The 59,460-nt window shown below is 43.6% G+C and overlaps 2 protein-coding genes across 3 annotated transcripts; both read right to left on the bottom strand.

Annotated features, from left to right (window-relative positions):
* Window positions 1-221: 221 nt before the first annotated feature.
* LOC137417687 (uncharacterized) lies at window positions 222-42,094 on the bottom strand. The gene is made up of 10 exons (XM_068103587.2): window positions 41,785-42,094; window positions 38,955-39,397; window positions 30,974-31,044; window positions 10,186-10,248; window positions 9,762-9,904; window positions 5,272-5,368; window positions 2,915-3,067; window positions 2,331-2,503; window positions 1,969-2,134; window positions 222-1,365 (listed from the first exon to the last, which is right to left on the bottom strand). The coding sequence occupies exons 1-10, from the start codon at window positions 41,886-41,888 to the stop codon at window positions 1,162-1,164; spliced, it is 1,617 nt and encodes a 538-aa protein (XP_067959688.2). The 5' UTR covers window positions 41,889-42,094; the 3' UTR covers window positions 222-1,161.
* Window positions 42,095-47,217: 5,123 nt separating this feature from the next.
* On the bottom strand, window positions 47,218-58,578 carry LOC137417691 (complement C1q tumor necrosis factor-related protein 2-like). Of its 2 annotated transcripts, none has more exons than XM_068103595.2 (7): window positions 58,470-58,578; window positions 57,820-57,946; window positions 57,497-57,676; window positions 56,613-56,803; window positions 53,995-54,108; window positions 49,462-49,575; window positions 47,218-47,409 (listed from the first exon to the last, which is right to left on the bottom strand). In XM_068103595.2, exons 2-7 carry the CDS (start codon window positions 57,938-57,940, stop codon window positions 47,311-47,313), a joined length of 819 nt encoding a protein of 272 aa, XP_067959696.1. In that variant the 5' UTR covers window positions 57,941-57,946; window positions 58,470-58,578; the 3' UTR covers window positions 47,218-47,310. The 2 variants fall into 2 exon arrangements, with proteins under 2 accessions (XP_067959696.1, XP_067959697.1); XM_068103596.2 differs by having other exon boundaries at window positions 57,497-57,637; window positions 58,470-58,564.
* Window positions 58,579-59,460: the final 882 nt, after the last annotated feature.

The raw sequence follows: 59,460 nt of genomic DNA, 5'->3' as shown, positions 1-59,460 counted from the left end.
AAATTCTGCTACCAAGCTAACTTGTGAACCAGTGATGGGATTTTGACCAAACCTGGTACAAGTATAAATTATGATGCCAAGAGGAAATAATTCGCTTTCAGCATCAAAGGTCAGAGAACAAGTCAGGTAAAAAATGTGATACTTGAGAACAGCTGAAGATATTTAAATCAAACCTGGTACAAGTATGTATAATGATGTAATAATGTGGGCGGAGGCATATCGGTCGACGTTGCTTTTATTCTTCGTTCCATTTCTGCTTCTTCCCCAGTTTTCCCTTCCTCTTCTGTGATTGACAGCTTACAGCTGTATCTATCTTGCTCAGCGCACCCCATGTCCTCTCTTTACTCTCATTCTTCTCTAAGTCCTCTATTTTGTCGCTCAACCCTGCCATTGGTGTCAATGTTCAACACCCCCCCCCCCCCCTGCCCCCTCTCTCTTTTTCAATTGCTACATCCTGGTCCATCTGTGTTCTAGCTCCTCCACAGGCCTCATAACTGCATACAAAAAGGGGAAATTCAAAGTCGAGCATTTAGTCCTTCACATCGATATGTCATTTCCATCTCCCCAATCAGTCATCCCACAAATAGAGATATTAAATATCCCTTGAAGTATACCGATTATTTTAGATTTTCCTCTCCAACAGTGACACTTGTTCATTACACACCCATACCAGTTTACCATCAACCTACTGAGCTACAATTTTCACCTGTTATACGAATGAATGTCAATAATCCACTTTCATAGCTGTTTGCAAAACACAGATTCTTTCTGATTGTACAAATAAACTCACATCATTGTAGTTTAAAAAAAATAATAACTGCTCCTTCAAAAGGAGGAAGTGAAATGTTATACAGAACACTCGATATCCAAAGAAAATGGACTCTACAAATAAAAAAAAAGGAAATATATATATATAATTGGGTGGTTTTTGTTAACACTCCAAGTTTGAATGCAATTTAAAATATTCAATGTACTTACAATTACAAAGCAAAAACAGGATTGGATATCAACATCCAAATTTCAGTGCAATATCAAGACCGTAGTTCAGTCCGTTACTACGATAGTCAGGCACTTGGTGCATAAAAATGGTTTTGAAATTCAAAGTTATTTGCACCAAATGGTACTGAAGGAAGGCCGATTGAGATCAGTGGTTCCAGTGCTTCACACAGTTACCAATGGGCACTCTATTTGAGCCTCCAATTCTTCCTCGGTCTGCGGTGGGATGAGTTTCAGAAACTCCAGCAGGTTGAGCTTCACACCACGGTAAAACAAGTTACGGTAGTACCCGTTCTCATTCTTAAGATGTGCGTATCTCTTCCTGTTAATCCACTCGTTCATTGTGCTGTTGATGGCAGCAAGGAATAACTGGTGGGAATGCATGGCACATGGAGAAAACATTTTAAACCAATGTACGTAGCAACTACCATCTCAATGTCATTCATTTAAGTTGATTACTAACACTCGGGGGCACGTTCGGTGGGCAATGTGATGTGGCAGTCTTGGAAATGCAATTTTTGTTACGTTTGAAAGAAATTTTATTGATCACACATTACAAGATAAAGGAAGGCGATTTGTAATACCGGCTACCACCAAAGGTGGCGCTATTTCTACCACGTCAATTTTGATGTTTCGGTGGCATTCATGTTTGCTCCATTATAACAACATAATTTCATACACAACCTTTGGGATGTGCATGCGGCAAGAAAAAGCAACTTCACACCCAGACAGACTACATACTAGAGAGAGAGAGAGAGAGGGAAAGAGAGATAGAGATAGAGATATAGAGAGATGTCAAATTTGCAAAATCAGCACTATCTAATTAACGTCAGTGGTATCAACGTAATTTCAGGCCATCCACGAGGCAGACATTTTCCCGTATAATAAAGGAGTCACTCAATTAGGCGACAACATTGTAAGGGATAAACATGCAAGTCTGTGACCAAGCAGACACAGTGGCATGCTGCTTACGTTTACGACGCTCATGCTGGAGCTGAAGAACGCAATGATGGCCAAAAATATAAAGCTGGTTCCGAACAAAAAATCCCAGCCATACATTTGCAGGTTGTGTCTGGTGAAATACATGCCCAAACTGCAGTTCACGGCCATAGACAACAGGTAACAGCAGAAGTGCAGTCTACGAGATTGATGGAGACACCAGCAAAAGATGGCAATTATGGTCATTTCTACTACCATTTTATTGCACAGCATTCACTGCAGAGTGCAGTTGTGCACTGCATGAAGAAGCACCATTGAATGCTTTCAATGAATGAATGAATAGCAGCAGTATGCTATGGTGTAGAGCGGAAAAGGGGACAGGCAGACAAACTCACTTATTGCGGCGTCCAATAGTATTATAAACGTAAGGGCAGTAGTGGTCAAAGTGACCTACACAGCGATTGGCAACCCGACAATGCTTGGAACGCAGCGGCCGCACCAGTTGGCAGGTATGGCACAGGCGCGCCAGTTGTGTACCGGTCACTCCCAACTCTCCGAGGTACATACACTGAAAGAAGCACAAGCACAATGGGGCATCAAGTGCATACTTAAACAATAGTCTGCAATAAACAGACTTCTGTGCTCTGAAACATGAAATATTTATTTTTATCTTTTCATCCAATGGAGGGGAAAAAAACGTTTTTTTTTGTTGTTTTTTTTCATCCAATGGAGGCACTGCTGGGGAGCCTAATTAATTATTGACATATTCCAATTATATTCGATTCAAAATGTAAAATAGCACGCAAACAAAATGTAAAAAGAAAATGTTCCCTCACTGTTATTCACATGTGTACCCTCTTTCCTCTTCTTGTAGAATCCATTCTCACTCCTGTTGTTGACCTTTAAAGGATGCGTTTCACCGCTACCGCATGCCGACCCTACCACTGCAACCCTAGATGCAAAGGATGCGAAGAACTACCTGTTTGATGGCTTGATGGTATTCAGGTGTATCACAAAGAAGATACCCAGGGTCTGACAGTGCCGTACAAACGAAACACCACCACATGAATGCATTTGAAGTCACAAAGAACAAGTGCAAGAGAAACATGTCGTGCAGAGTTCTTGGCACCACCTTGAACAGTAAAAAATAAATAAAAGGCAATTACAATCATGTGCTGAGAAAGTATTTTCAAATTGGGTCAAATCCATTTTCAAACAAGTCATGATATCATCATAAAATTTGCAACCTTCTTGAGGATTAAAGAAACTGAATCCAAAACACCTTTTGGAGATCTATCTCAGAGACTACCCACCCTGGGTGGAGGATGGCTACTGTCACTTCCAATCAAAACTAAGCTGAGACTCGTCTTTTGAACTTCAGGCCTTGCCCAGGTTGCACATACATCTACCACCCATACCTTGTTCCCCTTCCCATATCTTATATCAATGCACACCTTCACCCATTTCTCCCCTCTTTAGTCTCGCCCACAAGGGGATGCAAGACTATTGCAATGCCCCGGTCTGTGTGTGTGTGTGTCCGCATCTATATATTTTCGCTTTAAAAATGGTTATCTCTGCAGACGATTGTCTGATCGATGTGAAACGTTAAACATAGGAGGGAATCCCCATGGAGAATATTTTATTGCTCTGACACTATAGGTCACATGGTATGGTAGCATGTTTGATTAAAGGGAAAAAATTGGTCATCATTTTCTATGAAACCACTCCACGAAAAAAATTGAAACTTGGCACGTCATCAACTCCCCATGCCCATGAGATGAGGTATATCGAGCGATAACAATGACGCCATCGATGAAGTGGTATTCCAGCCATAATTGGTTGAATTGAAATCCTTATCTGAACTAGATGGTATTCATCAAATACTTACCCTGCGCAGTCAACTTGGTGTGAGCCAACTCTTCTATTTTTTAATTATTTTTTTTTGATCCAATATGGCTGCCACACCACGTGAGCGATGACATCAATTTATATTCTCTAAATAATTGCTGCATAAATCATGCTCAATAAATTTCAAACTGATCAGACTAAGCGTTGTCCCTGTCGAATTATGACGTCATAATTATGGCACCAATGACGTCATTGTTAACAACACCTATTCCCCATATGGAGTTATTTACAGTGAGCCACGTTTCAATTTTTAAAATGACACAGCACAAACTTTACTTTTCTGAAATGCAGATACAAATGTTGCCAGGGCGTGGTACCAGGTATAAAACAAATAGGCACGACTAGGACTTTACTTTATAGAAATTGACAATTGACCTGAAATTTATATCGAATTTTCATATTGGGTCACTGAATTAGTTCACTAATCAAAAGCTAGAAGCAGATTGTTATTTATTTATTTTTTTTCGATCAAAAGGTCAAGGTTGCATAAAATCACCAATTTCCAACAGATTGACCTGAAGTTTCAAGAACCTCCATATTGGGTCACAGAATTGGTTCACCAATCAAAAGGTAGATGTTTTTTTTTTTTTAATCAAACGGTCAAAGGTCAGTCTTCATAAAATCATAAATTTCTGTCCAATTGACCTAAAGCTTTAAGAAAGAACATCCATATTGGGTCACAGAATTGGTTAACCAATCAAAAGCTCGAAGATAATGTTTTGTTTTGTTTAGATCAAAAGGTCAAAGGTCAGTCTTTATAAAAGTCACTTTTCATTTTGTATTTTTTTTTAGCTGTTTTCATCATGTTTAGCATATGGAAGATGAAGAAGGCATCTGAATACAAAGCTGACGAGAACGGGCTTTGCCTTTTCAGATGCTTTCTAGTTTCTACAGATGACTACACCTTCCTGAAACTGTCACGTCTTACTCTTGTTTAAATACCACATAATCCTTTAAGATCACAATCGACTGTTTGTTTAAGTTCCTGTGTTGTATCCCACTTTGACCCTGACCTTTATTCTTGCTGACCTTTCTTCTCTGTCCATCTGCAGACATAAAAAACATGTTTGTTGGAGATTCCATTTGTTCATTTGCCTCTCATCTTCACATCCTCTTGTGCTGTATCTGTCTTTGTCCCTTCATGTAGTTCTGTCTGTATGTCCATGTATATGCCTCTCTCATCCATTGCGGTACATTACCTTCATTTCCCAGCTCTTCCATAAGGTTTAGTGTGTGTTAATAAGTAAAGGTAGATCGAACTAAAAAGCTCAAAATCCCTCTTTTAAAACAACAACTATAAAAATATGAAGTTAATGCCGTGTTGAAGAAAAATCCCAAAATAATAATTTCACTACCGCAAGCTTCGATGATTTACAAAACTTCACAACTGCAGCAAAGACAGTTCCACAATCTTGAAAATATAAGCACCTCTATCATGTATAGTGGGTATAACCAAAGGAGCAGCGATCCGATGAAGAACAAGACTGGAATCCTTGACCTTCCCGGCGGTCCACAAACCAAAAACCTGCCAGTACAAACAAACACCAAAAAAACTGCTATAATTTATCTGTATGCATGTTTAAATGTACACATGATATTCTCCAGGGTTTCCTAAAATTTGGATGAGTTTGCTCATTGGCTGTGGCTCAAACATCCCCAATTCCATAAGCGAGCCAAACAGTAATGCAATTTGTCCAATTGAATCCCGGATGTGACGGACATTCGCCATCAAAATGAATACACGCTTGCACAAAGGAAACATCCTGTGTTGTCTCCGACATCTGTATCCTTCCCTTTATTAAAAACAACTGCATCCAACCCTGTGATTAAAATTCCACTGTTAAAAATGAAATTGAAAAATAAATAAAATGTGCTTCTTTTGTGATTGCCGAGAAACAAACCACTTTACCCAAAGGTCCAATTCACTTGGATCCCCAGGGGCATCAAATAGGCAGAAATCTCTTCTGGATATAAAGAAGAACCAACTCACTTGGATCCCCAGGGGCATCAAATAGGCAAAAATCTCTTCTGGACGAAGAACCACTCACTTGGATCCCCAGGGGGCATCAAATAGGCAGAAATCTCTTCTGGACGAAGAACCAACTCACTTGGATCCCCAGGGGGCATCAAATAGGCAGAAATCTCTTCTGGACGAAGAACCAACTCACTTGGATCCCCAGGGGGCATCAAATAGGCAGAAATCTCTTCTGGATATAAAGAAGAACTAACTCACTTGGATCCCCAGGGGGCATCAAATAGGCAAAAATCTCTTCTGGATATAAAGAAGAACCAACTCACTTGGATCCCCAAGGGCATCAAATGGGCAGAAATCTCTTCTGGATATAAAGAAGAACCAACTCACTTGGATCCCCAGGGGGCATCAAATAGGCAAAAATCTCTTCTGGATATAAAGAAGAACCAACTCACTTGGATCCCCAAGGGCATCAAATGGGCAGAAATCTCTTCTGGATATAAAGAAGAACCAACTCACTTGGATCCCCAGGGGGCATCAAATAGGCAAAAATCTCTTCTGGATATAAAGAAGAACCAACTCACTTGGATCCCCAAGGGCATCAAATGGGCAGAAATCTCTTCTGGATATAAAGAAAAACCAACTCACTTGGATCCCCAAGGGCATCAAATGGGCAGAAATCTCTTCTGGATATAAAGAAGAACGAACTCACTTGGATCCCCAAGGGCATCAAATGGGCAGAAATCTCTTCTGGATATAAAGAAGAACGAACTCACTTGGATCCCCAAGGGCATCAAATAGGAAGAAATCTCTTCTGGATATAAAGAAGAACCAACTCACTTGGATCCCCAAGGGCATCAAATGGGCAGAAATCTCTTCTGGATATAAAGAAGAACCAACTCACTTGGATCCCCAAGGGCATCAAATGGGCAGAAATCTCTTCTGGATATAAAGAAGAACGAACTCACTTGGATCCCCAAGGGAATCAAATAGGCAAAAATCTCTTCTGGACGAAGAACCAACTCACTTGGATCCCCAGGGGCATCAAATAGGCAGAAATCTCTTCTGGATATAAAGAAGAACTAACTCACTTGGATCCCCAAGGGCATCAAATAGGAAGAAATCTCTTCTGTATATAAAGAAGAACTAACTGACTTGGATCTGATCCCCAAGGGCATCAAATAGGAAGAAATCTCTTCTGGATATAAAGAAGAACCAACTCACTTGGATCCCCAAGGGCATCAAATGGGCAGAAATCTCTTCTGGATATAAAGAAGAACCAACTCACTTGGATCCCCAAGGGCATCAAATGGGCAGAAATCTCTTCTGGATATAAAGAAGAACGAACTCACTTGGATCCCCAAGGGCATCAAATAGGAAGAAATCTCTTCTGTATATAGAGAAGAACCAACTCACTTGGATCCCCAAGGGCATCAAATAGGAAGAAATCTCTTCTGTATATAGAGAAGAACCAACTCACTTGGATCCCCAAGGGCATCAAATAGGAAGAAATCTCTTCTGTATATAGAGAAGAACCAACTCACTTGGATCCCCAAGGGCATCAAATAGGAAGAAATCTCTTCTGTATATAGAGAAGAACCAACTCACTTGGATCCCCAAGGGCATCAAATGGGCAGAAATCTCTTCTGGATATAAAGAAGAACTAACTCACTTGGATCCCCAAGGGCATCAAATGGGCAGAAATCTCTTCTGGATATAAAGAAGAACTAACTCACTTGGATCCCCAAGGGCATCAAATAGGAAGAAATCTCTTCTGGATATAAAGAAGAACTAACTCACTTGGATCCCCAAGGGCATCAAATGGGCAGAAATCTCTTCTGTATATAAAGAAGAACCAACTCACTTGGATCCCCAAGGGCATCAAATAGGCAGAAATCTCTTCTGGATATAAAGAAGAACTAACTCACTTGGATCCCCAAGGGCATCAAATGGGCAGAAATCTCTTCTGGATATAAAGAAGAACTAACTCACTTGGATCCCCAAGGGCATCAAATAGGCAGAAATCTCTTCTGGATATAAAGAAGAACTAACTCACTTGGATCCCCAAGGGCATCAAATGGGCAGAAATCTCTTCTGGATATAAAGAAGAACTAACTCACTTGGATCCCCAAGGGCATCAAATAGGAAGAAATCTCTTCTGTATATAGAGAAGAACCAACTCGCTTGGATCCCCAAGGGCATCAAATAGGCAGAAGTTTCTTATGGATATAAAGAAGAACCAACTCACTTGGATCCCCAAGGGCATCAAATAGGAAGAAATCTCTTCTGTATATAAAGAAGAACTAACTGACTTGGATCTGATCCCCAAGGGCATCAAATAGGAAGAAATCTCTTCTGTATATAGAGAAGAACTAACTCACTTGGATCGGATCCCCAGGGGCATTAAGTAGGCAGAAGTTTCTTATGGATATAAAGCAGAAGAAAAAGCAAAGATTCAAGGTTCATGGCTTTTTGCAATTATCTGCAATATGTTCAGCGAGTGTAACATGCTCTATTCAGCGCCGAATACGTGGTTGAGCGAAATAGGTATATTGTGGGCAAATCCTACAATGTGGACCAAACACCATGGACCTACATGGACCTACAATCCTACAATGTGGACCATGCACCAAACTCAATTGCCAAGCAAATGAAGCAATTCTTTGGGAAAGTTCGAGAAGCAGAGGCGATTCACATGGACAAACCACCTCGATGCATAGAGGGCTATTGAAGGCACACAAGCAGCATCATATAAATGGGTACCAAGAGTCAGAGGTCTTTCCAAGCTGTTCTTCTTCTTGTGTATGGTGGATCTGGAGCAACAATTATAAATCCAGCTTGTGATAAGTTAGCCAGTCTAATGCTATTGAGGAGAAGAGTTTATCACAGCAATGTCACCCCCAAATTTGTATCCAGGACAGAATGTTATTATGTGGTCCATTGTTTGATCAGGGTTATGGCAGTCACATCATGGGGAGCTCCCAATGCGCCACTTGTTCATCAAGTGGTCACAGCAACCATATCCCGATGGGATTTGATTAAAGGCCTTCCATGTTTTCCGAAACGGGTGAAAACTAGGTGGCTTCCCTCTTGGGTCAGAAATTAGATGTTTTCTGTGGACAGCAATTTCATCCCACACATTTCTCCAGCCAACTACACTGCCACGTACTGTGAGAGCTTGGGAACGTGTTCCAAAATGTTTTCCGGAGATCAGACAGCAAGTCCCTCTTGTCTCTGTCTCTCTCTCTCCAACTCTGTCATGGCCCTGAATTTGTGAAGGCAGGGGTACACCATCCTGGTTGTGGGGTATCTCTGGGTCGCTCCTGTGAGATTGATCGGCTGTCTTCGTGCCGCGATCTTGTGCGAGAGAACTGGCCGGGGCTATACAACAACAACAACAACAACAACAACAACAACAACAACAACAACAACAAAACCAGGTCACGTCCCAAGAGACAGAGACGAAAGGAGAAGAAACATAGAAAGACAGATTTTTAGAAGTAGCTGACACTATACTTGAGGGAAGAGTACACATTGGATAAAGAAGGCGATATATAATTATCTACTTCCCTGTTTACATGGACAGAGCATGTATATTTGCGCTGAGTGCAAATGTCCTTTTCACGATTAAAAAAGTATTTCATGTCCACTTATCATCAGTCATTCCGATTATATTATAACGTTTTCTCTGCTTCCAATATCAGCCCAATAGAAGCTGCTTCATCGTTTTGGTGTGCAAAGTCGAGGCTCATGGAAGAATGAGGTGACAAAGGGTAAAAAGCAATGCACCGACAGTGAGTCAGAGGTACAACAGGCAGATGCAACAGCAACGAGGGGGTGAATCAGGAGGAGAAGGCCGGGGGCGGATGCTTTGGTGGGGAGGGGGATAGGGGGGCGGGAGGGAGAAATTGGGGGGGGGGGGGGGGGTGCATGGTACTCGCACTACCTGAGGTCTAGCTTTATGGAATATCTGGAAGAACACTTTTGTGCTCTACTCAAGTGAAGTAGAATGCCGTTGTATCTCCGTCCCCGAGCCAGGTCAAGTGGAGAGTTTCCTTGTTTATCCAGTACATGTAGATCCACAGGATCCTGTAGCACAGAACCAACATGACATCATTTCCTCCCGACGGTTAGCTGATACAAGCTTTGGATTCATGAACAGCATACACGATACCAACAGTAGAAAACTTTGCAGCAATAAGTCAATATTCCTGAAAATAATAATCTAATTCGACGCTCTTGTAGCTATGACTATAATAAAGGGGTTTTACTGTATTAATCAATACTTTATTCGATTTCATGTGCGCTTAACCAAATCCATCCACCCGTGAAGACAAATGTGTTCGCAAAGTTAAAATACAGATCTTTACCTGTTCACAAAGGAGCTGAACTGTGAGCAGGTTACCACTGAGTGCAGCCAGGTGCAGTGGAGTCTACGCATTCACAAGGACGAGAAAATCGAGAACGTCATATATTCAAGGAAATGCAATAAAGAGTATACACATAACAGGCAGCCATTTTGCTCACCCTGATTGTGACATATCCAAACCCATTAAAATGATCCATCCGTTTCATAGTCTTTCTTTGCATAAACCCCTTTTGGAACTAACCGACGAAGTCAATGAAAAGATTACTCTTCACAATTTTGTTCTCGACTATTGCAAAATGACAGATTTCTGAATGTGGAATTATAGTGGTGACATCACGGCGGCACAAAGCATTCTGGGTATTACCAAGATAGCATTGAGCAGTGCCTCATGTGCTAGAAAACAGCATTGTACAATGGAGGTCGTGGAGAATAAGCACATCAATACATGATTATTAAAACAGCTGAAATTCGCATGTGCGCGCATGCACGCACGCACACGCGCACACACGCGCACGCACACACACGCGCGCACACACACACACACACACACACACACACACACACACACACACACACACACACACACACACACACACACACACACACACACACACACACACACACACACACACACACACACACACACACACACACACACACACACACACACACACACACACACACACACACAAGATGTCACGAGAACATTGCCTCATTGCACGTGGTTGGTGAAACAGTTTAGTTTCATCGTTGCAATTGTTGTTCCAGGTGCAATTATTGTTCGAAGCGCAATGTAGGTTTAGTTGCAACGTGGGTCAAGGTGCAACGTGGGTCAAGGTGCAACGTGGGTCAAGGTGCAACGTGGGTCAAGGTGCAACGTGGGTCAAGGTGCAACGTGGGTCAAGGTGCAACGTGGGTCAAGGTGCAACGTGGGTCAAGGTGCAACGTGGGTCAAGGTGCAACGTGGGTCAAGGTGCAACGTGGGTCAAGGTGCAACGTGGGTCAAGGTGCAACGTGGGTCGAGGTGCAACGTGGGTCGAGGTGCAACGTGGGTCGAGGTGCAACGTGGGTCGAGGTGCAACGTGGGTCGAGGTGCAACGTGGGTCGAGGTGCAACGTGGGTCGAGGTGCAACGTGGGTCAAGGTGCAACGTGGGTCGAGGTGCAACGTGGGTCAAGGTGCAACGTGGGTCAAGGTGCAACGTGGGTCAAGGTGCAACGTCGGTCAAGGTGCAACGTCGGTCAAGGTGCAACGTGGGTCAAGGTGCAACGTGGGTCAAGGTGCAACGTGGGTCAAGGTGCAACGTGGGTCAAGGTGCAACGTGGGTCAAGGTGCAACGTGGGTCAAGGTGCAACGTGGGTCAAGGTGCAACGTGGGTCAAGGTGCAACGTGGGTCGAGGTGCAACGTGGGTCGAGGTGCAACGTGGGTCGAGGTGCAACGTGGGTCGAGGTGCAACGTGGCTCGAGGTGCAACGTGGGTCGAGGTGCAACGTGGGTCGAGGTGCAACGTGGGTCGAGGTGCAACGTGGGTCGAGGTGCAACGTGGGTCGAGGTGTAACGTGGGTCGAGGTGTAACGTGGGTCGAGGTGTAACGTGGGTCAAGGTGCAACGTGGGTCAAGGTGCAACGTGGGTCAAGGTGCAACGTGGGTCAAGGTGCAACGTGGGTCAAGGTGCAACGTGGGTCAAGGTGCAACGTGGGTCAAGGTGCAACGTGGGTCAAGGTGCAACGTGGGTCGAGGTGTAATGTGGGTCGAGGTGTAACATGGGTCGAGGTGTAACGTGGGTCGAGGTGCAATTGTTGTTTGAGGTGCAACGTGATTTGAGGTGCAACGCAGCCGAGCAACAGTTTACATTTTGTGTCCCACTAGTAGGCCGGCTCTGTATCCGACCCTTAACCAAAATCAAAATCAAATCAATTCGTCCTTGTCACACGCCCAACTTGGCCACCAAGTTTCATCTGAATCCATCCATAACATGTTGAGATATCCTGCTCACAGACAGAACCAAAAAGACGTGTAAACATAACGTCCATCCCCCTTCTGTGGCGGAGGTAATGATAGTTGATTGTTAAAATTTTGTGTAAGAGTGCATGTGTGCAAGTGGGTTAGGCGTTTATTTATTTTTTTGGCTGCAAGATCGAGGCTCATGTAAGAGCTAACATCAATCACAAAAAGAACAAACGGACACACTAAACATACAAAAAAGGGAGCGTGAGACAAGATGGGGAGAGAGAGGGAAGCACACAAGTACAACAGCAGAGAGCAGGGACATGGGGAGATCTGTGGGAGGAGGCATAGGAAGGCGGGGGGGGGGGGAGGGGGTTGGGGTGGGAGAGGTATAAAACACATGTACACTGCTAGAACTCCCAGGAGAGAAGTCGGTATTTCAAAAAAAAGTGGGTCTGGGGTGAATTAACGGGGGTAGAAAAGATCAAGGTTTTGGATGGGGGAAGATAAGAGATGGTTGTAGACAGCTGTTTTAAAGACCTGGTGGGGGGAGTGGGATTGAAGGGAGTGGGGAGTTTCTTCCAGAGGTAGGAGAAAAGAGGAATGAAGGAGTGAAGGTTGAGCAGAGAGTCTGAAGTGAGCAGAGAGAGAGAGCGCAGGTGAGCAGAGAACGTAGAGTATGTGTGCAAGTGTGCGAATGTGTGCATATATGTATGTGTGTGTGTATGTGTAATTGTGTATGTACGTATGTGTATGTATGTATGTGTATGTACATTGTACAGTCACGTGAAAAAGTAAGTACACCTCATGTAAAGTTGACTTTTTCAACATATTTCAACATACAACTATTTGATCTTCATTTCAACAATATTGAAAGATAAAGGTGATATAATATAACAAATATCATGATACATTTACATTTTGTAGTCCATTGTAGTGTGTTTATGTAGTGTTTGTCAAATGTAGTGTTTGTAATGTAGTGTAGTTTTGTCAAATGTCAAATGTAGTGTCAAATGTAGTGTTCCATATGTAGTGTTTTCCCATTCTTTGTCAAATTTCCACTGGTTATTTTGCTGTGTACGTGTTATTGTGTGTTTCTAGTTGGTGTTGGTTTGTGGTTCGTGCAAACTTGTGTGTAGTTAATCGTTTTCTGAGTCGTACCTCGTGCGCGGCCTGGTGACTTGGGGCTTCCCTCCCCCCGTCGGTGTTTTGTCGGTTTGGGTTATTTCCTTCGCTGTATAGCTTGTTTCTTTTATTTTGTTTTCTCCCCCTCACCTCACCTCCCTAGACAAAGAATTCTATATTGATTCTTTCTCTCCTCCCGGACACGTGCTTGTTCGCTCTCCTCCTCGTCTCGGCTTGTGCCCCGCCCCCTGTATCTCGTTTTCTTCCGCCTCTGCTCCTTCTTTCTCAAATCGACGTTCTCGCTTGGAGACTTTTCCCGGATTTTTTTTTTTTTTCATCGTTCTGTTTGGATATTGTTGGAATATGTTTAAACCGCAGCCGTGATGCTGACGCCTCCCCCTCCCCCCCCCCCCCCCACCCCCAGAATTTACATGTTTTAAACGTTTCCCAGTGTGTACCCTGGTCAGAATAGGTACACCGTATCCCTGCGTGTCGTAAGAGACGACTAAGAGGCTTGGCGTCAGGAAGGGCATCCGGCCATAAAAACATTGCCTCAAAAAGAGAACCATGACAATCACAAGTACATATGGGCAGGGTGCAGCCCGAAGTGGAGATCGGTTTCTGAGGTTTGGGACATGGAATGTGGGGACAATGACAGGGAGATCAGGAGAAGTGGTGGAAGTATTGGTCAGAAGAAGAGTGGACATATGTTGTGTGCAAGAGACGAGATGGAAGGGAAGTGGTGTGAGAATGGTGAAGGGTAGGCAGGGACAGAAATACAAGTTTGTGTGGCAAGGGTGCCCGGAGGGCGTGAATGGTGTTGGTGTCCTGTTTTCTGAGGAGTTTGTAGACAGTGTGGTGAGTGTGACTAGAGTGAGTGATAGGTTGATGATGGTGAAAATGATGATTGGAAAGCTCTTGGTGAACGTCATCTCGGGATATGCTCCGAAGGTTGGTCGAAGCGATGAAGAGAAAGACAAGTTCTGGTGTGCGATAGAGAAGCTGATGGAAAACGTGAAAGATGAGGAAGTTGTTGTGGTGGGAGGAGACCTGAATGGACATGTGGGAAGGAGTATGGATGGTTTTGAGGGAGTTCATGGGGGTTACGGATATGGTGTGAGAAATGGAGAAGGTGAAAGGATTTTGGAGTTTGCTGATGGAGCTGATTTGTTGATTTGTAATACTCAGTTCCAGAAAGAGGACAATAAGCTTGTTACATACACGTCAGGTGGATCGACGACAACCGTTGACTACCTGATGGTGCGTCGGCGAGATAGGGGGCACCTCCGGGACACAAAGGTGATCCCGGGGGAGGAGGCTGTTTCACAGCACCACTTGGTTGTCTGCGACATAAGGGCGAAAGGTGCGAGGAGAGCTCGGCGGGTGAAGTACCAACTGAGAATGAAGGTGTGGAGGTTGAAAGAGGTGACAGTAAGGGAGGCATTAAAAGAGAGGCTGAGTAGGGTAGAGGATGATGTGGTTGAGCTTGAAAGTGGTTGGATGTCAATGAAAGCTAGTCTGTTGGGAGCCGTTGGTGAGGTATGTGGATGGACAAAAGGACCACCGAGGCACTCGGAAACATGGTGGTGGGATGTTGAGGTTGGAAAGAGGATTGATGAGAAGAGGAAGAAGTTCAAAGAGTGGCAGAAGGCGAAGGGTACGGGAGCAGAAACAGCAGAGCATGAAAGTTATAAGGCAGCCAGGAAGGCTGCAAAGAAAGAGGTAGCAAAGGCGCAGGAGGCATGTAGGAAAATGTTCGGAGAACGCTTGGATTCGGAAGAGGGTCAGAAAGCAGTATTCAGGATTGCAAAGCAGATAGCGAAAGAGAGGTGTGATGTGATGGGGGTGAGTTGCTTGAAGGATGAAGTGGGACAAATCGTTGTCGACCCAGATGGAATTAATGGAAGATGGAAAAGATATATGGAAATGCTGTTGAATACAGAGAATGAATGGGATGGCAACATAGAGAGTAACCCAGTTTTAGGACCGGCAGAGAAGATAACTGAGAAGGAAGTTGAGGAAGCGATAAAAGCAATGAAGAGTGGAAAAGCGGGAGGGCCGACGGGAGTTGTGGGAGATATGTTGAAGGCAGCAGGAAGTTGGGGTGTGAAGAGAATGACAGAGATCTGTAATTTGGTGGTGAAAGAAGGCCGCATTCCCAGTGGTTTGGGAACTGAGTACCCTCGCCCCTCTACACAAGGGGAAAGGTGACCCTCTGGAGTGTGGCTCGTACCGAGCGATAAAGTTATTGGAGCATGGAATGAAGGTATTGGAAAGGGTGTTGGAGAGGAGGATAAGGAAGAAAGTGAAGATCGACGAAATGCAGTTTGGATTTATGCCAGGAAGAGGAACGACAGATGCGCTTTTCATTGTGAGGCAGTTGCAGGAGAAGTACATGGATAAGAGGAAGAAGTTGTTTTTTGGGTTTGTTGATCTGGAGAAAGCATTCGATAGGGTTCCACGCAAAGTATTGACATGGGCATTGAGGAAGTTAGGAGTGGAGGAATGGTTGATCAGAGTAGTGATGGCAATGTACAAAAGAGCACGCACAGCTGTAAGGACGAAGGACGGGAACAGTGGTGAGTTTGAGGTGAAGGTGGGAGTGCATCAGGGGTCGGTACTAAGTCCACTACTATTTGTAGCTGTGATGGAGGTGCTGGCTCAGACCGTAAAGGAGGGTTTACCGTGGGAGTTGTTGTATGCAGATGATCTGGTGTTGATTGCGGAAAGTATGGATGGACTGAAGGAAAAGATGAACAAGTGGAAGGAATGTATGGAGACAAAAGGTCTGAAGGTGAATATCGGAAAGACAAAGGTGATGGCAAGTGGTAAAGCATGTGGTGAGGTGGAAAGAACTGGGAAGTGGCCGTGTGCTGTGTGTAGGAAGGGTGTCGGAGGGAACTCCATTCAATGTACAATGTGTGCTGAGTGGGTTCATCAAAAATGTAGTGGTCTGAGAGGGTCATTAACCAGTGTGGCAGCTACATTCAAATGTAAGGTGTGCACAGAGGGAGCTGCAGATGGAGGAAATGTTGAGTTGGATCTTGGAGACGGCGTGAAGCTGGAAGGTGTGAAAACATTTTGCTACCTCGGAGACATGCTGAATGGAGAAGGTGGATCAGACTCGGCAACGGTTGCTCGAGTGAGATGTGCATGGAAGAAGTTTCGGGAACTGAGTGGCGTGCTGATGAGGAGAGTGTCGCTGAAGCTGAAGGGAAAGGTGTATGCTGCATGTGTGAGAAGTGTTATGATTTATGGGAGCGAGACATGGGTAATGAACGTAGAGCAGCAACGAAGGCTGGAAAGGGTGGAAATGCGAATGGTTCGATGGATGTGCGGAGTATCGTTGAGAGAGAGGAAGACAAATGATGAATTGCGAAAGATGATGGGAATATTGCCTGTGATTGATGCTGTGAAGAGGAACAGGTTGAGATGGTTTGGTCATGTATTGAGGAAGGATGAAAGTGACTGGTTGAGAAGCGTGATGGAAGTTAATGTAGAAGGAAGTAGAGGACGGGGAAGACCGAGAAAGACTTGGCTAAAGATGGTGGAAGAAGAAATGCGGGCAAGGGGGTTAACAAGGAGAGATGCAGAAAATAGGGCAAAATGGAGAAGATTGTCATGGGGACCGCAAGGCTAACCCCCGCTCTAGCAGGGAACATGGCCTTAAAATGCATGTTGTTTTGTTGTATTTACATTTTGTAGTCCATTGTATAATTTAAATAAACATAAATGCAAATTTCGCATGTGGAAAAAGTAAGTCCACCCCGACATTTATCACTACTTCAAATACCTAAAATTAGAATCAGGTGCACCAGCTCAGGTGCAAATGATTAGAACATCATGAGAGAGGTTCTTGGAGGAACCTGTATTATTTAAACCTCAGACATTTAGTTTGGTTTGCTCTTTGTTGTTGAAGTGTGCAGCGTCACCATGCCGAGATCAAAAGAGCTCTCTGAGGCCTTCAGAAAGAAGGTTATAAATGCCTATGAGTCTGGGAAGGGATTTCAAAAGATCTCCAAACAATTTGAAATCAATCATTCGACTGTCCGGAAGATCATCTACAAGTAGAGAAGATTCCAAACAACTGCCAACTTGTTCAGGCCAGGCCGCCCCAGCAAGTTAAGCCCGAGAGCAGACTGCAAGATGCTGAAAAAAGTCTCTAAGAACCCCAGAATGTCATCACGGGACCTACAGGTAGCTCTTGCCACTGTTGATGTCAAAGTGCATGAGTCTAACATTACAAAGAGGCTGCACACATTTGATCCACATGGGAGGTGTGCCAGGAGGAAACCTTTGCTGTCCAGAAAGAACATCAGGGCAAGACTAAAGTTTGCCAATGAACTACCGAGGCAAAGACCAGCACTTCTGGAACAATGTGCTCTGGACAGATGAGTCAAAGGTAGAGCTATTTGGCCACAGTACCAGAAGACATGTTTGGCAAAAACCAAAGACAGCATTTGACCACAAGAACCTGATACCAACTGTAAAGCATGGTGGTGGAAATATTATGGTTTGGGGCAGCTTTGCTGCATCAGGGCCTGGGCAGCTCACCATCATAGAATCCACTATGAATTCTTCATTGTACCAGAGGGTGCTAGAGGATAATGTCAGGCCATCTGTCGGAAAGTTGAAGCTCAACCGAAGGTGGACCTTGCAACATGACAATGACCCTAAACAACAACAACAACAACAACATGCATTTTAAAGGCCATTTTCCCTGCTAGAGCGGGGGTTAGCCTTGCGGTCCCCATGACAATCTTCTCCATTTTGCCCTATTTTCTGCATCTCTCCTTGTTAACCCCCTTGCCCGCATTTCTTCTTCCACCATCTTTAGCCAAGTCTTTCTCGGTCTTCCCCATCTTCTACTTCCTTCTACATTCATTTCCATCACTCTTCTCAACCAGTCACTTTCATCCTTCCTCAACACATGACCAAACCATCTCAACCTGTTCCTCTTCACAGCATCAATCACAGGCTCTATTCCCATCATCTTTCGCAATTCATCATTTGTCTTCCTCTCTCTCAACGATACTCCACACATCCGTCGAACCATTCGCATTTCCACCCTTTCCAACCTTCGTTGCTGCTCTACGTTCATTACCCATGTCTCGCTCCCATAAATCATAACACTTCTCACACATGCAGCATACACCTTTGCCTTCAGCTTCAATGAGACTCCCCTCATCATCAGCACGCCACTCAATTCCCGAAACTTCTTTCATGCACATCTCACTCGAGCAACCGTTGCCGAGTCTGATCCACCTTCTCCATTCAGCATGTCTCCGAGGTAGCAAAATGTTTTCACACCTTCCAGCTTCATGCCGTCTCCAAGATCCAACTCAACATTTCCTCCATCTGCAGCTCCCTCTGTGCACACCTTAAATTTGAATGTAGCTGCCACACTGGTTAATGACCCTCTCAGACCACTACATTTTTGATGAACCCACTCAGCGCACATTGTACACTGAATGGAGTTCACTCCGACACCCTTCCTACACACAGCACAGGGCCACTTCCCAGTTCTTTCCACCTCACCACATGCTTTACCACTTGCCATCACCTTCGTCTTTCCGATATTCACCTTCAGACCTTTCGTCTCCATACATTCCTTCCACGTGTTCATCTTTTCCTTCAGTCCATCTATACTTTCCGCAATCAACACCAGATCATCTGCATACAACAACTCCCACGGTAAACCCTCCTTTACGTTCCGAGCCAGCACCTCCATCACAGCTACAAATAGTAGTGGACTTAGTACCAACCCTTGATGCACTCCCACCTTCACCTCAAACTCACCACTGTTCCCGTCCTTCGTCCTTACAGCTGTGCGCGCTCTTTTGTACGTTGCCATCACTACTCTGATCAACCATTCCTCCACTCCTAACTTCCTCAATGCCCATGTCAATACTTTGCGTGGAACCCGATCGAATGCTTTCTCCAGATCAACAAACCCAAGAAACAACTTCTTCCTCTTCTCCATGTACTTCTCCTGCAACTGCCTCACAATGAAAAGCACGTCTGTCGTTCCTCTTCCTGGCATGAATCCAAACTGCATTTCATCGATCTTCACTTTCTTCCTTATCCTCCTCTCCAACACCCTTTCCAATACCTTCATTCCATGCTCCAATAACTTTATCACTCGGTACGAGCCACACTCCAGACAATGACCCTAAACATACCAGTAAATCCACCAAGGAATAATAATAATAATAATAATAATAATCATAATAATACATTTATTTTATATAGCGCTTTTCAAGAAGCCCAAAGGCGCTTTGACAGAGTACAAAAAACAAGTGCAAAAAGCCACAAACCAATAGGTAAATAATCAAAGCAAAAGGAAGGAGAAGGAGAAGAGATAGTCAGGGGTTAAATGCTGTGGGTTAAATGTTGAATGCAGTGTTGAACAGGTGGGTCTTGAGTGATGTTTTGAATGTGGTGAGTGAGGAGGAGTCTCTGATGGTGTGAGGTAGTGAGTTCCAGAGGGTGGGAGCAGCGATGGAGAAGGCCCTGTCCCCCCAGGATCTGAATTTGGTCCGGACGGGGGGGGGGGGGGGGTGGGGGGGGGGGGTCAGGAGGTTGGTAACAGCAGAGTGGAGGTTGCAGGTGGAAGTGTGTCTGGAGAGGAGGTCAGTCAGGTAGGATGGGGCCAGGTTATGGAGGGCTTTGTAGGTCAAGAGGAGGATTTTGTACTAGATTCTCTGGGGGATGGGGAGCCAGTGAAGCTTGTAAAGGACGGGGGTGATGTGGTCACGGGTCCGGGAATGGGTGAGTAGACGGGCAGCGGAGTTCTGAATGTATTGGAGTTTATTGGTGATTATTGAGGGTGAACCATAGAGGAGGCTGTGCAGTAGTCCAGACGGGAAGTGATGAAGGCGTGGATGAGGGTTTCTGCAGCCTTGGAGGAGAGGGATGGACGGAGACGGGCGATGTTTTTCAGGTGAAAGAAGGCTGTCTTTGTGATCTGTTTAGTGTATTTGTCGAATGAGAGGGTTTGGTCAAAGAAGATGCCAAGATTCCGGATGTGAGGTGAGGTGGATACTGGGAAACCGTCGATGTTGAGGGCAGAGTTATGGGTGGATTTGGTGAGCGTTTTTGGGCCAATGATGATTATTTCAGATTTATCATAGTTAAGTTTGAGGAAATTGAATGGCTAAAAAGAAAGAAATGGAGGGTTCTGGAATGGCTAAGTCAAAGCCCGGATCTAAATCCCATCGAGATGTTGTGGGGGGATTTGAAACGAGCTGTGCATGCAAGAAACCCCTCAAACATCGCACAGCTGAAAGAATTCTGCATGGAGGAGTGGGCAAAAATTTCTCCCAGTCGATGTCAGAGACTGTTAGACAGTTATAAGAAACACCTACTTGAGGTTGTTTCTGCCAAAGGGGGCAATACCACCTATTAGAGCCAAGGGTGTACTTACTTTTTCCACATGCGAAATTTGCATTTATGTTTATTTAAATTATACAATGGACTACAAAATGTAAATGTTTCATGATATTTGTTATATTATATCACCTTTATCTATCAATATTGTTGAAATGAAGATCAAATAGCTGTATGTTGAAATATGTTGAAAAAGTCAAAACTTTACATGGGGTGTACTTACTTTTTCACGTGACTATGTGTACGGATGTGTGTACGGATGTGTGTACGGATGTGTGTACGGATGTGTGTACGGATGTGTGTACGGATGTGTGTACGGATGTGTGTATGGATGTGTGCATATGTGTGGTAAAATGGGCATATCTTTTATTGGTCATGGTAAAAGGTACATACTTCATTTATCACTCAATTTGAGGACTCAAATAGTTTGTGTCATGTTAAAATGTGATGCGACGGTAGATAGGATTTGGCGACGACATCACGGCCGATATTTTTGTCGGGCACTACACCTCTGGACATAAGATTAAGGCCGCGTCCGAAGACATATCTTGAACTTTCTATACAGTCTTGCATCCTGCCTTTCTTTCCAAACTGGCTGCCCATGGCATCCATGAGCAACGACATGACTTACTGACTTCCTCTACTCTCACAGCCAACATGTGGCTTTCAACAGAATCCTTTCATCTCCTCACCCTGTTAAGGCTGGAAGCAGTGTTCTGGGCCCAGTCCTAGTCCTAATCTTCATAAATGATCTCTCTAACTTTCTGGAAAAATCCTCTTCATTTATTTGCCGAGGAGTCCAACCTCTGCCGTGACTCTTCCCTCTTCAGACCTTGACAAAATCACAAGCTGGTCAAACACTCGGAATAGGTCTTTCAATCCTGACAAATCTCACTATCTCACTCCAAAAGGACTGTATGGCAAACCCTCCTATCTACTTTCTTAACAATCCTCTCGAGGAAGTTCAGTCACTCAAACTCCTGAGTCTCACCATCAGTTATGATCTTTCTTGGACAAACCGGATTTCAAAGTTGGCCTCCAAAGCCAGCCACAAACTAGGCATCATGCATCGTTCAACGTTCTTCCTTGGCTCACCTAAACTCCTATCCACCAACATGGCCCTCATTCCTCCCACCCCCATTTCCAAATTCCCAGTTTTTCCTTCCTGAGAGTTTGCTTCTGTATCCATCTTGTCCACCCCAGATCCTCCTGTGCCCCTCATTCCCCCCACAACGATTGTGTCTCTCCATTTCATCTGTCGACTTGTTCGGAAACAAAGGGAGAGAGGCAATATGCAGCCCACGGACACATTTAGTCTCAGGATGCAATTCCAGTGCATAATAATCCTCACTCTCATCTGGCAAATGCGGTTATCACTACTCTCCTACAAACAAGATATATTCAGTATATACAGTCACGTGAAAAAGTAAGTACACCCCATGTAAAGTTTTGACTTTTTCAACATACGTAGTGTGTTCAAAAAGTATCCGACCTTTATTTTTCGTGCGTAAAAGAAAAAGAAGCGAGGGAGGCGTTGATTGGTGCACGTATGTAGGCGATCCTAATGCACACGCGTGAATTTTTTCCCACCTGCAGAAGCTGTCATTTGACGGCAGACCGCCGATGAGTGAGGACATGTAAGTGAGCGCCGTCGGATTTTCGTTTTTGACAAAATGACGGAAAAACTTGAACAACGCTACTGCATCAAATTTTGTGTTTTTTTGGCCTCGGGGATGTTGGATGCTTCCATTGTGATGACTGCAACTTGGTTTCTGGGTCGTACCCATAAACCCAGGACTCATCGCCAGTGATCACTGTGTTGAGGAAGCTGGGATCGCTGTTCACAGTCTCCAGCATGTCCTGTGCGATCTCCAAACGGAGTTGCTTCTGCTCAATCGTTAGCAGCTTTGGTACGAACTTCGCTGAGATTCTCCTGAAGCCCAAATCCTCCTTCATAATGGAATGAACGGTGTTGAATCTTGCGGATCGTTTCCACTTAGGAATCGCCAAGCTTTACACAAAATTTGATGCAGTAGCGTTGTTCAAGTTTTTCCGTCATTTTGTCAAAAACGAAAATCCGACGGCGCTCACTTAGATGTCCTCACTCATCGGCGGTCTGCCGTCGAATGACAGCTTCTGCAGGTGGGAAAAAAATTCACGCGTGTGCATTAGGATCGCCTACATACGTGCACCAATCAACGCCTCCCTAGCTTCTTTTTTTTTACGCACGAAAAATAAAGGTCGGACACTTTTTGAACACAGTAGTATTTCAACATACAGCGATTTGATCTTCATTTCAACAATATTGATAGATAAAGGTGATATAATATAACAAATATCATGAAACATTTACATTTTCTAGTCCATTGTATAATTTAAATAAACATAAATGCAATTTTCGCATGTGGAAAAAGTAAGTACACCCCTACATTTATCACTACTTCAAATACCTAAAATAAGAATCAGGTGCACCAGCTCAGGGGCAAATGATTAGAACATCGTTAGAGAGGATCTTGGAGGAACCTGTCTTATTTAAACCTCAGACATTTAGTTTGGTTTGCTCTTTGTTGTTGAAGTGTGCGGCGTCACCATGCCTAGATCAAAAGAGCTCTCTGAGGCCTTCAGAAAGAAGGTTATAGATGCCTACGAGACTGGGAAGGGATTTAAAAAGATCTCCAAACAATTTGAAATCAATCATTCGACTGTCCGGAAGATCATCTACAAGTGGAGAAGATTCCAAACAACTGCCAACTTGTTCAGGCCAGACCGCCCCAGCAAGTTCAGCCCAAGAGCAGACCGCAAGATGCTGAAAGAAGTCTCTAAGAACCCCAGAATGTCATCACGGGACCTACAGGTAGCTCTTGCCACTGTTGATGTCAAAGTGCACGAGTCTACCATTAGAAAGAGGCTGCACAAATTTGATCTGCATGGGAGGCGTGCCAGGGGGAAACCTTTGCTGTCCAGAAAGAACATCAGGGCAAGACTAAAGTTTGCCAATGAACACCGAGGCAAAGACCAGCACTTCTGGAACAATGTGCTCTGGACAGATGAGTCAAAGGTAGAGCTATTTGGCCACAGTACCAGAAGACATGTTTGGCAAAAACCAAAGACAGCATTTGACCACAAGAACCTGATACCAACTGTAAAGCATGGTGGTGGAAATATTATGGTTTGGGGCAGCTTTGCTGCATCAGGGCCTGGGCAGCTCACCATCATAGAATCCACTATGAATTCTTCATTGTACCAGAGGGTGCTTGAGGATAATGTCAGGCCATCTGTCGGAAAGTTGAAGCTCAACCGAAGGTGGACCTTGCAACATGACAATGACCCTAAACAACAACAACAACAACAACATGCATTTTAAAGGCCATTTTCCCTGCTAGAGCGGGGGTTAGCCTTGCGGTCCCCATGACAATCTTCTCCATTTTGCCCTATTTTCTGCATCTCTCCTTGTTAACCCCCTTGCCCGCATTTCTTCTTCCACCATCTTTAGCCAAGTCTTTCTCGGTCTTCCCCATCTTCTACTTCCTTCTACATTCATTTCCATCACTCTTCTCAACCAGTCACTTTCATCCTTCCTCAACACATGACCAAACCATCTCAACCTGTTCCTCTTCACAGCATCAATCACAGGCTCTATTCCCATCATCTTTCGCAATTCATCATTTGTCTTCCTCTCTCTCAACGATACTCCACACATCCGTCGAACCATTCGCATTTCCACCCTTTCCAACCTTCGTTGCTGCTCTACGTTCATTACCCATGTCTCGCTCCCATAAATCATAACACTTCTCACACATGCAGCATACACCTTTGCCTTCAGCTTCAATGAGACTCCCCTCATCATCAGCACGCCACTCAATTCCCGAAACTTCTTTCATGCACATCTCACTCGAGCAACCGTTGCCGAGTCTGATCCACCTTCTCCATTCAGCATGTCTCCGAGGTAGCAAAATGTTTTCACACCTTCCAGCTTCATGCCGTCTCCAAGATCCAACTCAACATTTCCTCCATCTGCAGCTCCCTCTGTGCACACCTTAAATTTGAATGTAGCTGCCACACTGGTTAATGACCCTCTCAGACCACTACATTTTTGATGAACCCACTCAGCGCACATTGTACACTGAATGGAGTTCACTCCGACACCCTTCCTACACACAGCACAGGGCCACTTCCCAGTTCTTTCCACCTCACCACATGCTTTACCACTTGCCATCACCTTCGTCTTTCCGATATTCACCTTCAGACCTTTCGTCTCCATACATTCCTTCCACGTGTTCATCTTTTCCTTCAGTCCATCTATACTTTCCGCAATCAACACCAGATCATCTGCATACAACAACTCCCACGGTAAACCCTCCTTTACGTTCCGAGCCAGCACCTCCATCACAGCTACAAATAGTAGTGGACTTAGTACCAACCCTTGATGCACTCCCACCTTCACCTCAAACTCACCACTGTTCCCGTCCTTCGTCCTTACAGCTGTGCGCGCTCTTTTGTACGTTGCCATCACTACTCTGATCAACCATTCCTCCACTCCTAACTTCCTCAATGCCCATGTCAATACTTTGCGTGGAACCCGATCGAATGCTTTCTCCAGATCAACAAACCCAAGAAACAACTTCTTCCTCTTCTCCATGTACTTCTCCTGCAACTGCCTCACAATGAAAAGCACGTCTGTCGTTCCTCTTCCTGGCATGAATCCAAACTGCATTTCATCGATCTTCACTTTCTTCCTTATCCTCCTCTCCAACACCCTTTCCAATACCTTCATTCCATGCTCCAATAACTTTATCACTCGGTACGAGCCACACTCCAGACAATGACCCTAAACATACCAGTAAATCCACCAAGGAATAATAATAATAATAATAATAATAATCATAATAATACATTTATTTTATATAGCGCTTTTCAAGAAGCCCAAAGGCGCTTTGACAGAGTACAAAAAACAAGTGCAAAAAGCCACAAACCAATAGGTAAATAATCAAAGCAAAAGGAAGGAGAAGGAGAAGAGATAGTCAGGGGTTAAATGCTGTGGGTTAAATGTTGAATGCAGTGTTGAACAGGTGGGTCTTGAGTGATGTTTTGAATGTGGTGAGTGAGGAGGAGTCTCTGATGGTGTGAGGTAGTGAGTTCCAGAGGGTGGGAGCAGCGATGGAGAAGGCCCTGTCCCCCCAGGATCTGAATTTGGTCCGGACGGGGGGGGGGGGTCAGGAGGTTGGTAACAGCAGAGTGGAGGTTGCAGGTGGAAGTGTGTCTGGAGAGGAGGTCAGTCAGGTAGGATGGGGCCAGGTTATGGAGGGCTTTGTAGGTCAAGAGGAGGATTTTGTACTAGATTCTCTGGGGGATGGGGAGCCAGTGAAGCTTGTAAAGGACGGGGGTGATGTGGTCACGGGTCCGGGAATGGGTGAGTAGACGGGCAGCGGAGTTCTGAATGTATTGGAGTTTATTGGTGATTATTGAGGGTGAACCATAGAGGAGGCTGTGCAGTAGTCCAGACGGGAAGTGATGAAGGCGTGGATGAGGGTTTCTGCAGCCTTGGAGGAGAGGGATGGACGGAGACGGGCGATGTTTTTCAGGTGAAAGAAGGCTGTCTTTGTGATCTGTTTAGTGTATTTGTCGAATGAGAGGGTTTGGTCAAAGAAGATGCCAAGATTCCGGATGTGAGGTGAGGTGGATACTGGGAAACCGTCGATGTTGAGGGCAGAGTTATGGGTGGATTTGGTGAGCGTTTTTGGGCCAATGATGATTATTTCAGATTTATCATAGTTAAGTTTGAGGAAATTGAATGGCTAAAAAGAAAGAAATGGAGGGTTCTGGAATGGCTAAGTCAAAGCCCGGATCTAAATCCCATCGAGATGTTGTGGGGGGATTTGAAACGAGCTGTGCATGCAAGAAACCCCTCAAACATCGCACAGCTGAAAGAATTCTGCATGGAGGAGTGGGCAAAAATTTCTCCCAGTCGATGTCAGAGACTGTTAGACAGTTATAAGAAACACCTACTTGAGGTTGTTTCTGCCAAAGGGGGCAATACCACCTATTAGAGCCAAGGGTGTACTTACTTTTTCCACATGCGAAATTTGCATTTATGTTTATTTAAATTATACAATGGACTACAAAATGTAAATGTTTCATGATATTTGTTATATTATATCACCTTTATCTATCAATATTGTTGAAATGAAGATCAAATAGCTGTATGTTGAAATATGTTGAAAAAGTCAAAACTTTACATGGGGTGTACTTACTTTTTCACGTGACTGTATGTGTACGGATGTGTGTACGGATGTGTGTACGGATGTGTGTACGGATGTGTGTACGGATGTGTGTACGGATGTGTGTACGGATGTGTGCATATGTGTGGTAAAATGGGCATATCTTTTATTGGTCATGGTAAAAGGTACATACTTCATTTATCACTCAATTTGAGGACTCAAATAGTTTGTGTCATGTTAAAATGTGATGCGACGGTAGATAGGATTTGGCGACGACATCACGGCCGATATTTTTGTCGGGCACTACACCTCTGGACATAAGATTAAGGCCGCGTCCGAAGACATATCTTGAACTTTCTATACAGTCTTGCATCCTGCCTTTCTTTCCAAACTGGCTGCCCATGGCATCCATGAGCAACGACATGACTTACTGACTTCCTCTACTCTCACAGCCAACATGTGGCTTTCAACAGAATCCTTTCATCTCCTCACCCTGTTAAGGCTGGAAGCAGTGTTCTGGGCCCAGCCCTAGTCCTAATCTTCATAAATGATCTCTCTAACTTTCTGGAAAAATCCTCTTCATTTATTTGCCGAGGAGTCCAACCTCTGCCGTGACTCTTCCCTCTTCAGACCTTGACAAAATCACAAGCTGGTCAAACACTCGGAATAGGTCTTTCAATCCTGACAAATCTCACTATCTCACTCCAAAAGGACTGTATGGCAAACCCTCCTATCTACTTTCTTAACAATCCTCTCGAGGAAGTTCAGTCACTCAAACTCCTGAGTCTCACCATCAGTTATGATCTTTCTTGGACAAACCGGATTTCAAAGTTGGCCTCCAAAGCCAGCCACAAACTAGGCATCATGCATCGTTCAACGTTCTTCCTTGGCTCACCTAAACTCCTATCCACCAACATGGCCCTCATTCCTCCCACCCCCATTTCCAAATTCCCAGTTTTTCCTTCCTGAGAGTTTGCTTCTGTATCCATCTTGTCCACCCCAGATCCTCCTGTGCCCCTCATTCCCCCCACAACGATTGTGTCTCTCCATTTCATCTGTCGACTTGTTCGGAAACAAAGGGAGAGAGGCAATATGCAGCCCACGGACACATTTAGTCTCAGGATGCAATTCCAGTGCATAATAATCCTCACTCTCATCTGGCAAATGCGGTTATCACTACTCTCCTACAAACAAGATATATTCAGTATATACAGTCACGTGAAAAAGTAAGTACACCCCATGTAAAGTTTTGACTTTTTCAACATACGTAGTGTGTTCAAAAAGTATCCGACCTTTATTTTTCGTGCGTAAAAGAAAAAGAAGCGAGGGAGGCGTTGATTGGTGCACGTATGTAGGCGATCCTAATGCACACGCGTGAATTTTTTCCCACCTGCAGAAGCTGTCATTTGACGGCAGACCACCGATGAGTGAGGACATGTAAGTGAGCGCCGTCGGATTTTCGTTTTTGACAAAATGACGGAAAAACTTGAACAACGCTACTGCATCAAATTTTGTGTTTTTTTGGCCTCGGGGATGTTGGATGCTTCCATTGTGATGACTGCAACTTGGTTTCTGGGTCGTACCCATAAACCCAGGACTCATCGCCAGTGATCACTGTGTTGAGGAAGCTGGGATCGCTGTTCACAGTCTCCAGCATGTCCTGTGCGATCTCCAAACGGAGTTGCTTCTGCTCAATCGTTAGCAGCTTTGGTACGAACTTCGCTGAGATTCTCCTGAAGCCCAAATCCTCCTTCATAATGGAATGAACGGTGTTGAATCTTGCGGCTCGTTTCCACTTAGGAATCGCCAAGCTTTACACAAAATTTGATGCAGTAGCGTTGTTCAAGTTTTTCCGTCATTTTGTCAAAAACGAAAATCCGACGGCGCTCACTTAGATGTCCTCACTCATCGGCGGTCTGCCGTCGAATGACAGCTTCTGCAGGTGGGAAAAAAATTCACGCGTGTGCATTAGGATCGCCTACATACGTGCACCAATCAACGCCTCCCTAGCTTCTTTTTTTTTACGCACGAAAAATAAAGGTCGGACACTTTTTGAACACAGTAGTATTTCAACATACAGCGATTTGATCTTCATTTCAACAATATTGATAGATAAAGGTGATATAATATAACAAATATCATGAAACATTTACATTTTCTAGTCCATTGTATAATTTAAATAAACATAAATGCAATTTTCGCATGTGGAAAAAGTAAGTACACCCCTACATTTATCACTACTTCAAATACCTAAAATAAGAATCAGGTGCACCAGCTCAGGGGCAAATGATTAGAACATCGTTAGAGAGGATCTTGGAGGAACCTGTCTTATTTAAACCTCAGACATTTAGTTTGGTTTGCTCTTTGTTGTTGAAGTGTGCGGCGTCACCATGCCTAGATCAAAAGAGCTCTCTGAGGCCTTCAGAAAGAAGGTTATAGATGCCTACGAGACTGGGAAGGGATTTAAAAAGATCTCCAAACAATTTGAAATCAATCATTCGACTGTCCGGAAGATCATCTACAAGTGGAGAAGATTCCAAACAACTGCCAACTTGTTCAGGCCAGACCGCCCCAGCAAGTTCAGCCCAAGAGCAGACCGCAAGATGCTGAAAGAAGTCTCTAAGAACCCCAGAATGTCATCACGGGACCTACAGGTAGCTCTTGCCACTGTTGATGTCAAAGTGCACGAGTCTACCATTAGAAAGAGGCTGCACAAATTTGATCTGCATGGGAGGCGTGCCAGGGGGAAACCTTTGCTGTCCAGAAAGAACATCAGGGCAAGACTAAAGTTTGCCAATGAACACCGAGGCAAAGACCAGCACTTCTGGAACAATGTGCTCTGGACAGATGAGTCAAAGGTAGAGCTATTTGGCCACAGTACCAGAAGACATGTTTGGCAAAAACCAAAGACAGCATTTGACCACAAGAACCTGATACCAACTGTAAAGCATGGATGTGGAAATATGGTTTGGGGCAGCTTTGCTGCATCAGGGCCTGGGCAGCTCACCATCATAGAATCCACTATGAATTCTTCATTGTACCAGAGCGTGCTTGAGGATAATGTGAAGCCATCTGTCGGAAAGTTGAAGCTAAGCCAAAGGTGGACCTTGCAACATGACAATGACCCTAAACATACCAGTAAATCCACCAAGGAATGGCTGAAAAGAAAGAAATGGAGGGTTCTGGAATGGCCAAGTCAAAGCCCGGATCTAAATCCCATCGAGATGTTGTGGAGGGATTTGAAACGAGCTGTGCATGCAAGAAACCCCTCAAACATCGCACAGCTGAAAGAATTCTGCATGGAGTGGGCAAAAATTTCTCCCAGTCGATGTCAGAGACTGGTAGACAGTTATAAGAAACGCCTACTTGAGGTTGTTTCTGCCAAAGGAGGCAATACCACCCATTAGAGCCAAGGGTGTACTTACTTTTTCCACATGCGAAATTTGCATTTATGTTTATTTAAATTATACAATGGACTACAAAATGTAAATGTTTCGTGATATTTGTTATATTATATCACCTTTATCTTTCAATATTGTTGAAATGAAGATCAAATAGCTGTATGTTGAAATATGTTGAAAAAGTCAAAACTTTACATGGGGTGTACTTACTTTTTCAAGTGACTGTATATACACACATAGATATACAGGTACATATGTATTACATACTGTTACATTTGTGGGGGGGTTGGTAAAAAGACCCCAGAGGAAAGTTCCAAGTCATTCCCCGTACAGTCCAGATACATGACCTTGTACATTTCCTCTCTTTGGAAAACACAATTTTGTTTGAATAAAGTTTGCAAATTAGACATCAAAACAGGTTCTGCTGAAATGGCTGTGGACCCATCTCACAAATTTATATGCAGATAGCATCAAGGTGTGACCACATCGATGAGAGAAACAAATGTGTAGGTGTGACAGGGAAATGACTTATGAAACTTCCCACTACCCTGTGGTTTTCCATTAATAAATGGTTCACGTCAATCGTGAGCCTCTCGTGGATTTGTCAATCATGCAAAAAAACAAGATCATTACCTGGAATAATCATTTTTTCATTCATTTAGATTGCTCGTTTCATAACCGATGTTCATTTCACAAAGAAGAAAAGTCACCTGTCCAAAGATGTCCACTTGATGGGGGTTAAAGCCAAAATAAATCAACAGCTTGACAAGTTCACAGTGACCTGCAAAGTTAGAGAAAGTAATAGACTGTTGACTCATGTTGCAAAAACAACACCTTGCACCGAGAACACTTTTATTAGAAATAGATAAAACAAAACAAATCCAAATATGAACAGCATTCATTTATTAATTTAACCTTGTAATATTTATCACTACGCCTACAAACTGCCAATTGGTCATTACAAGCCAGGCATTAGCAGATAATTTACTGTTGAAGATATTTATACACAGTATACAAACAAGATATATTCAGTACATATACACACACACATACATACATACATACATACATACATACGTACATACATACATACACATACATACATACACATACATACATACAAATACATACATACACATACATACACACATACATACATACGTACATATACACACATACATACATACATACATACATACGTACATACGTACAATGCCTATAGAAAGTCTACACCCCATTTTCAAAATTTTCACCTTTTGTTGCCTGATATTTAATGCAATTTAATTCCAGGCTAAGACTTTTTCCACCTGTATTTACACATCATAACCCACAACTTCCAAGTGAAAAACAAATTCTACAAATTTCAGTAAAGTAATTAAAAATACAAAACTACACTATCTTCATTGGGCAAGTGTCCACCCCCCTTATAATAGCAATTTTAAATTAGCTCAGGCATAACCAATCACCTTCAAAATCACACACCAGGTTAATTGGCCTCCGCCTTTGTTAAATTGTATGAATTCTGATTATTTGCGAATATAATCAGCTGTTCTTGTAGGTTTCCTCTGCTAGGTAGTGCATTTCACAGCAAAGGCTCAACCATGAGCACCAAGGAGCTTTCCAAAGACCTCCGGAATAAAGTTGTAGAAAGGCACAGATCAGGAGATGGGTATAAAATATTTCAAAGGCCTTGAATATCCCTTGGAGCACAGTCAAGATAATCATTAAGAAGTGGAAGGCATATGGTACCACCAATACCCTGCCTCGATCAGGCAGTCCCTACAAACTGGACGACCAATCAAGGAGGAAACTGATCAAATAGGCCAATGGCAACTTTGAAAGAGCTACAGGCCTTTATGGCAAGGACTGGTCACTGTGTACATGTGACAACAATATACCAAGCACTCCACAAGTCTGGCCTGTACAGTTGCGTGGCAAGAAGGAAGCCATTCCTCAAAAAAGCCCACCTTGAGTTATGCAAAAAACTACTCTGGAGATTCTGAAACCATGTGGCAAAAAGTTTTGTGGTCTGCCAAAACCAAGATGGAACTTTTTGGCCTAATTGCAAAACATTACATTTGGCGCAAACCCAACACAGCACATTACCCAAAGAACACCTTACCTACTGTGAAGCATGGTGGTGACAGCATCATGTTATGCAGACGATTCTCATCAGCAGGGACTGGGGCACTTGTCAGGATAGAAGGGAAAATGGATGGAGCAAAATACAGAAAAATCCGAGGAAAACCTGCTACCCTCTGCAAGAAAGCTGAAATTGAGACGGAAGTTCACCTTTCAGCATGACGACCTGAAGCACACAGCCAAAGCTACACTAGAGTGGCTAGGGAACAAAAAGATAAATGTCCTTGAGTGGCCCAACCAGAGCCCCGACCTAAATCCAATCGGAAATCTGTGGCATCACTTAAAGATTGCTGTCAATCAACACTCCCCGTGCAACTTGACTGAGCTTGAACAGTTTGGTACAGAAGAATGTGCAGGTGAAAATTTTGAAAGGGGGTGTAGACTTTCTGTAGGCACTGTACACACACGTGGACAGATAGCATGGACACTAGAAAGAAACGAACGCAAACTCGCGCGCACACACACACACACACACACACACACACACACACACACACACACACACACACACACACACACACACACACACACACACACACACACACACACGCTTTCCAGATGTACAAGTCGAACAATTAGGCTTAGCGTATGATAATCTAATAAATAAAATTAATCGTCTGTCTATGTTCGAGACCACTGGGCTGACAACCACCACACTTGGCACACAAACCATTGTCCAAAAGGTATTTTAATCCTCCACCTCAACCTTTAAAAGCCACTTTTCTCTCTTTTATTTACGTACAATGTGATTGTCTAACAGCTATCATGTGAATCATAACACAGGTGAAAGTCAGCTTATCTAACTAGCTAAGCTGTGTCGTCCACCCATTGGCAGGACAGTTGGCCTGACTCCACCCACAATTATAACCAAACTGAATAATATGCTCACTATTTACATCCTGTGGTAAGCGGAAACTGCAGTCTACAGTTAGTGTTGTACAGTATTTGCAATCGTCATGCCTTCCCTATGTTTTCCTTTCATCATAAAGAAGCATGAGACTACATATGGTGGGCCTCATGGCCATTAAGAAGACCCTAGCACGTAAGGCCTCAGCCTTATGGCCTTCAGCCCTTGAGCGAGGTTCCTGCTTTTACACTACCAGCGTTATTTTTTCTAGGAGTTATTTCTTCTAGGATTGACCGTTTTCCCTTGACAAATTTCTGACCATCTCTAAACCTCCATGTCTGTTGTGGGGAAGCTCCGCAGCCTCAACATCAGCAACCTCATGCAATCACTGCGGTGGGAACAATCAGAGATTTTAGTTAAGAAGATATTTGGTGATGAGAACTGTTTATTTGTAAGTTTCGCTTTTTGGTGGAGGGTGATGTTAACACTCATATCAAACTTGGATGGACAGCTGCTAATTATGTATGCAAATTTTTATAATAACACTCTTTGTGTTCATGCTCCCCCACTTCTGACCCTCCCAGTCTTGCTCGGCCTACAAATATAACAAGTACAAAAAGTTTTAATTAAAACAAAAGCCGCGTCGATGTTACACAATGCCTAGATGCAGCTGTGCCTCTAACGTCGATGTTATAGGCACAGGACATTCCTATTGATTCGATTACTTGATGTTATTTTTGTGCAAAGTGAAAATATATCTCGGCAATTTCCCGTGTGTGGCGACGAATTTTTAATATATCTCGGCATTTTCCCGTCTGTTATTTCAGGCGGTGTATGACTGACCATGTCGCGATGTAAAAAAAATATATCTCGGCAATTTCCCGTATGTGGCGACACGTGAACGAAGCTATGCTCCTCTCTCCACATTATTGTGACGACGTATAAATTAAATATTTCATCGTGACGATTGTCATCAAATGGACGAATTTTTAATATACAGTGGAACATTGACTTACGAGTTTAATTCGTTCTGTGACCGAGCTCGTAACTCAAATTGCACGTTTCTCAAATCAAATTTCCCCATTAAAATGCATTGAAATGCTATTAATCCGTTCCAGCCTGCCAAAAACCACACCAATTTTTTTTAAAATATACAGTATATATAAAAATATCTCGCGCTTTATATTTCACCTGTATGCAGCATACAAGTTAGCAGGATGGCCTGGACTGGAGGTACGCACACTTGACTCTAAAGTCTAAACTGTCCAGCCTGGGTTTGAATCCCGACCCAGCTATAACCTGTCATGGGTGAATCACAGGCAGGGTGATTCATCAATGTGTGTACCGCTAAACTGGGCGCCCCGTTTGCGTCCCATTAGTTGTTGGATGTTAAGGATCTCACCGTGTTTTCCACAAAGAGAAGGCGAGCTATCGCCGGCACTCTGAACAAGTTGTGGCCTGGCATGCTCTTCTCCTCTGCCGTTATATACGTCCTCCTCGGCATCTTTTTCCAGAAGAGCCCTGTCTCGTCACAGTTGAAGATTTGCTGGGGGATGTATTGTTCGGCTTCTATCAGTTCGGCAAAAGTTATAATAAAATCTTCAGCTGCCTTCATATCCGCCTCACCAAGTCGACAACATGCACACCTCGCTCATGTTTTTCGACGATTGCGTGTTTTATATCCAAGCACATCATCCTCTTCTTCTTCTCAGTACCGTGTTTTCCACAAAGAGAAGGCGAGCTATCGCCGGCACTCTGAACAAGTTGACGGCAGAGATACTGTACTTGCACGGCAAGATAACCACGTGACCAGAACCCACCTGGTGGCGTAAACTCAAAATAACCAACATGCGAAAACAAAAATGCAGCGCTATACGACAGAGATACTGTACTTGCACGGCAAGATAACCACGTGACCAGAACCCACCTGGTGGCGTAAACTCAAAATAACCAACATGCGAAAACAAAAATGCAGCGCTATACGACAGAGATACTGTACTTGCACGGCAAGATAACCACGTGACCGGGTGGCGAAAGCTCGTAACTCAGATCTCGGCTCGCATCTCAAAGCAATAAACCGCCCGAGCGACGGCTCGTATCTCGAAAAACTCGTAAGTTGGGGCACTCGTAAGTCAAGGTTCCACTGTATCTCGGCATTTTCCCGTCTGTTATTTGGGGCGGTGTATGACTGACCATGCCGCGATTTAAACAAAATATATCTCAATGGACTTGAAGTTACAGGCCTTTGAGAATTCATTTCGTTCTATAAAGGGCAGCTTTCATCGGATTTTCTTCCCGTTTTGTTTCAACCGAGTCGAAAACTATGTTAGCGAAAAATGAAATGATATATTGAAGGAACTGCGCTCCAACGCGAGTCGAAAGAATTGACGCGACCAAAGACGGAATTCGTCCGAGTTGCTTTATTGAAACAAAACAGCTCAGGTATTCTGACCAGCCCGTTTTTCGGGCAGCAATATATATACACATTTATGTCGGGAAGTTTGCCCGGCAAAAGCTATACCGGGCATGCCCGGGTGTCAAGGGCGAGCCTTGGAAAGGCGAGTCTGGACCTGCCCGGGCGTGTTTGGCTGCGGCCTGGCAAGTCGAGGCTGGGCGTGCCCGGGCGCTCTGGACGAGCCCTGGAAAGGCGATAGCGGGCATGCCCGGACGCTCTGGGCGAGCCCTGGAAAGGCGATAGCGGGCATGCCCGGACGCTCTGGGCGAGCCCTGAAAAGGCGATAGCGGGCATGCCCGGACGCTCTGGGCGAGCCCTGGAAAGGCGAGAGCGGGCATGCCCGGGAAAGACGAGACCGGGCGTGCCCGGGAGGTTCGGGCGTGCCCGGGAACAGTGAGTCCGGGCATGCCCGGGAGAGGCGCGTCTGGCCGTGTTCTGGCCGGTGCAAGGCGATTGTGTGCATCCAGCGGTAACCGCTACAATATCGAATTTGATTTGAAATAAAACTGTGTGAGAGAGGAAGACACCACGGGCCTACAAAACAGGCCTCAAAGCTATGCGAGTTAATAAAATGGTGGATATTTGTTTATATGAAGCCTCTCCCAAAATGGGTGGAGCTATGGTTCCCAGAATGGGTGGAGCTTTGAGGTTTTGTCTTCTCTGCAAGAACAAGAAGAACAAGAAGAACAACAACAACAGCAGAGGGCACTCTATTAGCAGCGTCTGCGACGCAGCTAAAAATCTCTTTTCCTTAGATCTTCATACCATCTATCTATAATTCCAGTAATCTCTGTGTGTATGTTTGTATGTTTGTATGTTTGTATGTTTGTATGTTTGTATGTCTGTATGTCTGTGACCGCTGTTTCTCGACAACCACGGGTCCGATATACTTTAAACTTGCCAGGTATATTGCTGGGGACCCGAGGATGTGCCTTTTCAAGGTTTCATATTAATCGGACAAGTAGTTACCGAGCTATGTCCAAAAAACGATTCAACCAATCAGAGAGCAGCGAGCTATCACGTGTGCCGAACGTGCCGAACAGACTCTGCCTCGGACGGCACATTTGAGAGCGTATTCATTTATTTCACGTTGGCAAACTATGTTGGCGTTCAACTATGTTTTAAAACTAATTAAAACTAATTTGCGATTCTTTCGCTTTCCTGCGCGTTTGTGCATGCTATGGCGATTTCTTTACCAAACTCCGCAAGCCGTTCGCTTTGGACCAAACCATTTCATGTAAATAGAGGGGGGGGATTGTCACCGTACTCGCAAGCCGTTCGCTTTGGACCAAACCATTTCATGTAAATAGAGGGGGGGGGGGATATAATTTTAGATATAGATATAGTACGGGCATGCCCTAGTACTTATAACTATGATAAAAAGAAGAAGAAGAAGCATATCCAGATCAACGTCAGCTGCACAACGTGTGGCTGCTTCTCGGCAAGAGACATTTGAGCAGCGTGAAAGGCGACTTCAAGGAAGCCGGAGGTGCAGAGCTGCTGCCCGATCTCAGGAAACATCATTGCACCTATTCCCCAACCATCGCACCTGCTACCCTTGGGCTGGAGAAGAAGCCAGCATTATTACATTTTATGAAACGTGATGACTACTGCTTAGGCCTACTATGCTTTGAACAGAGCTCTTTATTGAGACATCTAGCTCTTTGTGACAGGCCTCAAGCACAATAAATAGGGATCTCAACAGTGGCAACAGAAATATTACATATAAACAGAATTCTCAATTAAACTCCCCATGGTGAATCCACAGGCTTTCACGAGTTATGATATTGTGGTGTGATGCAGTTTTGCAACAAAAGGCGACATCAGTACTCGCCAATTCTTTATGTTCGTAGAACGGGTATTCCAGCAAGTATACAATAGGTAACTGACCTTGACATCGTTTTCTAACCTTTTTATTGTGACAAATACAAGTTTCAGCAGCCAAGGCAAACCACTCCTTCCCACTCCTTCCCACTTCCACTTCCGCCCCCCTCCCCTCCCCAAAAAAGAAAAGAAAAAGATTTACGCTTTCAACAACCATCGTCTGGCTTAGAGATTGATCAAGCTCCTTTGATGAGTAAATATGTATGTCGATCAAAATAAATGAACCACCTTTAGAGGCCATTTTTCCCCCACAGAGCAGGGGTTGGCCATTTTTGGGCACCGTAGTCCCTTTTTTGAAGCAATGTTTTATAGCCGGATGCCCTTCCTGCCACCAACCCTGTTAGTCGCCTCTTGCGACACACAGGGAATTACCGGTGAGCTGGTACTCAATTTGCCGACCTTGGAAGGATGACAGGCTGAGTCAACCACCCTGGTGTTAATTCAGCGATCGACCGGGATCCCAAGCCGGCACCCTAACCGCTAAGCCAACACCAGGCTATCGCCAGAGGCATTCTAAAGACGAGATCGATCAAAATAAATATCAGATATAATTTGTTAATCTGGATTTGGCAACCTCATATACGTAAATAAATACTCATATACCGATACATTAAATGCAAATATTAGATGGAAGATATAAAAGATCCCACGGTGTTCTTCCCGAAGAGGCGGCGAGTTATCGCTGGCATCCTGAACAAATTACAAATTCCTGCTCTAACCTGCAGAGGGCACTGCATCAGCGGCACAGCTGCAGCCTCAGCCAAAGATGCTACCCCACAATCTTGAATGATGCTTCAAGCTGCAGAGGAACGAATACGTGAATGGACGTACTTATTAAGTAGTATTTCTGGAAGAGACAGAATGGCCAAATTAAATCAACAAGTGATGAAGGAACTAAAGTTTAATACTCACAAAAACAAAACACTGAAAACACAAAGCTCCTCGCGTTTCCCCAATTACGCTTCTGCTTCCAACACATAACACATACACGCCTTTGCTTCCCATTTTGGGGTTGTTGTTTGTGCCGAATCCTTCTCTACTTCCTGCCCACGACGCATCAAACATGCCTTCTCTAAAAAAATTGCACTGTACCTGCAAGGTGCAAAAGCAAATACTTTAGGTGGCAAACATTTGTTTCCGAGATAAATTTTCTCCTTCACAGTTCACCATGTACCATTGTACCAATGTCACGTGAACACACATTCACACGTGTAATTTGTCTTTTGTTTGTTTTTTGGAACAAAATGTGAAACCACAATCACATACATACCTCACATTCTCTTTGGTTTAATCAAATCAAAATCACCAATGATGACCAATAATGTTTGAAGAACAACACAGGTAACCTGCTATAATGACATACCTTTGAATGCAGCCCAGTGAAGAGCGTTGTCTCCAGCTTCATCACATGCCTGTGCATCTGCACCGAAAAGGTGCAGGAGGTAGCAGGCCAGGGCAGTGTGACCATTCTGCGCAGCGACCACGAGCGGTGTGCATCCGAGGGAATCGGCCACCGTGCCGGGCACCCCGGCGTCCAGCAAGGCCTTGCAGGCCGCAACGTGCCCGCCGACAGCCGCCCAGTGGATGGGGTAAGCACCCGGACTCGTGAAGCTCGCGGTGTTCACGACGGCCGTGCGGTCGACAATTACATTCCCGCAGAGAGCCTCGGTTGAGGAAAAGTATCGCAGTAGAGGAACATAGCCAGCGAGTGCGGCCCAGTGTGCTGGAGTGTGGCCGTCAGCATCACGAGACAAGAGGAGTGAAGGACCGTGTTGCTCCACAATGGACTTGCAGAGGGCTACGTCACTGGCAAAAGAACATTACTTGCAAATTAAACAAATAGTGTATAATATCTTGGTACCAGATCAAGTCACTTCGTTACAGTATGACTTGAAGCCATCAAATTAGACTTTATGGAGAAATAGCCATTAGCACATAACTTGCGTGTGTGTGTATGTATATATATTAAAAAATGAAATGAATGAATGATCGTTTTAAGGCCATTTTCCCCGCTAGAGCGGGGGTTAACCTTGCGGGCCCCATGACAATCATGGTTCCATGTTTGAGGCAATGATTTTATGGCCGGATGCCCTTCCTGACGCCAACCCTTGGTCACGCTCTTGCGACGCGCGGGGATACGGTGTACCTATTCTAAGCCGGGGTACACACCGTGATCATTCATCCCAGTAAGCTGGTACTCGATTTGCCGACCTCGGAAGGATGACAGGCTGAGTCAACCCACCTGGCGTTAATTCAGCGATCGACCGGGATTCGAACCCAGGATCCTAGGATCCCAAGCCGGCACCCTAACCGCTAAGCCAACGCCAGGCTTTATATATATATGCAATAAGAAAAATCAACATAAAATATATGACTATTTACTTACATTTAAACATTACATATATTTGTTTTAATAAAAATAGATTGAAAAGACATTCAAAATGATATGAAGCTAGAAAGTAGAATTTGACGCGAATGTGTCGATTGATATGTCTCCGATATGGAATAAGATGTCATGTAAAGGTCACATGGCTAAGGCTGAGGGGGAGAGAGAGGGAGACAGAATGAGAATTAAATTTATTTTCAAATGGCACATGACCTTTGACCTGTTGCCCCCAAATTGAATCACTTCACCTATGCTTGTGCCACGTTTGGTTGAAATCCCTGCAGTTGTTCACAAGTTATCGTGGAAACAATAAACCGATAATGGACAGACAGATAGACAACCTGATATTATAATTCCTCAGGCCTTTGGCTGCAGAGGCATAAAAATAATTAGTAGAGCGAAGTCAATGGCGTGCCATTGCAACTCCCCATGCTTCCCACCTAAAGCAAAGTTGAAAGATGGCAAAAGATTGCACCAGGAATGACCCAATATCAAATTTTGCGTTAAAAAAAAAACTTCTGTTTGACCCTTGACCCCAAGTCCCCACCTCCTGGGGCATGAACCCGGGTTCAAATTGAAAAAAATCGTTTCATATTTCATGTGTGCCCCTAATGTTGATTGCATATAAATGGTTTAATTAAATAATGTTTAAAATGTGCCCGTAATTTCATTTTTGGGGTATTTGACCGTTTGACTCGGTCCTGGGGGTTCCAAGGATGGGAGGAGGAAAGGGGCGGGAGGCGGGCCCAGAAATTATATAGACAGAGACAGACATTCAGACAAACAGACAGAGCCGATTATTACAATATCCCCCCCCCCCCCCCCGCCCCTCTCGGTCGGGATTTTTTTTTTTTTAAGTGTGGGGATTAGGCCCAAACTCTGTGCGATTATTAGCCTACCAACCTATGGTTGTTTGTCCATACTATATCCTTTTAAATGCTGCTCATCAAGCAAGGAAGCGTCTAACTTTAACCATGTTGCGTCGTAAAGTACTCCAAGAATGAAGAATTCAGTAAGGTCCAACTGTTTTATTCAATCCAACATCGGACGCATGTCCCGTTCCAATCCTCCCTCCCTTAAACAGAACTCTTATTGGCCACGCCCCCTCTAGCGTACCTTCTATGAACACCACAAACCATTACACCACCAAGTGGGGTAAATGTTTAAATAAAACGTTCAGGATCTTGGGTGGAGTTGCCTTTTCCAAGAAGCACGATATAGTCCACCATTAGTTAGTTGCCCTAAGGGGGCATTAATGGTCAACCTCATGTGCGAGCTGGCACAATACATATGGACCAACTAGACCAGTTGGGGAAGGCAGATTACTCACTCTCTGGAGATTTCTAATTGGCCAACACCACCAGTCCACCACCAGTCAACCACCAGTCAACCACCAGTCAACCACCAGTCAACCACCAGTCAACCACCAGTCAACCACCAGTCAACCACCAGTCAACCACCAGACAACCACCAGACAACCACCACAACCACCCTAGTTTTAGTTAAACAGTCCAATGGCGATTCGCCTCTGGAATAGACAATGTCAACTTCCAGCAGTTTTCACAATCCAAATCATTCCCACTGCTGCCTTAAGCTGGATTTGCACCTTTGGACACACAACATATAGGTATGGCAGTGGAATACCAGTCCAATGTGCTCACAAGTAGGACACACCGGTGATAGCTCGTATTTAGCTTGTTCAACCTATCACATCAATTTAGATAGAGATAAAGAAACAAATAATACGAGTAACCAATAGCGTAAGGGAATGATAGGGAAACACATCGCAAGACACCCAAACTCTCACCCGGTCTTCGCAGCAAGAAAGATTTCCGAGGATGAAGGTTTCCAGGCTGTAGGGATCACCTGGCTCACGATGTTTGGATGGAAGCAGCAACTTTCAGGCTGCATGTCTGAGAGTTGTAAGAAGCAGCAGAAAGCGCGTCTAAGCTGGTTCGGGAAGCTGCCGTTTGGGCAGGGCAAGGAAGCTGGTAGGGTGCGGTAAGGTGGAGATTGACGACAACAAGGCGGAGTATAGCATTAAAAAGGCGGGGTCTCGTAATAACAAGATGCAGTCAAGTACTAAGGCAGGCGAGAAAGGGCAAGATGGGGGTGGGGAAATGAATATGGGGCGGGGATCGCAAGCTCGGGCGGGAATCGGATTCCGGGGCGGGAAATAGCACGATGGGTGGGGAATAGCAAGCTGTGGGCGGGGAATAGCAACAAGGGGCGGCGAATAGCAAGCTGAGGGCGTGGAATAGCAAGCTGTGGGCGGGGAATAGCACGATTGGTGGGGAATAGCAAGCTGTGGGCGGGGAATAGCAAGCTGTGGGCGGGAAATAGCACGATGGGTGGGGAATAGCAAGCTGTGGGCGGGAAATAGCAAGCTGTGGGCGGGGAATAGCACGATTGGTGGGGAATAGCAAGCTGAGGGCGTGGAATAGCAAGCTGTGGGCGGGGAATAGCAAGCTGTGGGCGGGAAATAGCAAGCTGTGGGCGGGGTATAGCACGATGGGTGGGGAATAGCAAGCTGTGGGCGGGGTATAGCACGATGGGTGGGTAATAGCAAGCTGTGGGCGGGAAATAGCAAGCTATGGGCGGGAAATAGCAAGCTATGGGCGGGGAATAGCAAGCTGTGGGCGGGGAATAAATAGCAAGCTGAGGACGATGAAGATCGCAACGTTTGTTGGGAAGTTTTATTACTTTCGTTTTAAACACGTCTCAAATATATCCCAGCAAACACAACGTATTTTGTTTTAAATTTTGTCATAATATTTCCAGAGATGGTTTTAAGATCTCTGTTAAGTTCTTCTGTATCATTCCCGTTGTTCCAATTAATCACTGGCTTCCAGTATCTTTTGATTTCACATTTGAGTTCTTGATTTATGGTCATTTGAGTTCATTCGGTCATTTTCTTGATTTATGCCTTGTTTAGGCCGAAATCGCTGGGGACTGACACCTCAATTAGCCATGCCCTCTTTCCTTTTTTTGGTGTCTCAGTGCTATATCCGGTCACAATGCTTTGTTTTCGATGTTCACACTTGATGGGATCATGAGGTCATACGCGAACATACTTCCTTGTTTTCATTGATTGCCTTTGGTTCATGTTTCCACGAGTTTCCTGGAACTGGGATATTGAGACTTTTGTAGATGTGCCAGTGGATTACTCTACATACCTTGTTGTGCCTTTGTGTGTACAGCTGCTCTGACATGAGTTTTTTACATCCTCATAGGAGGTGGCTCGTACTTTCTGTTTCTACCTTGCAGAACCTGCACTTGTCTGATAGATTCAGTCCCGTCATTTTCTTAAAGCCATTGGTCTGGTGTCCTTGGTCTTGGACATTTATAATGATTCGTTCTCCATCCCAGTTGAGCTAACCTCTTCTTAGCCATCACAAAGAGCTTTCTTCGTCTGCTCCCAATCTGTACAACTCTTCTTTTTCTTTTTTTTATACCTTCCTCCTCTTTTATCGTTTTCCCAGTTGTCGGTGAATATCTGTTGATATTTCGTTTTATATTTTTATTTCTTCTTTTTTGCAAATGTTGAGGCTGTACTCATTGTTTACATTTCTTGTGTGACATCTTCCATTCGCACCTGTGCTTGGAAAAATTTTCTTGGTGGGTTAGGGATACCTTCACTGGTTTGTTGTCTCTGTGTTTGCTTACAAATTGGATTCGGTAGTTTGTTGCAGTTTTTATGTATTCGGCTAATCCTGCAGTTGTCACTCTGTGCACTTGCTTGAGCTCCATCAGGCCACAAACCTCCTTCTCATCTCAGCAGGTACATTCTCGGGATGCATTGATTTTTGTAAAGCATTTTGTGGATGGTGAGATATCTCGTTTTCATATCTAGTTTGTTGATTTCCGCATGTCTAGTTTATTACTCCACTGCTAGGGCTTTGATTTTGTTTCTTGGGATGAGATGTGTTTTCAGGATCAGCCTCGTTCTACACAGGTATTATTTGGTAATTGTTTTACGCATTTGTTTGTGACATATTTGGTGGCCCTCTTATACTCCGCAGAAATATATGTTGCTTCATTTTCTCCTTCCTTTATTGTAGTATCTCGGTTGATTTTACGTTTTCCATTTTTGTTGGTCTACCTTGTAGGAATGTGCACTTGGTGCACTTATGTAGTTGTTTGGTGTGAAGAATTTTAAATAATCCATGTTCAGTAGATGTGTCACCTCACCTGTTTCTAATTTGGACATTCTTTGATTGTATGTTAGGGTGTATCCATGTGTTTGCTTATTAATGAGGTTGCTCAGGAGGTCCAGGGCCAGGGAAAACAGGGGGAAGGTTGGGGGGGGGGGGGGGTTCGCTGTCTCCTTGGAAGATTCCTCGACGTATCTTCACTCCTGGTATTTCAATCTTTCCTTCAAAATGCTGTAATATCAATGTCACATTCCCAAGCTCCATTATTTTCTCTATCAGTTTGAATGTTTGGGGGTTGATCCTGGACAACAACAACAACATGCATTTTAAAGGCCATTTTCCCTGCTAGAGCGGGGGTTAGCCTTGCGGTCCCCATGACAATCTTCTCCATTTTGCCCTATTTTCTGTATCTCCCCTTGTTAACCCCCTTGCCCGCATTTCTTCTTCGACCATCTTTAGCCAAGTCTTTCTCGGTCTTCTCCGTCCTCTACTTCCTTCTACATTCATTTCCATCACTCTTCTCAACCAGTTACTTTCATCCTTCCTCAACACATGACCAAACCATCTCAACCTGTTTCTCTTCACAACATCCATCACAGGCTCTATTCCCATCATCTTTCGCAATTCATCATTTGTCTTCCTCTCTCTCAACGATACTCCGCACATCCACCGAACCATTCGCATTTCCACCCTTTCCAGCCTTCGTTGCTGCTCTACATTCATGACCCATGTCTCGCTCCCATAAATCATAACACTTCTCACACATGCAGCACACACCTTTCCCTTCAGCTTCAACGACACTCCCCTCCTCATCAGCACGCCACTCAGTTCCCGAAACTTCTTCCATGCACATCTCACTCCAGCAACCGTTGCCGTGTCTGATCCACCTTCTCCATTCAGCATGTCTCAGAGGTAGCAAAATGTTTTTACACCTTCCAGCTTCACAGCTGGACTTGATCCTGGACAATTGTATGCATTTTATTATCCATGAATGTGAAACACTATCAACAGCTTTTTGTGGTCCATCCAGGTTGTGGACAATTTGGTTCTTTTGGTTTTACAATTTCAGCATATGGCCTTGTTTAGTAATAGGTGGTGGTGGTGTGTGTGTGTGTGTGTGTGTGTGTGTGTGTGTGTGTGTGTGTGTGTGTGTGTGTGTGTGTGTGTGTGTTACTCTCAGACTGTATATGTATGTATATATTATATATATATATATATAATCTGATGTACCATACGGTTACAGAACATTGATGCTGCCAAAGTAGTTTCTTGGTAAGGGTTATACTGGGTGGTTTGCCACTGCCTTCCCAGCAGCAGAGATAGCAGGAATTTTAAATTTGCTTCGGGTGTCAGCGATAGCTCACCTGCATGTATACTTTGCAAAGGACACCATGGGATCTTTGACATCCACCAACTAATGCTGGCTGACGGGATGCCCAATTTAAAGTCCTCCGATGGATGGCACACACAATGATGAATCAATCACCCTGCCAGTGAAACATCAGGGTGACAGTTTAAAGCTGCTTCAGGATTCAAACTCAGGCTAGACATCTTCGAGTCGAGTCTGCGTACCTCTAGGTCATCCTGCCAGCCTTGCACATGTATGGGTTTGTTTGAGGTTCTAATTGGTGATGTTCTTATTGAGTAATTTGGAATGTTCTATCATTCTCCTCTCCATTTGTTTTTCCAACATCCTTCCTGTTTCCTTCACGCCATCCCACTGCCACTCCCACTCCATTTGTTTTCTTTACCATTTAACGTTCTGCAATTCCTCACCAGCACCAACCCCAAATATTATGCATCATTTAAATAATACAATGATGAATTTTTTTTTTTTTTTGAATTTGAAATTTGATTTGATTTGATTTGAAATTTGAATGAATGATGAATGATGAATGAAATTTTTTTAATATATATTTAAATAATACAATGCTCTTTTCTTGCAGGCCTTTAATACTTCACTTTTCCATGTCCATAACCTTCATGTTTGTGATAGAGACTCCTGTAATTGTGGCTACGGAAGTATTGACCAGGTTGTTATAAACGCTTACATTTGGCTTAAACACCTTCAATATCCCCTTTCCCCTCTCCGTCACCTCTCTCCCGCCCCTCGTCTGCCCTTTCCTGTTCCTTCCTCCCACTGTCATACCCACTCCCACTCCCACTCCCACCACCCCTCCTTAATACCCCAATCTTCCCAGTCACAATTTCAACTTCCTCTCTCACTGTGTTTGTCTAAAGTCAGAGGATTTCAAAAATACTTCTCGAATTGCTTCTACCCAGATTGCCCCGACACATCTTGCCATTATCTGTCTGAAAGAAGCATTTCCCATCCAGGATGTTCTTGACTTGTCTATATACTTCCTAATTGTTACTCCCTCCTGCACTTTGAGGGACCCAGCTCTTTGCTTTGTGGTGATGTTGGTGAATATGTTCAGAACTCCATTCCCCACAGCCCATGCCATATATAATTTGCACACCATTACATAAGGCCGGTGTTGGTTTAGCGGTTAGGGTGGCTGGCTTAAGATCTTAGGGTCTTGTGTTTGAGCCCTTGTCAGCCGTTAAATAACACCAGGTGGGTTGACTCAGCCCGTCATCCTTCCGAGGTCGGCGAAATGATCGCCAGGTTACTGGGAACAGAGGGCACTGCATCAGTGGCACAGCCCAGCAATGACGCAACCAGCTGCCACAGGCTACATAAGAAATAATAATACAAACCATGACGTCATATCAATCAATCAATCAATGATAGAGGATGACAACGTCATTTATACCACCTAAGTGTATATCAACTCATGTTAAGACTCGCACGAGCCAAGTTGTGAACCCTCCATTACCCCCAAAGTGTAGGGGGAGAGTGTTATGGCAACATGGATGTTGTTCTTCCCATTTGGAGTGGGAGTTTAAAAATGAAAATTTCTGATATTTTTGCAAACAATTAATATATTCAGATTTCAATTTTCCGTTATCGTTTATTGGCAATGATTTTGCTTAATTAAAAATTTGCGTCAGGAATTCCTATGTTAATGTTGTGTATCTTCATGGATCTCATCTACACAGAACAAGGATAACAGGGAAAGATGTACAAGTAAGAGGTTTATTGTTTTTGACTGGTGAGGAGAATCCATCAGAATGAACAAGTGTCATGCTGTAAGACGATGTAGACAATATTATGGTCATTCGGGGTAGAGCAGCACACCGGAGAAGGTGGAGTCATTGTTATTGTCTGTGTAGATACCTGCATAATCTGCACCCCCATAAATCTGCAACCACACCTGCACACCCCACGGACCACATGTTACTGAGTGAACATTGAATAACATCAAAGGTACGAGTTTGACTCATTAATCATATTAAAATGTGCATTCTCCAATTACAGACCTAGTCCACCAATCCACAAGTTTCCTTCTCAATCTGATGTAACATTCTCTGTTACAGTGCGTCGGAGCCAAGAAGTAAGTGCGCGTACCTCTAGGGCCTAGGCCATCCTACCAACTTTCGAGTTTCCCAATCAGTTGTTAAAATATTGAGAGTTATTTATTTATTGGGGTCCAAATAGCTAGTGATTGGGGGTCCAAATAGATAGGGATGACAGAAACAGCGTAGAGCAATATGCCCCATATGGGCAGCGTCTCAAATGGCATTTTCTAGCCAAACTTAGACTGCCTGGGTTCTCGTGCAGACAGTTTCAACAAGTGGTGTAGTTTTGAAAGGATAGTATCTGTCAATTTAACAAAAGACTGCTCCAGGGGGGATGGCTTTGATAACCCCGGTGAAGGCTATCCACCAAGGAGTAGGAAAACCTTGAATTAAAACCAACGATAGTCAATTGATTTTTATCAGCTGACCTGAAGCAGTACCCCACCACCCACCCTGGGACCCAGAGCATCCTCCTAATATGAGGTGTCAGACATTGTCTTAGCTATGGAGAGAGGGGGCATGTGTGTAGCTTTGGGCTTGTCCCTTCCTTCGTACCATAAATGAAAAAAAAAGTCAGGGTCATCTATCTAGTGAACTGGAAAGGCACTCGGTAGAGCGCATATCTCCGCCAGTCTAAACAATTTACATTTTATATCCCACTGATAGGCCGGATCTGGATTGGGACCTGAACCAAAATCTAATTGGCTTGGTCTTATCACCTAACCAACTCTTCCACAAAGTTTTGTCATAATCCTTCCACAAGTTTTTGAAATACAGTGTCATGTTATATATCGTTTTTAAACCCATCTCTCAATGGTGAAGAATCACTTCTCTTTATTCATTCGAATTCTTGCTTTTTCTTTTCTATCATCCCTTTAACTCTTTATTTCTTTCTTTATCTGTCTTGGAGAAGTGAATTATTGCAGAAATTTTTCTGTACGATTCACTTGGCTGTGCTTGGATTGGTTTGAGGGTAGAGTAGCAGCAGCTGAACCCGAATCCTATCCAGGTTCCTCCTGATGACTCCATCTTTGCTCTTTACTTATTAAAATTCCTTCTGATGACTCCATTGAGATATTTGGTCTCACGTTTGATTAAAAAATTAAAAACTTCTCCTGTTCAAAGACAAACTTTGATATCCTGTTCACAGACAAACAAATAGACAGACAAATGAAAAATCGGTCAGAGACCGAGGACTTGCCGGAATGTACTTTTTTTCATCGGCCATTTTGGACAAATATGGCGGCCGAACCACGTGACAGATGACGTCATCATTATTTGTTTTCTAAACTAATTTATTCCTAGATTATGCTCAAGAAATTTCATCTTGATCGGATAAAGTTTTGTGCTGATCGAATTATGACGTCATAATGGAGGCACCTATGACATCATCGTTAACATATTACATTCCCCATGGAGAGTTCTTTCCAATGAGCCAGGTCTCAATTTTTTCTATTCAGCACTTTCGGAGACTTTCGGAGTGCAAGGTTTTTCGGTTTTTCCAAAATGGCGGCCGAACCACGTGACCGATGACATCATCCTTATTTGTTTTCTATACACATTTATTCCTAGATTATGCTCAAGAAATTTCATCTTGATTGGATGAAGTTTTGTACTTGTCAAATTATCGAATTATGACGTCATAATGGAGACCTTGGGCCGAGAGAGTTAAAAATTGGGCACAGTCTATTCCAGGCCAAGACAAATATGTGTGTAAAGTTTGGCGATTCTATGTGCAATGGTGTAGACGTAGTACTGCGCACAGACAGACAGACAAACAGACAGACCAACCAACCAACCAACATACTTGCCGGAATCTTTTCCAGCAAGTAACAAACAAACAGACAGACAGGGGTGAAAAGATTAACCTCCGCCCACCTTCAGTGGCGGAGGTAATTATAACTTACCTGGTCACCTTTCTTTATTGCGAGTAACACAGTTGCCGCTGCTTGGTCTGTGTCCCCATGTTGAAACTGGTCATAAGTGAAGAGAACGGGTCGCCCATCATGATACAATGCCACCTGGTAAAGAACAATGCTGAAGCTTGAATAGGTAAACAAAAGCTCAATAAGGTATTCACCTGGCTGAGAAATTGGATTAGAACATGAAACACTTTGACAGTAATGAATTTCTAAAGTAAGATTTACGTGAAAGAAAGATGTTGATACATTGGCACCTTAATATTAATTGTGGCATACTATGTACACCTACAGCCACTGCAGAACGTCAAGAACCTCTTGAATCCGTTACCACTGCCGAGGTAATTTTTGCATCATTCTTTCCGTGTGATGGGTTCCACCACAGCTCCTCCAGTTCACTAACATTGCAGTGGATTATTTCTGGGCCAAAGTGGCCCAGCTCATCTGATTGTTGTCGAAAGTCTATTGTGATGGCGGATGACACTGAGGATTCACCAGACCTTTTCACCACAGCTAGCTCAAACGTAATGACATCAAGTTCCATCATTTCCTCTGGCCATGGTTATTTTCCACATTACATAATTAAATATGAAAGGCACTCGGTAGAGAGCATATCTCCGCCAGGCTGAACAGTTTTACGTTTTGTATCCCACTGATAGGCCGGATCCAGATCTGGACCTGAAACAAAATCTAACGATTCGTCTTTGGCAGAGACCCAATGTGTCCACTAAGTTTCATCCGAATCCGTCCACAACTTTTTGAGATATGCCGCTCACAGACAAACAGACAGACAAACAGGGGTTAAAACATAACCACCATCCACCTTCGGTGGCAGAGGTTACTCAAACAAATCAAAGATTGCGGACCCATGCCAGGGCCTATTTTGTGTGGTGTTTGTGTGCTGGTGTGTTTGTGTGTAGAAGATGCATTGAGGATGTAGGTTTATGTTAATAATACGGACAAACGGATCATTTCGGTTTTATTGTGTAGATTCATGTTCCTATCGTATGTATTTTATAGATGTACTCACATTCCTTACCTTCTAGAGTCTAGACGTATGCACGTTCTAATAGTACATCCTTTATAGACATACTTGCATTTTTACAGTATGTATTTTATCGATGTGCTCGCATTGTAATAGTACGTATTTTATACATGTGCTCGCATTGTAATAGTACATATTTTATAGATGTGCTCGCATTGCAATAGTACGTATTTTATAGACGTTCTCGCATTGTAATAGTACGTATTTTATAGACGTTCTCGCATTGTAATAGTACATATTTTATAGACATTCTATACCACCTGGTCTGTGTCCCCATGTTATGTAATAGTACATAAAATACGTACTATCACAATGCGAGAATGTCTATATTTTATAGACATTCTCGCATTGTAATAGTACATATATTATAGATGTGCTTGCATTGTAATAGTATGTATTTTATAGAAGTGCTCGCATTGTAATAGTACTTATTTTATAGATGTGCTCGCATTGTAATAGAACGTATTTTATAGATGTGCTCACATTGTAATAGTACGTATTTTATAGATGTTCTCGCATTGTAATAGTACATATATTATAGATGTGCTTGCATTGTAATAGTATGTATTTAAAGATGTGGTCACATTGTAATAGTACATATTTTATAGATGTGCTCGCATTGTAATAGTATGTATTTTATAGAATATAGACGTTCTCGCATTGTAATGGTACGTATTTTATCGACGTTCTCACATTGTGAGAACTGGTCACAATTATCCACTCTGGCTCCGGAAACCCAAAAGCACTCTTTTCTACAATAAACAAACTCCTCAGCACCCTGAACACCACCACCCAGTCATTCACAGTAGACAACTGCATCTCCTTCCTTTCATTCTTCCAAAGCAAAATTGACAACATCTACAACAGCTTAACCACCACCGCACCTGCTCCCCCTCAAACCACCTGCCCCCCCCCTTATCCTGCCAACCCCTGTCTCAGTTCTCCCCAGTCTCCCCTACTGACCTCTCTGAACTCCTCATAGGAATGAAAACTGCCACCTGCACTCTTGACCCCATCCCCTCCAGCTTTGTCAAGGCCTCCCTCCCTGCTCTCTCTCCACTTATCACTGCAACAATAAACTCCTCCCTGTCTACAGGCATCGTCCCACCATCCCTCAAAATTGCTGCTGTTACCCCCATTCTGAAAAAACCTGGACTCAACCCTGACACCCTAAATAACTTCAGACCCATATCCAACCTACCCTTTCTGTCAAAGGTTTTGGAACGCGCTGTAGCCACTCAACTCAAACATCACCTCTCTGCCAATAACCTGTATGAAACATTCCAATCCGGATTCCGCTCCAACCACAGTACTGAAACTGCTCTCCTCAAAATCACCAACGACCTTCTCCTCTCCTCTGACGCCGGCAACCTCAACATTCTCATCCTCCTCGACCTCAGCGCCGCCTTTGACACCATCAATCACACCATCCTCCTCACACGACTTGAAACCACCTTTAACATTACTGACACTGCCCTCTCTTGGATCAAATCTTACCTCTCTGACAGACGCCAGTTCATCTCCATCAATAACTGCAAATCCCCCACTGCTCCCCTCCCCCAAGGTTCAGTTCTCGGCCCCCTCCTCTTCATCCTGTACCTGTCCCCCCTTGGTCACTTAATCCGCCGTCATGGTCTCCAATTCCACTGCTTTGGCGATGACATCCAGCTTTTCATCTCCACCAAGTCAATCTCCACCGCCACCCACTCTATCCTGACAAACTGCATCACTGAAATAAAATCCTGGCTTCAAATCAACTTCCTCAAACTTAACTATGATAAATCTGAAATAATCATCATTGGCCCAAAAACGCTCACCAAATCCACCCATAACTTCGCCCTCAACATTGACGGTTTCCCAGTATCCGCCTCCCCTCACATCCGGAATCTTGGCATCATCTTTGATCAAACCCTCTCCTTCGACAAATACAGTAAACAAATCACAAAGACGGCCTTCTTTCACCTGAAAAACATCGCCCGTCTCCGTCCATCCCTCTCCTCCACGGCTGCAGAAACCCTCATCCACACCTTCATCACCTCCCATCTGGACTACTGCAACAGCCTCCTCTATTTCCCATCACCCTCATTAAATAAATGTTAAACCCATCCCATCATGTTAACCCATCATGTTAAACATCATCATGTTAAACATCATCATCATCATGATGTTAAACATCATGTTAAACCCATCATGTTAAACATAAATGTTAAACATCGGGGTGTTAAATAAATAACCACCATCACCCATCACCCTCAATAATCATCAATAAACTCCAATACATTCAGAACTCCGCTGCCCGTCTACTCACCCATTCCCGGACCCGTGACCACATCACCCCCGTCCTTTATAAGCTTCACTGGCTCCCCATCCCCCAGAGAATCCAGTACAAAATCCTCCTCTTGACCTACAAAGCCCTCCATAACCTGGCCCCATCCTACCTGACTGACCTCCTCTCCAGACACACTCCCACCCGCAACCTCCGCTCTGCTGGCGCCAACCTCCTGCCCCCCCCCCCCCCCCCCATCCAGACCAAATTCAGATCCTGGGGGGACAGGGCCTTCTCCATCGCTGCTCCCACCCTCATTGTAATTGTAATAGTGGTCGCATTGTAATAGTACGTATTTTATAGTTGTGCTTGCATTGTAACAGTACGTACTTTATAGATGTGGTCGCATTGTAATGGTACGTACTTCATCGATGTGCTCACAATGTAATAGTGGGTATTTTATATATGTTCTCGCATTGTAATAGTACATATTTTATAGATGTGGTCACATTGTAATAGTACGTACTTTATAGATGTGGTCGCATTGTAATAGTATGTACTTTATAGATGTGGTCGCATTGTAATAGTACGTACTTTATAGAGGTACTCAGTTGAAAGAAGATAACATGTAATACTGACTACCACCAGGTGGCGCTTGTGGCCTATGTTAGCACATTATGGGTGGACAGACAGACAAACTAGCAAAAACAAACAGAATGCAATATCAACTTCTCGTGAAGGTAACAAAGAAAATGCAACCCTTTCGCTGAAAGGCAGAAACATAATACGTACTTCCAAAAGATTGGCAGAAGACTGCTTTAGCTGACTTTAATAATGCTACAAGATAGATTAACCAACTAACAAGAACTACAGACAGAGGTGACTTCCAAAATACCAACAGCAAAATGTAAACACTTTAACAAGGTATTAGAATCCACTGGGAGGTGAAAAAATGCCCACTACCAAATGATACCTTCAAGGCATTCTCCAATATTATAATTAACAGAAATCGACATGTTTTATGACAAGGAAGGGCATGAAGGAGGACTTAATGGCACCTTCTAATATTTCTTAGCACAATTCTCATACTTGTATAAAGGCCAACAAGCACAAAATGTTGGTAGATGTTCACAGATTGTTCAGAATGCGAATTAAAACACGACTGAAGAATATATTTGAGGAAAGGTGTAATGGTGACCAAGTGTGATACCTTAACGCTGTGAGTGTAAACCGTCAGCTGATACGTGAAGAGGTAGAGCCCTGAAGCAGGACACGTGAAGCGACCCGTGCTGACGTCATAGTGTCCATGGATGTTATATAAAACCTGATATGAATCCAAAAACAATAATATTATGTTAATTGGTCACACATCTCACTCTCAATTACACTCTCGAGTAATCATATTACTGCCCTTGTGAGTACTGAAACTAGTTTAACATTCCTCTTTTGCATTAACCAGGGCTCCACATTCACTTTTTCTAGGTTGCTCTTTCGGGCACCCATTGCTAACTGGTCCCTTCCACCCATCCCTGCACAGCAGGAGAAAGAGTTTTGCAATCGCGCGGCCATAAGGTTTTTTTTATAATTTGAGGTTTTGTCATAAAAATTTTCAAAAACCTTTATTTTGAGAAAATAATTAAAAATCAGGTCAAAATGTGAAAGGATAAAGTCATATAGTGACGACAAATAACCCTTCGTAGCCCCGCTGCAGCGCGTCAGGCATGAGACGCCTCATTAAAAAAAAAATCTTCCATGTTTCTTTATTTATTTACATTGAGCTTCAGTGTGTCTGTCCAGACCATAACATTTTTACCTGTGACATGTCGCAGCTCTACAAGAGCTTCGCGTTGCTGTTCTTGTTGTTAGGGGTCAATTTGAAATTTGAAATTGGTCGGACAGCTGCCAAAGCACACCCACATCTGTTGCTTGACTCCACCCACCATAGCACCGAAACGAAATGATATGCCGCCATGTTGGTTTTTTTGTGGGCCTAAAACATTAGGTCTGTAGGCCTCTGCTGATTATACACTGCCCGGGTTTGTTGCATCAGATTTCCATTGGCTTTGTTTGGGTCGAGAGTTATTCACGATGAGAGACCCCGAAAATCTAATCATAAGTCGAATAATAGTAAGGTTTAATCAAACCCGTCAGAACACACGGTAATTAAGCATTACATTACATAATGAAGCATTATATGATGCAAATTGCTTTAAAAATAGCATTGTGTAATTTTTGCAAGGCCTCGTATTGGGATTAAGCAATCCGTGACCTTGTGATGAATCAGCTCATTCTGATATAACCGTTGGGAGGGTGACATGGATGAGAGATGTTGAGTTGGTTATTTAATAGCGCATTAAATGTGTGTTTCCAAATTGCTCTGTTCATCTTTTAAGAGTGCTTTAAATGCCCATTTCTAATCGGCCCGTTGCCGGATTTTGTCGCAGGTTGCGACCACAGTGCCGTCATTCTTGTTACTAATTTAGCTTTTGTCATAAAATTTTAAAACAAACATTTATTATGAGAATATGGAGAACACAAATTAATAAAATACACAATTTTTCTTAATTGTCGGTTTCGTCAAATTTAGTTTAAGTACAAAGTGGACGCGGACTGGCTTTACATTTTGAGATGCTTTCTGGTTTGTAATTTAGTTTTTTTTTTTTTGGGGTGCTCGAAATCAAATGTTGGGTGCCCGAAAACGAAAACAAAATTGCACCCGTGTCCAAAGGAAGCGGTTCAGTTTGGCAATTTTAATATGAAATAGGCAAAGCCTATAAACAAACGAAACCCATCAGAATTACCCTCGAGCCTCGATTCAGTATACAAAAAAAATAAAAAAAATAAAAAAAATATATAATGATCCTTTAGAATCCTTTAGAATTATCCTTTAGAATTACCCTTTCGAACCCATTAGAATTACCCGTTAATGTTTAGAATCATTTATAACCCTCTAAAATTACCCTTTAGAACCCACTAGAATTACACTTTAGCACCATGTAGAATTAAAGAAAGGGTCTTTAGAATTAAAGAAAGGTTCTTTCGAATTAAAGAAAGGTTCTTTCGGATTAAAGAAAGGTTCTTTCGGATTAAATAAAGGTTCTTTCGAATTAAAGAAAGGTTCTTTCGGATTAAAGAAAGGTTCTTTCGGATTAAATAAAGGTTCTTTCGAATTAAAGAAAGGTTCTTTCGAATTAAAGAAAGGTTCTTTCGGATTAAATAAAGGTTCTTTAGAATTAAAGAAATGTTCTTTGGAATTAAATAAAGGTTCTTTAGAATTAAAGAAAGCTTCTTTAGAATTAAATTAAGGTTCTTTAGAATTAAATAAAGGTTCTTTAGAATTAAAGAAATGAAAGAAAGGAGAGAAAAAACGGTGGGCTAGAAAGGTTCTTCTTCTTCCTTGTTCTTCTTGATGATTGGATGGATGGAAGGACATAACCAAATTTTGAAACGGCTTCACCGCTTTAAAAAAAAGAGAACTGAAAAAATGCATCTTCCCACAGACCATATGTTAGTGTAGTGCATTTGAGAATTATTATAACCTCTAAATTTGGTGACATTTCATCGTATGAAGTGTATCTCAAAAACCTTGTCGCTTCAATCATGGCGATCAGAAATTGGGGTCAAAACTGATGTTCATTATGCGACTTTGAGGGTACCCGACCAGGCATCCAAAACCCAAACACGTGTAAATTTTGGGTGCCCGATGCTAAAATTAAGTACCCCGTGCACCGTTAATGCTGAGCCCTGCATTAACGATATTTCTTATTTTGCACTCCCTGGCTGCAGTCAATACAGGTCATCATCTCACTCTTATCTGTTCCCCCACACCTTAGAAAATCGTATGGGAACATCGGTTGGAGGATTTCGCTGCTCCAACGCCATACTGAAGGCGGCACGTGCTCCTTCACCAACTCCTGGTCCTCCTACAACAACCCCAGGACCCATAGCTGCAGGACCAGAAGTGCCAGGGGAACCTGGACGACCAGGAGTGCCAGAAGGTCCTTTTGGTCCTGGTGGCCCTGTCAAAAGAAAAAAAAAAAAATTCATGAAGTTACTATTTTGTGAAGAGACAAGTACGAGGTGTTCCAAATGTCATCACCCCATTTGAAGTAGCTGTAACTTTAATTTAATTATCATATTTTTGATTTTTTTTTTTCAGATTGGAGAAGATCAACCCTAATAATTTGAAGATGGAATACTACACACCACAGCAATGGGTTGCAATCATTATTATGTACGCCAGAAACAGATCTTCGATCATAGCTAGGAAGCTATGCAAAGAGGATTTTGAAGGCGATATGGTAATCAAAGGACACCAAATGCTTAAACAATTCGGCGTTTGGTAGCGCGATTTGAGTAGTCGGGGTCAACTGGTGATCGGATACGTACAGGGAGACCCCGAGCAACTGGGCAGAGCTGAAACTTAACATCTGAAACTTAACATCCGAGCCGAAACAGCCAATCTATCGGGAGAACCTTTAAGCAGGGTCATGCAAAATTCCATAGAAAGAACTAGAGTTTGCCAGTGCAATGGAGGGGGCCATTTGTTGGACATCATTTCAAAACATAATTCTATGAAATAAATAGTTTTTTGCAATTTCTACAGTTTGCGTTTTTTTATTGGTTCAAAAGTTATAAGCAAAACAAATAGGGTCATGACATTTGGAACACCTTGTATAAATTGCTTTGTGAATATGGTGGATTTGCCTTACCTATCTCCCCACGATCACCACGTTCTCCGTTCTCTCCATCCCTCCCATCTCGCCCATCCCGTCCATCTCTTCCTGCAGATCCTGGGTGCCCCGGTAGCCCAGGAAGACCGGCGGGACAGTACGTGGAGCACGAGTCCTTGGCTGTGATTTCCAAGGGCACAGGGGAGTCGGCAACAGATTCTGTTTAAGAAAAAGATGGAAGCTACAAATGCAAAAGAAGCATTATACAATCAAAGTGAAACAACGGAGGACTTGTCTAGCAAGTCGTTTGGGGATTCTGGGATATATAACACAAGTTTTGATAACATTTGATTGGTCCTAACCTGCATCGTCAGCCGACTCAGCCTCAGGAGCATCGTCACCATGCACAATGAGTCCACCGGGGAAGAGAACCAGTACCAGGCAAAGGCCCGTGACCATCAGAGCATGCACGTAGCTCCACATCTCGGTCTCCAGGCGAACAGAACGGGCTCAATGTGAGGAATAACATGGATAGTGCGAATTGCTTAAAAAAGTGAATTCAGTAATTGCAAAATATAAAGGTATGGCGCTGGTTTTCAGCAAGAAGAATTGGATAAATTCTATTTTAAATGTACAGTATTTGTTCGACTATATCCCTCACGCCTACCGTTTCAGGACTGTGACAAGTAGCCGGACTATATTAGGCACAGATTGTGAATCGGACCCTGGCACCTGTCCATGTTTCTATATCAGTCTGAAGTTCGACGTAACGGCTGCAGAGCAAGCTCAAAACTCATCATTCTTCATGCGTATACATTCTTCACTCATGCACGAGTTACATTCTCTATCAATGTCCCTGTCTCACAATATAAGCTTTTATATCTTTGTACTAAATGCAGTCCACTGATATTGTTTTTAGCTTGTCTATATCTATCCTTTCCTTTTTGCTGATTCTGTTACTCTCACTTGGTCCCTCTTTCTACCATCTCACCACTTTGTCCATTAGCCTTACCTCTGTTGATGTCCTTGCCTTGTCTCTCTGCAAACGCAAGATCTTATGTTAAACCCTCTCCCCATCCACTAGATATCTCTCCTCCAGTCCTCCCCACCCCACGCACTCCAAATTTGCCCTCCCAAGCCCCACTGCATGCTCATCACTACTTCATATATCACTGTCATGTTGTGCCTTCCTCCCTCATAAATATGCCTCATGCCAATCCACTATGGGATTATCATTAACCCTCGTCTACAAATGACAGTTTATGATCGAGGAACAACTTCATTCAAATCTAATGTTATATTTTGAACACAAGTCCGAACTGAATTCATCTCAATCGCGCATGCGTACAGGAGTGAGATTATATGTTTACTCTGACAACCTGTCTGGCAGTCAAACAAAATTGAAAATCATTCCAAACTGGAAACCTACTGTTTTTATGGATGTCATGAAGGACACAAACACCAGGCACAAATAATGAATGTAACTTGTTAAATCGGGTGGTGTAAGAGACGCTGCGCTGCATCAACGGTGGTAAACTTCTGACATTTTTTATTTCTCTACAACATTTAAAATATTTGTTTTATTTCAATTGAATTATATACTTCCCACTAAATATTTTGCCAATTGTACAGTACTTAGTGCTGTTCATTACCTTGCATTGAAACAAGTGCATAACTTTAACTCAGCACCCGTTCTTCCATTGCATGTCGTTTAGAAATACAATAAAATGATGTATCTGCGATAAGTTTGTGAAAACCTTCCAACACCTTTTGGACCCAAACCTGCCCATCATGCAATAATGGAACCAGAGCAATGCGACTGTGTCGCCAATATGTCTCCGCATAGAACCCTGCCCGTGACAATGGGTAGATGCCCTCGTTCACTATCCTAAAAATAAACAAGTTTGGTTTAAATCCCTTCAGCTGTTTTCAAGTATCACATTTTTACCAGACAAGACGGATTGTGGTTTCAGAGAAGGGATTAAAAAAAAATCGGCTTTCAA

Source organism: Myxine glutinosa, chromosome 10 (genome assembly GCF_964187855.1).
Source record: "Myxine glutinosa chromosome 10, kmMyxGlut1.1, whole genome shotgun sequence".
NCBI classification, from domain to species: domain Eukaryota; kingdom Metazoa; phylum Chordata; class Myxini; order Myxiniformes; family Myxinidae; genus Myxine; species Myxine glutinosa.
This window is presented reverse-complemented; position numbering and strand designations above follow the sequence as displayed.

Coding starts and splice junctions, on each gene's coding strand:
- LOC137417691 (XM_068103595.2), bottom strand. CDS start 57,940: ATGTGGAGCTACGTGCATGCTCTGATGGTCACGGGCCTTTGCCTGGTA. Junction 56,804..57,496: donor TGGTGATCGTGGGGAGATAG/GTAAGGCAAATC, acceptor TTCTTTTGACAG/GGCCACCAGGACCAAAAGGA. Junction 49,576..53,994: donor TTTACACTCACAGCGTTAAG/GTATCACACTTG, acceptor GTTCTTTACCAG/GTGGCATTGTATCATGATGG.
- LOC137417687 (XM_068103587.2), bottom strand. CDS start 41,888: ATGCAGCCTGAAAGTTGCTGCTTCCATCCAAACATCGTGAGCCAGGTG. Junction 9,905..10,185: donor TTCAGCTCCTTTGTGAACAG/GTAAAGATCTGT, acceptor TCTGTGCTACAG/GATCCTGTGGATCTACATGT. Junction 1,366..1,968: donor CCAGCATGAGCGTCGTAAAC/GTAAGCAGCATG, acceptor CATTCCCACCAG/TTATTCCTTGCTGCCATCAA.